Source organism: Anomaloglossus baeobatrachus, chromosome 3 (assembly GCF_048569485.1).
Source record: "Anomaloglossus baeobatrachus isolate aAnoBae1 chromosome 3, aAnoBae1.hap1, whole genome shotgun sequence".
Lineage (NCBI taxonomy): Eukaryota > Metazoa > Chordata > Amphibia > Anura > Aromobatidae > Anomaloglossus > Anomaloglossus baeobatrachus.
The window spans coordinates 651018997-651091085 of record NC_134355.1 but is presented as its reverse complement, the minus strand read 5'-3'; the positions used below and the strand labels follow the sequence as shown (position 1 = coordinate 651091085).

Below are 72089 nucleotides of genomic sequence, written 5' to 3'. Positions count from 1 at the left end.
AAAAAGAAGCCAGAGGTTGCTCCTTCACCTTCCTGGACATGGACAGACAGGCCATATGGCTGATTGACCCGGATGTCCAAAAATGGCACACATGTAAGCTAAGGCCTGAGGAGAGAAATCATCATCCTCTGCTCCTTTCTATGGAAAGCATCCTCATATACAGACTTTGTCATCTTTGCATATTAACAACTTTCATGCACAATAAATATGTACAAAATCTATGGTGCTTTTCGTCATATTCTTCTCATATATAGAATTGCTTTCTTGTATATTTTATGAATATGCAAGGATTGGTCAAGTTATTTTGGTGCCCTTACCATACGAGAACCCTCCCCCCACTAATCCCAAGTAATGGAATGGGTCAGAAACTAAGGTAACAGGACCTGTAACATAGCATCTCCACCCTGGTCAGGTAGGAGGTTCTGATGACCATTTCCACTAAAACTGTTAATTAAAAAAACACCAAAAGTAAAAAATGTGTGTATTTTAGTGGTGAAGCTTAACAGGGAGTGCAATTTTACAGTAAGATATAGAATAATTGATTGAGGACCAGTTACACAATACAAGGGACAAATCGCAATATTCATCCCTGACATCCAATATTTTAATTCAGACCCAAAGATGGTTATGGAAACAAATAAAGCTTAACTATAATGGGGGTGGTTTGGTTTATATTAAAGTCACGCAATAAATGCAGCTTGCAACAAAAAAAGATGCTGGTTTTAGTGCCATATTTCTGCTTGACTCCATCCTCCAACAGGAGGAAGGCCAAAAGTAGCCCGTGTCTTGTGGGAGTTACCGACAGAGCAAGGATCCGATTGCAGATCCTGCTCCTGTCCTGGGCAGCATTCACATCTTAAATACATGTATACACTTCAGTGCAGGGAGAGAGCGATGGCCGAGGTGACAGCATTGAGCAGTGTTACTGAGTCAACTTTCTGCAAACCTTTGTGATTGTGCCCTGCCGTCGGTGTGCTGAATGCTTACAGCTGAAGAGAAGTGTTGGGCATCTGTAGACTTTCAGCAATGTCAGGGGTTTTTGTTATGTTTTTAAAAACTGTACCCCTTTTAGGGAGAAAAGAGTTAGAACCCCAGATAAGTGATTACCCTGCCTACTCCTCATCCCTGTCCTGGGTTCATGACAACCAATATTCCCACCAAGAAACATTTTACTTGGGTTCTCAACCAACCTTTTGCAGACTGTCACATCTTTCTCTTCATGATCAATTTCATCCAAAGCTGTAAATTTAGCAGGTTTTGATCACTAACGTATGTGTGTAGGGAATGCCCAACACTTACTAGACACATAACATTGAGTTAAAGAAGTATTCTGTGATAATTGAGTAGTCGGGAGAAATTGGAGTTGGCCAAATAAACATTTGGCAATATCTCTTGACAGGGGACTCCTGAATCTGTCCAAAAACACGATTTAGCTTGAAGATATTCAAGAAGGTTGGGATGTTGGTCAAACAAGCATTGTGTCAATAGCTTTTGATAGCGTTTGGGGACCTTATTTCTTATCAGCATCCAAATGTCAACAGTTCTCATCAAATTCAGCTGCATCTGTCAATGATCTGAATATAAATATCCATGTGTGTGGTGACTACTCTTACGTCATAAAAATGGCCATCAAAAAATATCTGTAGGCTGTGTTGGAGGAGCTCCCCTCTCCTTTGGCACATCCTGTCAAAATGGTTGCTTCAATTTTATGTGAAAACAGGTTCTTAAATCAAGAGTCTTGTTCCATTACACAGCTTTGGCAGATATAAATTTCTCAACAGCAGAATAGATGCAGGGTCTGTCACTGTATCCACTGATACACTAAGTCCTGAACATGACTAAGTCATCAACCATGCAGGGAGAATTTTTGTTGAGGTTCCCACAGGGACCATGAATGATGCTCTTTGTGATGGTGTCAAACAGCAATGGGTCATTCTCAGGGTCTGGAAATTTGGCACTGATGATATTGTCAACTTGGGTGGGCTGGATTATTTAAGTCAGATCAAAATATGGGCATGAGGAAGGACTCTGGACACTCGAATGAATACATCCAGCACTGTGTCTCACCATAAATGTGGGCTTTTGTGATCAGATGAGTTATTTTTGCAAGTTTCCTTTGAAAACTCAAACAATGAGGTCCTGGCGATTCACTTTACAGACCTGGTAACAGGTTCCCTCTGATTTCCTCCAATCAGGATTGCAAGTGAAGGTAATAGGATCTGGACGGTCATACTTTCTCACGCAAGTCATTGCATCCTGCATGTGTCGTTGGCTTCCAGTGACAGTTGATGGAAGAATGACCATTTTTATCCAACTCCTTTAGATCAGCATATTTTACTCCAGCATTTCTAAGGTGAATGTATTCCTTGGCTCTGAGCTCCTTTTGATTTAGTCGGATATACAGAAGACGTTCACTCTCGATCTTTGCATACATGACAACACTGAATTGTTAACATGTATGTAAAGAACTGTTCCAGGCCTGGCAGTATCTGTTACGACTACCACCGCACTCACCAACATCTTAACAGCCTCTCCCTCCATCTTATTCATAATTTGGGAACATCTAAAGGTTACATGCTTTTTTTTTTCTTAATCTGGTATCTATATTATTTTTAATATACTTTTATATATTTTGTGTTTTTATTTCAATACGAATGTCACCATTATTTTAATATTACTCTTTTGACATATTACTCTTGTGTATATATCTTGGAAGGAGTCAGCGCTTATATTTACACATTTATCTTCTATTGTGGAGATTTTCTGTCCTCTGTGAAATCAATTCTTTTGTCTTTTCGTTTTTCAACTGTTTTTAATTTTCACTTGTGTCTTTGTTCATCTACAGCAATTAATAAAGCTTTATACTTTTCAGTATTCAGTTTGATTTCTTATATGGGCGCTGGTGATCTCTTACACCAAGAATCTTTCTCTCCTTTTGTTCTTCATGTTTTTATCTGGTGTCTAGCACAGCACTATGGCTTGGATGGTTCAGGTCTATACTTTTCTTTCCAATGTTTGGCTTCCAGGGAGATGACACCAGATTATACTAATGAGCCGCACAATCACCAGTGCCCACTTAGGGGCTAATGTGATGTTAATGGCTACAAGTGAAGCCCCTCTGAGAACATCAACCTGTAGTTATACAACTTTAGATCTACGTCGTTCTCCTCAGGTGATCTCTGTTCTGTGTGAAAGTCGTCAGCACCGAGATCATTGATCATACACTGCTCCTAAATGTGGTGTCACACATCGCGACGCAGCAGCGATCTGACCTTATCAGGATCGCTGCTGCGTCGTTACATGGTCGCTGGTGAGCTGTCAAACAGGCAGCGACCAGTGACCAGCCCCAAGCTAGCAGCGACACGTGGAAGCATAACTAAGGTAAATATAGGGTAACCAAGGAAAGCACTTCTCTTGGTTACCCGCTATTTACATTTAGTTACTAGCATCCAACGCTCTCATGCTGCCAGTGCCGGCTCCCTGTTCCCTGCACTCCAAGCCAGAGTACACATCGGGTTAATTACCCGATGTGTAGTCTTGCTATCTGTGCAGGGAGGCGGCACTGGCAGCGTGAGAGCGGCGGATGCTAGTAACTAAGGTAAATATAAATATCGGGTAACTAAGGAAAGGGCTTCTTGGTTACCCGATGTTTACCGTGGTTACAGCTTACCACAGGCTGCCAGATGCCGGCTCCTGCTCCCTGCTCGCTTCAGTTCGTCGCTCTCTTGCTGTCACACACAGCGATGTGTGCTTCACAGCGGAAGAGCAACGTCCAAAAAATGAAGCAGGACATTCAGCAACGACCGGCGACCTCACAGCAGAGGCCAGGTCTCTTGCTGGATGTTACACACAGTGACAGCGACAGGACGTCACTGCTACGTCACAGAAAATGGTGACTTAGCAGCGACGTCGTTGTTGTTGTCGCTATGTGTGACACCACCTTAATTGTGAGCTCATCTGTAATAGAGACAAGGTCGAATACTGTGAGGAACCAAACATACATTAGATAACGGTCAGTCAATAGATCTGATCTGTAGATGAGAAATGAGATAGCACATGATAGATTACATATAGAAGGGGATAAACAGATAAATAAAAGGAGACAAACTGAAATAGTTATGAGATATATTGAATAGATGGATAAAAGTATAGATATATAAAGTAGAGCGATAACAAATACGTAATAGATAGAAAGGAAAGATAGGAAATAGGATATATATGAGACAGATCAGATAAAGCAAAAAATCAGCAGCCTCCGATACAAATCTGAGTGCAGATTATTTTTTTGCTCTATACAGTTGCCTCGGCCCCTTGAATTTTTTTAACCTTTTCCCACATTTCAGGCTTTAAACAGAAAGATAAAAAAAAAAAATTTTTTTTATGAAGAATCAACAAGTGGGACACAATTGTGAAGTTGAATGAAAGTTATAGCTTATTTAAAACTTTTGTGAAAGAATAAACTGAACATTGGGGCGTGCAATATTATTCATCCCCTTTACTTTCAGTGCAGCAAACTCACTCCAGAAGTTCATTGAGGATCTCTGAATGATCCACTGTTGTCCTAAATGACTGATGATAAATATAATCCACCTGTGTGTAATCAAGTCTCCATATAAATGCCCCTGCTCTGTGATAGTCTCAGTGTTCTGTTTAAAGCACAGATAGCATCATGAAGATCAAGGAACACAACAGGCAGGTCCGTGATACTGTTGTGGAGAAGTTTAAAGCCAGATTTTGTTACAAAAAGAGTTGCACAACTTTAAACATCCCAAGAAGCACTGTGCAAGCGACCATTTTGAAATGGAAGTAGTATCATACCACTGCAAATCTACCAAGACCCGGCCGTCCCTCAATACCTTCATCTCAAACAAGGAGAAGACTGATCAGAGATGCAAGAAAGAGACCCATGATCACTCTGGATGAACTGCACAGATCTACAGCTGAGGTGGGAGAGTCTGTCCATAGGACAACAATCAGTCGTGCACTGCACAAATCTGGCCTTTATAGAAGAGGGGCAAGAAGAAAGCCATTTCTCAAAGATATCCATAAAAAGTGTCGTTTAAAGTTTGCCACAAGTCACCTGGGAGACACACCAAACATGTGGAAGAAGGTGCTCTGGTCAGATGAAACCAAAATCGAAGATTTTGGGCACAATGCCAAATGATAGTTTTGGCGTAAAAGCAACACAGCTCATCACCCTGATCACACCATCCCCACTGTCAAACATAATGGTGGCAGCATCATGGTTTGGGTCTGCTTTGCTTCAACAGGGACAGGGAAGATGGTTGAAATTGATGGGAAGATGGATGGAGCCAAATACAGGACCATTCTTGAAGAAAACCTGTTGGAGTCTGCAAAAGACCTGAGACTGGGACGGAGATTTGTCTTCCAACATGACAATGATCCAAAACATAAAGCAAAATCTACAATGGAATGGTTCACAAATAAACGTATCCAGGTGTTAGAACGGCCAAGTCACAGTCCAGACCTGAATCCAATCGAGAATCTGTGGAAAGAGCTGAAAACCGCTGTTCACAAACGCCTCCATCCAACCTCACTCAGCTCCAGCTGTTTGCAAAGGAAGAATGGGCGAGAATTTCAGTCTCTCGATGTGCAAAACTGATAAACACATACCCCAAGAGACTGAAGCTGTAATCGCAGCAAAAGGTGGCGCTACAAAGTATTAACTTAGAGGGGATGAATAATATTGCACGCCCCAATTTTCAGTTATTTATTTCTTATAAAAGTTTAAAATAAGCCATAAATTTCATTCAACTTCACAATTGTGTCCACTTGTTGTTGATTCTTCACCAAAACATTAAAATGTTTATCTTTATGTTTGAAGCCTGAAATGTGAGAAAAGGTTGAAAAATTCAAGTCGAATACTTTTGCAAGGCACTGTATAATATTGGACCAAATGGCAAGTGTTCAAAAAGCTTTCCACATACACCATGATATTTTGCCGCTGCTTCATTGTATTTTTGATTGATGATAGTTGGAGAGAAATGATAAACAGATGATAAACAGATACTGGAAAGAAAGAAAGAAGAAAAGAATGAAAAATTGAGAGAGCAAAAAAGAGCGAGATTAACAAAGATATGGGTTAGTAAAGTCAATTTTCATGTATCCATTTATTAAATATCTTTATCTATTCTACCTAGATAGATAGATAGATAGAGGGATAGATAGATAGAGGGATAGATAGATAGATAGATAGAGGGATAGATAGATAGAGGGATAGATAGATAGAGGGATAGATAGATAGATAGATGGGAAGGAGTAGAAAGGATAAACAGTACTGAAAAACTTATTGTGGGTGCAAAGTCTACACGGTAACAATTCCATTACCTGAAATATAGAGCAAAAATAATGGCGGCAGCGCTCCAAACTAGAGACACTCAGAGCTTTATTGGCCCGTACTGTGAGTCCACAACGTGTCAGTCCCTCAGGATCTTTCTCAATCCTTGAGACATTGCCGACACACAGTATGGGCCAATAAAGGTGTGAGTTTCTCTAGTGTGTAGTGCTGCCGCCATTATTTTTGCTATAGACAGATATTTGGAAAAGTAAAAGAAGGAGCTGAAATATCACAGTCAGTCTCCTTTACCTCCTGTTATAATGCGGTTTTCGCTGCCTCCATAACAATTAATAATTTCCTTCTTTATTTCCTGTGAATACATTTTTTTTTTCATCTCTTCCTGCCATGGTGAATTTCTGCTTTTGCACTTTTTTATTCCTCCCTTTTTCCCTTTTATACCATCTATTTTGTTTATGGAAATAGATGAACGATGTCTTGTTTTTTGAAACAGAAATTGTAGTTTTGAATGACATTAATTTTACCATGAACTGTACTGGGAAATGAGAAAAATGTGATGTGAGATGATTAAAAAGCAATTCTCGCATTGTTTTTTCTTGTTTCATTTTTTTTCTGCTCATTGTGCGGTAAATGATCTGTAGTGCGGATTAAAGAAATATCAAACTTGTTTTTTTCTATTTACAATTCTTTTCTACAGTATATGTAGCAGACACACAATGCTACAACACGGCAGGACGGACATCATGCAGTCTGGTGTCAACATATTGAATAATGACTCCTGGGACGTTTTGGGGAAATGGCCGCACCACTGGGTCCACCACCAAATCCATGTAATATTGTGAGATTACAGGGTCTGGCTGCCATACATTAACCCATCTCATACCATGAAAAAAAAAATAAATCTAAATTTGTAGTCTACAGTCATATGAAAAAGTTTGGGCACAACTATTAATGTTAAACTTTTTTCTTTATAACAATTTTGGTTTTTGCAGCAGCTATTTCAGTTTCATATATCTAATAACTGATGGACTGAGTAATATTTCTGGATTGAAATGAGGTTTATTGTACTAACAGAAAATGTGCAATCCGCATTTAACAAAATTTGACCGGTGCAAAAGTATGGGCACCTCAACATAAAAGTGACATTAATATTTTGTAGATCCTCCTTTTGCAAAAATCACAGCCTCTAGTTGCTTTCTGTAGCTTTTAATGAGTTCCTGGATATTTGTTGTTTACAAAACAATTCCAGTTCAGTTAGGTTTGATGGTCGCAGAGCATGGACAGCACGCTTCAAATCATCCCACAGATGTTCAATGATATTCAGGTCTGGGGACTGGGATGGCCATTCCAGAACATTGTAATTGTTCGTCTGCATGAATGCCTGAGTAGATTTGGAGCGGTGTTTTGGATCATTGTCTTGCTGAAATATCCATCCCCTGCGTAACTTCAACTTCGTCACTGATTCTTGCACATTATTGTCAAGAATCTGCTGATACTGAGTTGAATCCATGCGACCCTCAACTTTAACAAGATTCCCAGTGCCGGCATTGGCCACACAGCCCCAAAGCTTGATGGAACCTCCACCAAATTTTACTGTGGGTAGCAAGTGCTTTTCCTGGAATACCGTGTTTTTTTGCCTCCGTGCATAACACCTTTTTGTATGACCAAACAACTCAATCTTTGTTTCATCAGTCCACAGGACCTTCTTCCAAAATGTAACTGGCTTGTCCAAATGTGCTTTTGCATACCTCAGGCGTCTCTGTTTGTGGCGTGCTTGCAGAAACAGCTTCTTTTGCATCACTCTCCCATACAGCTTCTCCTTGTGCAACATGCGCTGTATTGTTGATCGATGCACATTAACACCATCTGCAGCAAGATGAAGCTGCAGGTCTTTGGAGGTGGTCTGTGGATTGCCCTTGACTGTTCTCACCATTCTTCTTCTCTGCCTTTCTGATATTTTTCTTGGCCTGCCACTTCTGGGCTTAACAAGAACTGTACCTGTGTTCTTCCAGTTCCTTACTATGTTCCTCACAGTGGAAACTGACCGTTTAAATCTCTGTGATAACTTTTTGTATCCTTCCCCTGAACAACTTTGTTGAATAATCTTTGTTTTCAGATCATTTGAGAGTTGTTTTGAGGAGCCCATGATGCCACTCTTCATAGGAGATTCAAATAGGAGAACAACTTGCAAGTGGCCACCTTAAATACCTTTTCTCATGATTGGATACCCCTGCCTATGAAGTTCAAAGCTCAGTGAGGTTACAAAACCAATTTAGTGCTTTAGTAAGTCAGTAAAAAGTGGTTAGGAGTGTTCAAATCAAGAAATTGATAAGGGTGCCCAAAGTTTTGCACCGGTCAAATTTTGTTTAAATGCGGATTGCACATTTTCTGTTAGTACAATAAACCTCATTTCAATCCAGAAATATTACTCAGTCCATCAGTTATTAGATATATCTAATATATGAAACTGAAATAGCTGTTACAAAAACCTAAATTGTTATAAATAAAGAAAAAAGGTTAACATTAAAAGGGGTGCCCAAACTTTTTCATATAACTGTATGTGCTAATTATCGGCAGCTCCTGGAGCGATCGGACGGGAGTCTGATCTCGTCCAATCGCTGCAGGAGCTGCCGGTAATCAGCTGATGAAGTCTCCTGATGGCAGGATCAGCTGACAGGTCAAGCCGGCCGGGCGCTAAAAAGCCGGCGTCACCGCGAGACTTGCGATCAGCTGATGCGTCAGGTGACCACATCAGGTAATCCACAGCCAAGTCCTGCAGCCATCGGACGTGCCCGGAGAATCTGAATACAGCCGGAGCGGGGGGGTAGCGGTACCAGGAGAGGAGCTGGGAGCGGACATGAAACCGGGAGTCTGCAGACAGGTGAGTATGACTTTTTTTTCTACTGTTCACTTTTGATTTTGCAGCGGCTTCCATCTCCCGCCCGGACATGGAGCCGCACGGGAAATGGAAGCAGCGGTGGCGGTACCGGGAGGATTCACGCTTCTGTTTACCAACAGAAGGAATTTGCGTTTATCATTGCGTTTTTGAACATCTCAATGAACTCAATGGGTGGAAAACGCAGTGAAAACCACAAAAATAATTGACATGCTGCATTTTTGTGGGCACCACAAAACCGCAGCTAAAAAAAACGCTGTGTGCGGACAGCAAAAATGAAAACTCAGACTTTGCTGGGGAAGCAAAGTCATGCAGTTTTCTGAGCAAAAACGCACCCGAAAAACGTGCAAAAACGCACTGTGTGAACTTACCCTAAAAAGTCAAAAGACTAAGAATACCTAGCAATCTACTGTTGTTATTACATTTTTATTGTTGTGATTAGTGTCAAAGACTGTACCGTTCCTGAAAAAGGAAAAAAAAAGTTAGGAACACTTGTCTATAAAAAAGTTTAATTGTAAGATGAATAAAATGCAAATAATTGATAAATGTTTATACGGAATGTACATCCCAGCCTTTTGTTTTAATGTTTTGTTTATTAAACCAATATAAACAGAATGTATGCACATAATAAAAATATGGACATCACTAGCATCACTATGAAACTAATTTGCATTAAACTGCATTAAACCGCCTTCCAGGTACAATGTCGTCTGTAGAACAGAGTCTCAAATCATGCAAAAGTCATTATATCAGGCGAATAGTGGAAGGTGAGCCAGATCATGTCCTACTTTCATAACAGTATAAAAAAGAGGAACAGTTTTAACCTTTTTTTCCTATTTAAAGGAGAGAAAATAGAGAAGAAAACATATAGCGGAAGCAAGAAAATAGAAGGAGGGAGAAGGGGGGGGAGGGGGAAGGGGGGGGAATCACTGAGGATTCTGAGCAAAGCCCTCAGCACCTACCCCCCAGCTTTAGGAAGGGAGATAGAGGGTTTAAGAGATTTGAGAAAGGGGGTTAAGGATAGGGGGGATGGAGTAGGGAAAGGGTGTTGGTCTAGGGTCCATTCATCATATGTTCATAGTACTCAGGACTAGGTCGTCAGCTCACTCGGTCCCCTAATGGGGGGGAGAAGACAGCCTAGGTTTCTTTATGTCATCCCCTGCGCAATCGCCGTCAGAAAAGAAGGATTGGATTTGTAGTCCTTCCAGGTCTTCCAAACTTGCCCAAAGAAGAACAATTGTTGTCGTGAGAGGGCAGAGAGCTCCTCCACGTGGTATAGTTGGTCAATTTTCTGTAACAGCTGCGAGATGGTGGGTATATTAGCCGTGCGCCACAATTGAGCAATCAGCAGTTTGCAAGCTGAGCTCACAAAAGACACCAGTTTCGAGTTAGCCTTATCATTAGGCCACAATGGGAAATTTAGTAGCAGATGCATGGGTTCTGGGCCCCCCTGCTTGTTTGTAAGGTCAAAAATCAGCTGGATTGCCATCTTCCAGAATATCTGGAGGCGAGGGCACGTCCACCAAATATGCATATACGTTCCTCTATCCCCCTCACATCTCCAGCAGAGACCTGAAGAGGCAGACTGCCAAGCAGCGGCCGTGTCCGGGACTATGTACCATCTCGCAACTACTTTGAAGGAACTCTCTTGAACCCTCACACAACATGACGGTCCATGCGAGGCCCTATAAATTTGATTCGTTTAAGCGTCAGTAAATGTGGTGTTCAGATCTTTCTCCCACTTCAATTTGTAAGCTCTTTTTACTACCAATTCTTTTGTAAGTAGGGTGTTATATAAGCGAGATAAGATTTTACATCCCAGCCTTTTATCTCACCGATGACCCTTACATTTTTGACATACAATGTCAAGGGATTAAACTCACCAAATCGAAGATTTTGGTTATGGAAATTTTTACAAGATAGCAATGTAGACGTAGTGGGAGTGCAAGAAACTTAATTTCCCAAACAAAAAAACTGCTAGATTTAACTTTAAAAATTACCCATTTATGTTTATGTCTTGCAATGAGAAGAAAAAGGCTGGTGTATTAATCCTAATTAAAAATAGTGTCTCCTTTGAGCTGATAGAGGAAATATCCAATAAAAATGGAAGGTATTTAATTTTAATATGTAAAATTAACGATGTGACTTACACCTTAGTGAATATATACGCACCCAACACCAATCAGATCCCTTTTCTAAACAAATTGCCCACTTTATTGAGAAGAAAACCAAAATGGGAACTATTGTTGTTTGGAGATTTTAACATAATTCCCAATGGAGTCCTAGACCCTACATCAAAGAAACGAATACTTCGACCAACACTCGACAACTGGATAGAAAAAGAAGATTTGATGATCACCTTCAGGTGTTTAAACACCTCGTCTAGAGAATATACCTTTTACTCCGATTCACATAATACCAAATCTATTCTGGAAAATGTTTTAACTACATTATATACCTTATGCCAATTTCTGTTGACTTAAATTTGTTTAAGGACATGGTCAGACCATGCGCCAATTACCTTTGAAATAAACAAATTTCCTTACAACTCCAAAAGGGAGATTCAATTCGCATATACTGAGAAATGGAAAATATAAGAAAAAAAATAGAAACATCGCTAAAAAATTATTTTGTTGACAACGACATCAATGAAACCTCCATAAATACCTAATGGAATGCACATAAAGCATTCGGAAGGGGTATCTTAATTCAGTTAAACAAAAGAGATAGAAGAAAAAAACTTGGAAAAGATAAAAAAATGTAAACAAACACATAAAACAACTAGAACAACGCCAAATAGATCCAACTAAAAACTTTGACTCAGAATTATTAGAACTAAGGATTAAACTAAGATCTTGTCTAAATGAAGATTACAATAGTTATCAATGCTAGCAAAACAAATTTTTATCATTCCAACAACAAACCAACCAAACTTATGATGGCAAGAATAAAACAACAAAGGGTTAAAAATAATAATTCTCTCCATAAACAATAGGCAAGGACAATTATGCAAACATCCAGCGGACATTGCTGATGCCGATGCTGAATACTACTATAACTTGCATAATTTAAAAGACTGCAATGAACAAAATCAACCTACACCCTCTCTAATAGATTCCTTTTTGGATAAAATTAATCTACCGAAAATAGAGAAACTTGACTTAGATACATTCAACAACCCCATTACAAACAAAGAAATAGAAGTGTTATTAAACAATTTAAAAGTGAAAAGTCCCCAGGCCCCAATGGACTAAATGAATACTATATCACCTTTCAAGACACCTTAACACCATACCCAACTAGACTTACCAACAATTTATCAACAAATAATTATATACCAGAAGACATGTTAGAAGCAAACAAAATAATGATGCAAAAAAATAAAACGAGCCCACTAGATATATCAAATTACAGACAGATTTCATTAATAAATACTGATACAAAAATAATCTCAAAAAAACTTCAAACAGAATTCAAATAATAATTCCAAAACTAATAAACAAAGATCAAGTTGGGTTTATAAAGAACAGACAAGCTTCTGACGCTACCAGAAAACATATTAATTTGATTAGTCATATAAATAAAGAAAAAACACCTTCTTTGTTCCTTTCATTGAACGCTGAGAAGGCGCTTGACAGAATCCAATGGGGTTATCTGGAAAGTACCTTACAAAAATTCAGATTTGAAGGAAAAATAAAAAAAAATCTGAACTCCATACTCTATTCTAACCCTTCTGCTCAAATCTATGTTAATAATTACCTTTATAGAAAATTCTCGATCTCTAATGGTACAAGGCAGGGCTATCCACAATCCCCACTTTTATTTGCATTAATGATGGAGCCATTAGCAGAATACATAAGGCTAAACGATAAGGTGAACCCTAGAACGCATACCTGGAGCCTCGCAGGCCTGCTAGGTTACTTCTTTTCTATGGTTGATTTCTATGGTTGCACGTTCTAGGGTTAAAGGTATAAACTCTAGTGATGAGCGAGCATGCTTGTTACTACTCGGTACTCGCACGAGTATCGCTGTACTCGGGCTATTCGGCGGGGACCGAGTAATCTCGCGATACTCGTGCTGTACTCGTGGTCTTCATCCCTGCATGTTGGCGCTCTTTTGAGAGCCAGCCCTCATGCAGGGATTGGCTGGCAGACCACTGCAATGCCACAGCCCTCTTAGTTGTGGAATTGCAGTGATTGGCCGGCCCGCACAGCGTGACCGAGCCTTTATACCGGCCGGCGCGCTGTGCTCTGCTCACAGCTACCCAGACAGTCAGTGCAGGGAGAGTGTCGCTGCTTCAGGGAAAGGTTTGCGGCCCTTTATAGCTATTTCCGTAGCAGGGCTGCAAACAGTGTGACCAAAGGTCCTTCTCAGGACTATTCTAGTTGTATACAGGCAGGCAGGGTATAGCCAGGTCGGAGTACAGTAGCAGAGTCCTTCTCAGGACTATTGTTGCTGTATACAGGCAGGGTATAGCCAGGTCGGAATACAGGCTAGTGACCAGAAGAATCCTTGTCAGGACTATTGTAGCAGTATACAGGCAGGCAGGCAGGCAGGGTATATAGCCATTCCTAGTGGTGACCGTATACCAGCCTTCATCATATCTGGGGCTGGTGTACACAGTCTAAAACAGTCCAGATAGTGTCAGACTTCTCAGTAATTGTCGCTCCTAAAAACCTGTTAGGTTCTTAGTGCGTCCGTGCTTGCATTTAAAAACCGCACGTGTGTGCCTGTCGGTGGCAGCATACAGGTGCACGATTTGCACAAACTTGGATATAACGCACAAGTCTAGTGAATACACGTCAGCACAGCATTGCAAAATGCGCAAGGGCGTTGGCAAGGAACAAGGAAGTGGACGTGATTGTGGTGCAGGCAGAGGCCGAGGTCGTGGGCAAGCTCTAATTTCGCCACAACAAAGGGCCACATCTAGTCGCTCGCACGTCCTGTCCCAAATTCTTGGGGACCGCAGCAGTACACCGCTCTTGAACCAAGACCAGTGTCAACAGGTTGTTAGTTGGATAGCGGATAATGCTTGGCACCACCACAAACACTCTGTCTTCCACACGGTCAAGTGTCAGTAGCCGTGATACTGCACCGCACATTTCAGAACCTGATCCTCCTTCCTACCACAAGGCTGAGTACACGTCCTCGGACATTAATGATCCCACACTTGGACACTCGGAAGAGCTGTTCACGTTTCAATTCGCACATTCTGGCCTCTCGCCAGCTCATGTTGAAGTGGGTCATGAGGAGATCGTATGTACAGATGCCCAAATATTTGAGCAGCCACGTTCTCACGAAGTTGGCAACGTGTCTCAACAAGGGGTGGACGATGATGAGACACAATTGTCAGGAAGTCAGGAGGAGGAGCAGGGTGCGGAAGAGGAAGACGACGTGGTGGATGATCCAGTAACTGACCCAACCTGGCAGGAGGATATGCAGAGCGAGGACAGCAGTGCACAGGGGGAGGGAGGCGTAGCATCCCAACAGGCAGTAAGAAGCAGGGTGGTGGCTCCAGGCAGAAGTCAGGCAACCGTTCCCCGGAACAACAACACGACACAAGGTGCCTGTACAAATGTTAGGTCTTCCCGAGTCTGGCAGTTTTTTAAGTTGGCTCCAGATGATCCTAAAAAGGCCATTTGCAACACCTGCCGTGCCAGCATCAGCACGGGTACCAAAACTAGCAGCCTGACCACCACCAGCATGATCAGGCACATGTCAGCCAAGCACCCGACTTTGTGGGAAGTACAACAGAGTCGAGGATCAGTGCTTGCTGATGTCACTGCTACGTCTTCGCTGGTTGTGCATGCGAGCCAATCCCCTGTCCATGCTGCCTGTGAACAAGCCTCTTCCGGTCCTGCACCTGCCTACGCAGAAATAACACCATCATCAAGCACGTCCTTGTCCCAGCGCAGCGTTCAGTTATCCATTCAGCAAACCTTTGAACGCAGGCGCAAATACACTGCCAACACCCCACATGCCACAGTTCTAAATGCTAACATTTCGCGACTGCTTGCGCTGGAAATGTTGCCTTTTAGGCTGGTGGAGACAGAAGCATTCCGCGACCTGATGGCGGCAGCTGTCCCACGTTACTCGGTCCCCAGCCGCCACTATTTCTCCCGGTGTGCCGTCCCCGCGTTGCATAACCACGTGTCACAAAACATCACACGTGCCCTGAACAACGCTGTTTCACCCAAAGTCCACCTAACCACAGACACGTGGACAAGTGCTTGTGGGCAAGGCCACTACATTTCGTTGACGGCACACTGGGTTAATATTGTGGAAGCTGGGACCCAGTCTGAGCGAGGGACGGAACACGTCCTTCCCACACCAAGGTTTGCTGGCCCTACCTCAGTCAGGGTTTCACCCACACTCTACAGCTCCAGAATGTCATGCTCTTCAGCCTCCTCCTCCTCCTGCGCATCCTCATCCACTTTACCCTCCACACCAGTCCCAAGCTGGAAGCACTGCAGCACTGCCTCGGCGAAGCGGCAACAGGCTGTGCTGAAGCTAATCTGCATAGGTGACAAACCCCACAATGCAGAAGAGGTGTGGACAGCTCTGAAACAGCAGGCAGATCACTAGCTCACACCTCTGAACCTAAAGCCAGGAAAGGTCGTGTGTGACAATGGCCGGAACCTGGTGGCGGCTTTGAGGCGAGGCCAGCTGACACATGTTCCATGCGTGGCCCATGTGCTCAACCTCGTGGATCAGCGGTTTCTAAAGTCATACCCAGAGCTGTCTGATCTGCTGGTAAAAGTTCGCCGCCTGTCTGCACATTTTCGAAAGTCACCTACTGCTTCAGCCGGCCTTGCCGGCTTTCAGCGCCGTTTGCATCTTCCGGCTCACAGACTGGTGTGTGATGTCCCCACGCGTTGGAATTCAACTCTGCACATGTTGGTCAGGATATGTGAGCAGAAGAGGGCAGTTGTTGAGTACCTGCATCACCTAAGCCGTCGGGAAATGGGTCAAACTCCACACAACACCTGAGGAGTGGAGATGGATGTCCGACCTATGTACCATCCTCCAAAACTTTGAGGACTCCACCAAGATGGTGAGTGGTGATGACGCCATTATTAGCGTCACCATACCGCTACTCTGCCTTCTAAAACGGTCTCTGCTCAAAAACAAACATGATGCATTGCAGGCAGAGCGCAATGAGTTGCAGCAAGAAACAGTAGTGGGTGTGGATGATAACACACAGCCCAGCCTCGTCTCATCACAACGTGCAGTGGAGGACTATGACGAGGAGGAGGATGAAGACATGGAGCAACTCTCCGGCCAAATTGAGGATATGACATGCACACCAGTCATATCCTCTGTTCAGCGTGGCTGGCCAGAGGACAGGGTAGATGAGGAGGTGGAGGAGGAGGAGGAGGAGAAGGACAGCATGTTCAGTCATCGTGTTGGTCAGGCTACTGAAGTCCTGGCTGTTAAGAGTCTGGCGCACATGGCTGACTTTATGGTAAGCTGCCTGTCTCGTGACCCTCGTGTTAAGAACATCTTGGCCGACAATCATTACTGGTTGGTAACACTGTTAGACCCACGCTACAAGGAGAACTTTATGTCTCTTATTCCCGAGGCGGAGAGGTCAACCAAAATGCAGCAGTTCCGGAAGACCATAGTCACGGAAGTAGGCAAAGCATTTCCCTCACAAAACGCTAGCGGCATAGGTCAGGAATCAGTGGACAACCAAGGCGTACAGCCGAGAGAGGCACAAGTTCAATCCGCCAGAGGTAGGGGAACAGTCTTTAAGATGTGGGACAGTTTTCTCAGCCCCTCACGTACCACAGCCCCTGAGGTGCGGGGTAGTGCCACAAGAAATCCTAAGTTTGTCAGATGCTCAAGGAGTACCTTGCAGATCGAACAACTGTACTCCGACATTCCTCTGTGCCTTACAATTATTGGGTATCCAAGGTGGACACGGGGCATGAATTGGCTCTCTACGCCTTGGAAGTCCTGGCCTGCCCTGCCGCTAGCGTTTTCTCAGAGCGTGTTTTTAGTGCCGCAGGTGGAATCATTACAGATAAACGCACCCGCCTGTCAACTGAAAATGCTGACAGGCTGACTCTGATCAAGATGAACAAGGGTTGGATTGGGCCAGACTTCACCACACCACCAGCAAATGAGAGCGGAATTTAAAGTTTGTAACGGGAATTTGCCATGTACCTCCAGTCACCCATGGGTACACACTTCTGGACTTTGGATAATCGCTGGACTGCTCCTCCTCCTCATGCGCCACCATAATGACAGTTACAATAGTTAGGCCTTTGTTTCAGGTATACCCCCAGTGGTAAATTTTTTCGCCCATTCTTTGCAGAATGGACATTACAACGACAGGAGACCCACTCCTTTGCAATGGGAACAATGTTTTGAGGCCCTCATGCACGTCTCTATCCAGGGACAACGTGGAGCCTCCCAATTTTTGGCTGCCCTGCCAAAGGGCTATACTATAATACACCCACTTCCTGACAATGGACACTTAATGTTTTGAGGCCCTCATGCACGTCTGTATGCAGGGGCATTGGTGAACCTCACAATTTTGGACTGCCCTGGCAAAGGAAAAAATACTACAAAGACTCACTTCCTCAAAATGGGCACATTAGACTCAGAGGCCTTTATGTACGTCTCTTCTCAGGGACATCGGAGTGCCACACAATGTTTTACGTAAAATCTTTCATGTATTAATCGCAAAAAGTAACATACATTACGCTCTCACTATTGGGTATGTGCCCTTAACATTTCCGCCATGAAAATTCATTTTGGTGTCATTTTGGAAGGTTTTCTGGTGAGTCCGTAAAAATGGCGTAAAACGTGGACAAAATTGTTCACAGCTGTGACTTTTGAGTGATAAATGCTTCAAGGGGTCTTCCCCATGCTGTTGCCATGTCATTTGAGTACTCTTCTGAGACTTTTGTGCCATTTTTAGGGTTTCTACATGCTGCCGGGGGTCATTTCACAAAAATACTCGGGTCTCCCATAGGATAACATTGGGCTCGGTGCTCGGGCCGAGTACACGAGTATCTTGGGATGCTCGGCCCAAGCCTCGAGCACCCGAGCTTTTTAGTACTCGCTCATCACTAATAAACTCCAATTGGAGACTGACAAAATTATATCATCTGCGTATAGGATTATTTTGTACTATTACAGATCCCCTAGAATCCCTTAGACATTATTAATAAAGTTTTAATGGAATTTAATAACATATTTTACTATAAAATTAATAATCTTAAGTCTCAAATTCTTTGCTTCAACATCAACGAAAATTTGAAAAAAGATATAAACAAAGAATTTAATTACTCTTGGGTAGCTTATTTAGGTATAATACTGTCAAACATCTTAAAGGGAACCTGTCAGCAGAAATTTTGCAAAAGATTCCCCTTCTGCAGCTCGTGGGCTGCATTCTGGAAAGGTTCCTGTTCTTATTGTGCTCCCTTTTAGACCAAAATAAATACTTTATAAAGTGGTACCTTTTTCGTATGCAAATATTGTTAATTGTACATGGGGGCGGGCTGTCTGTTGTCCATTATTCTGCCTCCTGCTGCTTTACGCCGTCCTCCATCACTCAACTTCATACCTCAGGACGCCGCCCAGTGCGCCAGAGGTCTCGCGCATGCACAGTGCCACTCTAGCGGGACTGTGCACTGTGCACAGTGTGACCGCTGGTGACGTGTTGCGCAGGCGTGAGATTATGGGCGGCGCTGTGATTTTCATCAGCAAGTACCTGCCCATAATCTTGTGCCCGCGCTTTCCCCTCTGCCTCAACCGTTCTGCGCAAGCGCTGGCCAGATGAATCCACGTCACCTCTTACCTTGGTAATAAGTGACGTGGGTTCTTCTGGCCAGCGCTTGGTAAGAGGTGACGTGAGTTCATTTGGCCAGCGCTTGCGCAGAACGGTGGAGGCAGAGGGGAAAGCGCGGGCACGAGATTATGGGCGGGTACTTGCTGATGAAAATCACAGCGCCGCCCATATTCTCACGCCTGCGCAACACGTCACCAGCGGTCACACTGTGCACAGTCCCGCTAGAGTAGCACGGCGCATGCGCGAGACCTCAGGCGCACTGAGCGGCGTCCTGAGGTATGAAATTGAGCGATGGGGGACGGCGTAAAGGAGCAGGAGGCGGAATAACGGTCAACAGACAGCCCGCCCCGTGTGCATTTAACAAGATTTTAAAACAAAAAGGTACCACTTTATAAAGTGTTTATTTTGATCAAAAAGAGGGCACAATAACAACAGGAATCTTGCTAGAATGTAGCCCAAGAGCTGCAGAAGGGGAATCTTTTAGGTTTAGTGCAAAATTTCTACTGACAGGTTTCCTTTAAACAAAACCATACAGTTAAACATAACCAAACTTCTTCTCGCTATAGATAATGACCTAAAAGCATTAAAAATTGAAGAAATTTCATGGATAGGGAACATTGTATCCTACAAAACAATTATATTGCCGAAAAGATGCCTACCCATAAATATCCCCAAAATTTGGACAGCAAAAAGCCAAACCCAACTGCAAAAATTTATATGGCAAATAGGAAACCTAGAATTTCAAAAACCCTACTATTCAAACAAACAAAATGGAGGCATCGGATTACCCAACACACAGTCATATTACTTAACCAACTTATTGAAACAAACACGAAATACATTACTTGAGGAACTAAACAATAGTTGGATGTTCTTAGATAAATTCTTTTCTTGCAATAAAAATAAGAAAGACATACTTCTAGCATACTTAATTAAAACCAACAAAAAGTTACCAACTAACCCCAGTAATAACGCGGAAATTAAAGCTTGGAGAGAATTGCAAAAATGTCTAATTTTCTTTATTAATTCTCCTTGTTTTATTAAAGACATAACTGTAGACACTTTAGAACTATTAATTCCAAGAATCAAAATATCAGATTGGAAAAAATACGGAATAAAATACCTCAGTGACATAATGGCTAACAATAGCATTATCCCTTTCGATGTCAACAGCTGTGAAGAATAAGTGAAACCGCATGATAGACTTTGTTCAACAAACATCTTATGCCTACAAAAATTCATAATACCATTATAAATTTACTTAACCCAACAAACATGAGCTTATGGAGGACAAGTTACACATACTCATTACTAAATGATGACTACAAATTTAAGAAATTGAAAAATATGGAACAATGGGAAAAAGAAATGGGAACGACATTTCCATCTACTAAATAGAAATCTGCTATAACTAATACTTACTTCAACTCGTCTTGTGCATCTTTACAAGAAACATATTTTCAGATATGTGTTGAGTGATATTATACCCCACAAAAGCTAAATAGATTCTCTACCACAAACTCTGAAATGTGCTGGGAAATTGTCTTGAAAAGGGAATTACTCAAACTCGACAAATATTCTGCAGCTGTCCAAAATTGAACTTATGGAGAGATGTAGAAATACTCATCCATAATGTGACTTCTAATAAAATTAGTCTTACGGTGGAATTGGTTCTATTATCCATTGGCCTAGATGAACCTTATCTGTATTGTAGGCACATCACAGGTCACATTATCCAAGTGACAAACATTTTTCTAGCAGCCAATTGGAAAGATGACAAAGTTTCATCTGTGCATGAAATAGAAACAGTCTCTTCACACAATAAATACGAATATAAATTTGCATTAAAAGGAAAAATCTTACACAAAATATTTAACAAGAAGAAATTTATGGTCGAAAAAAGTCACTTATGAATCTTAAAATCTTTGAGAGTTATTTATCTAGTTTTAAGGGTAATATAGATGAATTCTTCCGTTTATTTATCTTAAGATTATATTTTGCAATTTTAGAGTTAGACAAGTTTATGTACAAAAATACAACTAAAAGTTAAGCAAATTTCAGAACTCCTTTTCCTACCCAATTCTCCACCCTTTATTTCCGTTCTTTCCTTCCCTCACCCTCCCCCCCTTCCTGGATAAAATATTAAACTTACATAGATTTGACTATAATTTGTTACTTTTTTTGCATGTTATCAAGATAAAGTGAAATACAATTTTTTCAAGATATGGTATAAAAATCAATACAGTATACATACCATAAAAAAAAAAATCAAATTTTGAAGTCTAGATGTGTTTGAAGCCATCTACAATCTACTGCTCATCACCCCAGATCCATCTAATGTGTTTGGGGCTTAGCCTTCGTTGTAGGAGCAGATTTACTATAGGACAAACACAATTCTATGATTTCCATGTAATAATGTTAGTCAGGACAAGACTATTGTACAAGATTTGTTTCCATAAACACTGGATACAACATTCTTACATGAGAAATGTAGATTTACATACAAACATGAATGATAAAGAAGATAAAGGAGATAAAGAAAGAGAGATGTGACTTTAGGGGATAAAATAACTTCATAATTACCTACAATAGCAATTAATTAGCAATACAAACAATACAGAGGTGAGCTCCTCCCTGATACCATTGAGGCCCACTGACTTTAGTCAGTCTATTCACAGGTGATTAATGACAATAGGGTCTACATGAATGTCCATGTTCTAGAAGACGCATTCATTAGCAATTCAATAGAGGTTTTTGACATCCAATAAGCAAATGAGGAGCATTGATTTCAATATGAGGTAGCTGCTTCTCTATATAAAGCTAAAAGTTCATGGGTCTTGTGGAATTATTCCTGAGAACTTCTCTGTGACTGATCCCAAGCAAAGAGACATCACTCTACTTATTGGAGAAGAAGCCAACGTATCATCAACTTCACCAAAAACCCAACCCAGGTAAGACTACTTCTCAATAGTATATTCACTGGGGTTATGTACCATGGGTTTGTGGTCTCCTTACCATATGACCATTTACCAATTAATCCTTTTTCTAGTATCATTACACCGGGAACAGATTATAATTTTCTTGTCTTAATCACCAACATTATACAAAATAATCTCTAAATACAAACACTTCATTATTTTTAAAGAATAATTTTAAGTTAATCCTAATTTTGTCACTTTCTTTGATCACAATATCTCCATGTATAATATTTATAACAACCAATATCAGCACAAAGATAAGTTTTCAATAGTTGTCACCCATCCTTTCCTGGACTGACATCTTTCTGTTTCATTGGTTTCTAATTTATGATGGAACTTAATTAGAAAGGAAAATTCCCAGAGAACTCAGGATTGGGATCACCACATGATGTTGTATTAAACATATTTCTTAAATTTTCCTTTACAGTCCTACTGAATTTGTTTAGCTTAAAGAATCCCCTATTTCAAAGCTACGATGGAGACCATCATCCAAACCGTGGAAATGCAGGAGATTTCTGAAAGCTACGATATCATCAAGGAGCTGGGCCAGGGGTCATACGGAAGAGTCCTACTGGCACAGGACAAATTAATAGGTATGTGAACAAGGACAAAAAAAAGCTTGTCATGTGTGTAGGCTGAGATACTATATGGGGTAAAATATGTATAATATATGGGGTATAATTTATAACATTTATACAAAAACCTGATAATGTGCTTTACTGGCCACAGGGATGAGCAATTTATCTGTAGATCACTGGCAGAGCTAGACTATTTTAGTAACATATGTTGTAAAAATGCTCATACACATAGAAGAAAAGTCATAAATACCTATAATATCACCATGGTAAGGTTATAGGGGACTCTTGAATCTGCCCAGACATGATTTTGGCAGAAATATGTTCGGATGTGTACGGGGAGGTTGGGAGGAATAGATGTTGTCCAAACAAGTGTCGGGTAGCTGCTGATAATGTTTGGGAACCTTATTCCTTCTGAGCATCTATATGTCAATAATTCCCATCACATTCAGCTGCATTTGCCAATACATGTAATCTATATGAAGAAATACAACTGAACCCAAAAGATGTCGTGCAAAAGAACAACTTTTATTCAAAAATAAAGTAAAAACAATGAATGTTAAGAGGTCACACCAAACAGATCCAGAAGATTGAGCATAGTGAAAACTATCGAAAAAAAAAAAAATAAAATCACACACATAGAAAAAAATAGCAAAAATTGCAAATGTATCATGTGTATGCGAAAAATCAGATTATATAATTTGTAGATACTACATTTGCAGTTTTTGCTGCTTTGTATAAGTGTGTTTTTTATTTATTTTATTTTTTTAAAAATCGTTCTTTTATATGTGATCTTTTGGATTATGTACTCTTTGTTCATATACTGTAGGTTATATTTCAATTTGAGTAGAGACTTTTTTTATACTGTAAGTAACCATTATTGGTTTTCTACATTTGCCAATAGTTTGTAGATATATTTCCATGTAAGGCCAAGTTTATTCTCTTATGTCATACAAATTGCCATCTAAAAATATCTGAGGTGGGCACCTTCTAATGTGTTACTGACAGAAGATATCGGAGAACACAAAGATCGATAGAGTTCAGTCTCCCAATACTTTTGTTCTCACTCGAGATAAGTGTCTCCCAGATGATGCCGGCAGTGGGTCTCATGGAGAACTCCATGGAGTAAAAAAGTATCATGAGATTAATCTCCAACCGCTCAACCTTTGTCCCCAGCTGAGACAAGTGACTGGGTTTCTATCTTCCCGATCCTTTAGTTCCCAGACCCTTGTCCAAAGATTTTTAATGACACCAAACTCATCAAATAGTCAGCCAGATCTGCCGAATTTGTCTAGTTCGGCCAACTTTATCCCGATGTGCATGGCAGCCTTAGTCTGCGTTTCCCAGAGTCTCCTCTAAGAATACTGTTTGGTTTATTCAAATCTACATTTAATTTTGAAAGAAAAATTAGATCAGTGGCCGCCAAACACATCTGGTGTCAGTTTTATAGTAGTAAACTTGAGAATAAATCTGGTAAATCCAAGCTGTCCCCGACCTACTATAGTGGGCCTGCCTCATAAAAGTGAGATAAACAATCAGTGATTTCACCAACAAATATCTCATGTCTACGGTCAGTGATGATGGAATGTGTTTCTTTGGGAGATCTTGGATGTAATTTTCTTTTTTCTTTTTGTTTTTTTTTAGGACAACCACTGGCTATGAAGCTAGTGAGAAAGGACCAAACTCATCTGGAAACCTTTCTGAGGGAGCTGTCTTTTTCAGTCACTATCTCTAACCACCCTGACATTATTAGGACCTACCCAATCTTTATTGGCACACGGGATCACTATATAATGACGCAGGAGTTGGCACCAGCGGGCACCTTGCATGATATCATCAGAAATCAGGTAAGAAAGGATGACACTATATGTTCTCCTATAATATACCAACACTTTACTACAAAATACAAAAAAGTTGGAGATGGACACCAACAATCAGGCGGAGAATCGAGATACACCGGTAATAGCCAGATAGATGACTAATGTGTATGGGGGGGTCTTTGGAATAGCATAGTCTTTCTATGGGTAGAAGAGGTTTACATTTCAATGCATTGTTTGATGCTACATGATCATTACAGCAACTATTGTATTTACTGCAGCATCCCCTGTCCCAATACCAGACAAATCTTCAAAGTTTAGTATTGTTGCTTTAGATAAGGCACTACACTAGAAAATCTCATGATATTGATCTGTTTTCTGCAGGTTGGAATTCCGGAGGATGCAGTCAAAAGATGCGCAATCCAGATATCCTGTGCTCTGGACTACATGCACAGGAGAGGATTGGTCCACCGGGACTTGAAGACGGACAACGTGCTACTTATGGACAGAGACTGCTATTATATCAAGCTGAGTGACTTTGGTTTGACCAAACATGTGGGAACCTGTGTGTCAGCGATGTCACACATTATCCCTTACATGGCTCCAGAGTTATGTGCCTTGACAGATGAAGAATTTTTAATCTTGAGCCCTAGTATAGACACCTGGGCCTTTGGGGTTCTTCTTTTCGTTATTCTCACTGGATATTTGCCCTGGTTTGAAGCATTGAAAACTGACACCTTGTACCAAGAGTACACGGATTGGAAACAATGTTCAGACTTTACTCCACTACCTGTGAGATGGAAGATCTTGTCAAGGGAAGCCATGAGCATGTTGGGGAATTTTTTCGCTCACTGTCCCTGCTGTCGGCATCCAGTGCATTCGGTCTCCAGCTACGTCGATGTTCCTTGGAAAATATAGATTTCAGCACACGGCAGCCACATAGCAGATGAAGAAGAGGAAATGGAGATAAACGTTGTGGACAGCTAAATGCTTGACTTTGATAATGGACCCAAAAAGAACCCCCATTAAATCATTAGCCTGCAATCCTTTCATTGTGATCCATGCAGAAAGCACCACACTTACTTTTGGATCTGAAATGGAAATTCCAGAAGACTTCATGGAGGGACATGGCGGGGCAATCCTTATTACCAGATCCTATAGTCGGGGCTTTGTGCGCTACAATTTTGGGAAGCAGAAAAAAGCTTCACTAAGTGTGGGTATTGTAAGAAACATGTTCTCTAAAATAATGTTTTTTTTAATTCAATTCACAATATTTAACAGTAATTTAGGAACGTAATAAGGCCATGGATGACAGCATGGTTATTGAGTGTTTTTTGGTAATTTAACAAAACCTGTAAGTAAAGTTTGTGACTAATGACTGATCTACTGCTCTCACCTAACACTGTACTTCTCATACACACTGCAATAAGTCAGCTTACCCTTCCACCTTGTATGAGATTCCCAGGATCAGCTCGGAGCGGCCTGGATCCGGGCAATGCAGCCTTGAGAAAAGAAACCATAGGTATCCAGCGATGCAAAGAAACCAGTGTTGCAGACACAAAAATAGCTTTAATAGATCAAACTAAAATTATCCAGACAGACCGTGGCATTAGTAATGGCAAATGCTCATGGGCTCCCCCCATTTTTTTTCCAGACCCACTTTTTTGTGGTCTGGAAAGAAAAAAAAGAAAAAGGGAGAGGGGGAGCCCATGGGCATTTGCCATTACTAATGCCACGGTCTGTCTGGATATTTTCACATTGATTTACTAAAGCTGTTTTACATCTGCAACACTGGTTTCTCTGCATTGCTGGATTCCTATGGTTTCTTTTCCACATTTTAGGCTGAGTTCACATGTCCAGTTCTTATCCATTTGAAATAATTTCAGTATTTTTTTAGTGTAACCATTTAAAAATGTAAGAAAGTGAATCTTAAAAAGGATAGTAAATTAAATTGTATTGCATCCATTTTTCTATCTGCTTGATATTTCTAAAGGGACATAACCCTTTTGTAATTTATGTATATATGTATGTATGTATGTATGTATGTACGAGTATGTATTATTTTGTGAATTGGATTACTGCGAAAATGCTGTCTGTGCTTATCATTTCCAGCTTCAATTACTCTGAAGGAGAAGTAGAATAAGGAGTGCTATTATTGACAGCAAAGATCAAGGATCCACCCCATCATAGATGCCAAAAGGACCCAAGGAGTGTACAATACCCTGTACCAGGAACTCATCTGCACCCAGAGAAGTATTTTGATTACATGTGAATGTCCTTTGCCAGGTTTGATGACCTAATGCTGCAAATATTACTGTTTTCATGTACTGATGGTGGATCTAGTTCCATAGTCATGTACTGATGGTAATTCTGGTGACATATATGTAGTAATGGTTGTTCAAGTGCTGTATTCATGTACTTCTAATGCCATTGGTGATATATTAATATAGTGATGTTGATTGTGGGGGTGTATTCATCACTAGAACCATAATAAGTACATAAATAAGAAACTAAAATCATAAGCAGTACAAAAATAGAATGAGACGTAATCTGTATCACAGATAAAGAATTAGGTCCAGGTACTTTATAGATGGCATCTTCTGTGATTGGAGCAGTTCTTGTTTTTATTTCAATATCTGTCTTCTCTAGATGCATTGATGACTTTTCTCTTCCACAGCTTGTCTTTATAGACTTCCATCTTCTCCAGTCTTCTGCCGCACATCCTTGACACAGTGCCCTTAAATAAGTGTCCTTAAATAACACTCAGCATAAAATAATTTGCCCATACTATGCCCTAAATAAGTAAGTATCCTATGGTATATGGCTTCCACACTGTATAATGACCCATAACCAACACACTGTCTGCCATTGCCAGCTATGTGCATCACACCTCCGCCCCTATCAATCACAGCCTATACCATGACTAGTTCCCCTACACTCTTGATATCTTGAGCTTCTGGCTCGCCTAGTGGACCCGTGTAGGCCTTTTCAGCTTCTTTTAGTGGCAAACCACATGCCTTTTCTGGGCTCTGATCTGAAAAAGACCTTGAGGAGTGCTAAAACATCTGTCCCACCTAGTGGACCTGAATATGATTCTTCAGCAGAGAGGTTTTTTATTTTTAAGATAGTTAGACCTTTTTTTCATATAGTTAGGGACTCGCAATATAATGAGGACCCTTGACGTGGGTTGCGAGCTTATAGTACTTTATCCAAAATGTTGTTTTGTTTTCTTTAAATTACTATTTTGGGTAATTTACAAACTAATACCTCATTATCCTCAAAGGTCGTCCACAGAATATTTTACATTAAAAAGAAACAGTATATTATATATACACACACACACACACACACACACACACACACACACACACACACACACACACACACAATATAAGTGTCAAACAGCAAAAGGTGAAAATACCTGTATAATTATTTTGCAGCCGGACGAGCCCAATTATTACTGACATTCAGTGTATAATTATATTCAGTGAAATGAACAAGGAGTCCTGGAAGTGATCCCATTTCCACAGTGCACTGATCTAATCATCCGGACTGTCTGGGATTACATGAAGAGACAAAGATTTGCACAAGTGACATCCGCTGTAAATCTGTGGTTAGTTCTCCCAGATGTTTCGAACAACCTCTGTGGAGTTCCTTCAAAAACTGTGCAAGTAACCGAGAAAAACTGATAGAAGTAAAGGATGGTCAAAGCAAATACTAAATTGATTTAAATTTCTTCATTCACTTTGCATTTATTTTGTTAACCCCTTCACCATTCAGGAATTTTCCATTTTTCCCCCCCCTGCTTTCCAAGAGCTATAACTTTTTTTTACTTTTCCATCAGTGTAGTCATAGGATTGCTTATTTTTTGTGGGACGAGTTGTAATTTTGAATTACGCTGATTTTGCCACATATTATATTTGAAAACAAACAAAATTACATAGTGCAATTACATTTTTTTTTTTTAAATTTATTTACCATTCATTATATGGTAAAACTGACCATGCAATGATTCTCCAGGTTAGTACAAGTTCAGAGATACCAAACATGTATAGTTTTATTTTTACATAATGTACATCTGTGCTTTTTTTCTCCTGATGAAGGAACTGAGCCTCTGAAACGCGTAGAAATAAAGATCACATCCTGCAGATATTTCACTTTCTTCACAGCAGCTTAGATTTTAACCCTTTCCCTTGCAGCATCAAATTGATATCCCTCTATGGGCTCTGCTGCAGCTGTGCCTATCGGTTACGCTTCTATAGTGGTTGTGACTTTTCACCACTGCTCCAGGTGAGCAACCGCCTTGTGTTTTATTATCCAATCCTACTCCGATAAAACCGTATCTGTGCCAGTTTTTCTTTCCAGCTTCTTCAATAGGATTCTAAACTGATAATATTCTTACTTCTGGTGACTAGAGTTGAGCGAGTATCTAACTATTCATACTGGCTATACTCATAACGAGCACTGTCTAATACTCGCGTATTTGTTCAGAAAAGCATGTGCAATGCAAGTCAATGGGGAATATTCACGATGTAATGAGTAACCCGAATTTCGCACCTTTCGCTACTTGCACGAACAGAACGGCATTCGGTTATTTGTTACTTTGCGAGTATTCTCCATTGACTTGCATTACATACACTATTCGGAACAAATACGGGAGTATTAGACAGTACTGAGTACAGCGAGTACAAATAGTTAAATACTCGCTCAACTCTTGACTGCATATCTAATGCCAAATCAGGATATAGGCTGGGTATCTCATTGCAACCCGGTGTAGAGGGGAAAAACTCCAGGCTGACGGGTCTCCGCTCTACTTCACTAGACTGAATTGTTTCAGTTCCACCCATAGCCGGCCTTAGGCATGTGCGACTTGTGCGGCCGCACAGGGCGCCGGGAGGCAGACAGCAAAGGAGGCGCCTAGGGAGCAGCTGTTTACTTTCACTTTGCTGCTCGCGCCCCTCCCCCCTCCTCTGTGCCCTGCGTCTGGTCTCCTCCCGCTCTGCACAGCCTCAGGCAGGGGGCGCCTTCACCTGCTCTCCGCTCTGTATCCTCCTGTCTTTACCATAGAGAGGGGGAGGAGCAGCATTGCCGGAGATGCAGTTACAAAAGCCGCACTGAACTCCTGGAGCCCAGGAAGTGACTGTGAGTATAACATGCTGTGCGTCATCTGTAATGTATTATGTATTATGTGCTGTATGTGTGTGTATATGTGTATGTGTGTGTGTGTGTGTGTGTGTGTGTGTGTGTGTGTCCTGTATACTGTGCAATGTCTGTCCGTCTATTATCCGTCCGTCTGCCTATCTTGCTATTATATATCTGTCTATATATCTCAATTATTCTATCCTATATCTATCTATTTATTATCTATCTATCTATCTATCTCTATTATATATCTGTCTATATTTATGTATCTCTATTATCTGTCTATCCCTGTATCTTTCTATTATCTATCTGTCTGATATCTATTTGTCTATCATTTATCCAGTGTCTGTCTGGTACACAGACACCAGTCAATGCCCCAGGAAGCTCTCTTAGGCTATGTGCGCACGTGTGCGCTCTGCACCGCACCTAAAAGGTGCACTTCAGAGCGCAGCTGAAAAGCTCCGTTCTGAAGCGCATGGTGCCGGCAGAGACCGTGCGCTCTGCATGCTGCCTCTCCCTATAGACAGCATGTAAAGCGCACGGAAGAAGTGACATGTCACTTTTTAGAATGCAGCGATTCGGGCAGCAGCCGAAGCGCTGCGTTCTAATATGCCACGTGCGCACGGCTCCTGCACAATCTCCATAGACTGTGCAGGTGACGCAGGACGCATGCAGTTACGCTGTGCTGCAGATCGCAGCGTAACTGCATGTAATACGCACACGTGCGCACATAGCCTAAGGCTGCTTTCACACATCCGTTTTTTGCAGTGCGGCTCAATCCGGCTCCAAAACCTATGCAACGGATGCGGGGAAAAAACCGGATCCGTTGCATAAGTTTTTCCATGCGGCTCATCCAGCGTTTTTTGCCACAGGATGCCGCATCCGGCGTCCATAGGCTTGCATTGTAAATCGCGCCAGATCTGGCGCAATGCGGTTTTTGCGCCGCACAAAAAAAGTGCCAGGCAACGTTCCATCCGGCCATCGCATGGGCTAAATATGCCGCATCCGGCAAAAAACGGACACAACGCAAGGCCATGTGGCACAATACGGCGCTAATGCAAGTCTATGCGTAATAAACGCAATCGGCGGAAAAAAAAATGGTTGCGTTTTTTTCTGCAAAGCGCCGTATTGTGCCGCTCAATAAAAACCGGATGTGTGAAAGCAGCCTAACTGAACATAAAAGGGACCCGCTGGCAGGGGCACCACTGGCATCAAAGATCCAGAGCTCTGACCCAGAACTTCTTGGCCGGAGCCCCGAATCTTCTGCAATCACCGCACTAAACTATGTCGGCGTCACCCCGATACAGTTCAATCCTGTGACAGAGCAGAGGGCTCCCTGCTCTATCACTGCCCGTCTCCTAAGCCACAGACCGCTGCAGGCCTGTGTCTTAGGAGACCGTATATCCACAAGGGCACTGCAGTGACATCATTGCATCGCGCTGCCTCCGCAGGCCACCATAGAAGAGAAGATGGAGGCTACGGTGCTGGGAATCAGGATTAGGTGAGTATAATTTTTTTTATGTCTATATGGGATCTGTGAGGGCTCCTGTTGTATATAAGAGGCTGTGTGGGGGCTCCTGCTGTGTATATGAGGCTGTGTGGGGGCTCCTGCTGTGTATAGGAGGCTGTGTGGGGGCTCCTGTTGTATATAAGAGGCTGTGTGGGGGCTCCTGCTGTGTATATGAGGCTGTGTGGGGGCTCCTGTTGTGTATAGGAGGCTGTGTGTGGGCTCCTGCTGTGTATAGGAGGCTGTGTGTGGGCTCCTGCTGTGTATAGGAGGCTGTGTGGGGGGCTCCTGCTGTGTATAGGAGGCTGTGTGGGGGGCTCCTGCTGTGTATAGGAGGCTGTGTGGGGGGCTCCTGCTGTGTATAGGAGGCTGTGTGGGGGCTCCTGTTGTGTATAGGAGGCTGTATGGGGGCTCCTGCTGTGTATAGGAGGCTGTGTGGGGGCTCCTGTTGTGTATAGGAGGCTGTGTGTGGGCTCCTGCTGTGTATAGGAGGCTGTGTGGGGGCTCCTGCTGTGTATAGGAGGCTGTGTGGGGGGCTCCTGCTGTGTATAGGAGGCTGTGTGGGGGGCTCCTGCTGTGTATAGGAGGCTGTGTGGGGGGCTCCTGCTGTGTATAGGAGGCTGTGTGGGGGCTCCTGAAGTGTACAGGAGGCTATGTGGGGGCACCTGCTGTGTACAGGAGGCTGCGTGGGGGCACCTGCTGTGTGCAGAAGGCTGCGTGGGGGCACCTGCTTTGTGCAGGAGGCTGAGTGGGGGCTCCTGCTGTGTGCAGGAGGCTGCGTGGGGGCACCTGCTGTGTGCAGGAGGCTGCGTGGGGGCTCCTGCTGTGTGCAGGAGGCTACGTGGGGGCACCTGCTGTGTGCAGGAGGCTGCGTGGGGGCTTCTGCAGCGATTTTCATATAGTTGTGTGGCCTCTAGAGCGAACTCCTCCTGTGGACCCCAGACACCCCAGTCCGACCCTGCATCCATCTATCTTTTCTATAGTATCTATGTGGGTGTTATGTATATGGTGTAATTTATGCAGTGGCAGTGACTGGGCCTGTCGGTGATGGGGGCCATTGCTATATCCTCGGATGCAGGTTGAATACCATTGAGGACGGATGGCCACTGGCTCTCTGTTTCGCCCTTGCTCTGCAGCTGTGGGCCCAGGATAGGTGTAATGACATCAGGGGGAGCCTGGGACGTGATGCCAGTGGGCCCTGCAGCTGCGGCCAGAGTGGGTGCAGAGCATGTGTAGGGGGTAATAGATACATATATATATTTACTAGCTGTAGTACCTGGCGGTGCCCGGGATAGTAACTGTCTCTCTCCCTCTCTCCACTCTCTGTCTCCCTCTCTCTCTCTGTGTTTCTGTCTCTGCATGTCTGTGCTTGTGTTTGTATGTATCTCTGTGTATCTCTGTCTCTGTGACTATATCTGTGTCTGTCTGTGTGTCTCTGTGTGTTTCTGTCTTTGTGGGTCTCTGTGTGTGTCTGTCTGTGTATCTGTCTGTGTCTGTCTCTGTGTGTCTCTGCCTCTGTGTCTCTATCTGTGTGTCTGTGTGTGAATGTGTCTCTGTATGTGTCTGTGTCTGTGTCCGTGTCTTTGTCTCTGTATGTGTCCGTGTCTTTGTCTCTGTATGTGTCCGTGTCTTTGTCTCTGTATGTGTACCTCTGTGTGTCCCTGTGTGTGTGTGTCGCCCTGGGCAAGCCAGGGGACACAGGTCACAACACCACCACACCCCACACTCCAGGTAGGCACATCTATGCTAACCAGAAATCCTTGTTGCCTTCCTTCAGAGTCTGTTGATGCACACCAGGGGGTGGGCCAGGCGGTTGGCTCCGCCCACCAAGTTGGTCACAACTCTGGAGGCGGGAGAAACCAGGCAGATAGAGTTTGGAGGAGGAAGTAGAAGGAGTAGAGGAGAAGCCCAGACAGGGCAAGAGTAAACAACTAAGTGAAAGGAGTGAAAGTAAGAAAGTGACAGAAGGAAAGAAAGCCTGAAGGGTCCAGCTCTGTGTAGGGCCAGAACAGCAAGGTCAGCGACGGCGGTGACTGTCTGGAGGGGGACCGTTTGGAAGTTTCTGGAAGGACCCCGTTGGCTGTGTGCCCGGTGGTCTGGAGCAGTGTTCCGAAGGACAGTCAGCACCAGGGCAGGGGCCTCTCGGACCCCGGCAAGGCTAGGAGTCGCCAAATTTGCCGAATCCGTCAGTGAAGGGGACGTAGATCCCCCAACAACCAAGTCCCGATTGACGGCAACAGCCCAACCATTACAGGGGAGACACCGCCACCGCCAGGGCACCAGTTTCCCCAGGGCCAGCGCCTGCGGGCAAAGTGTAGAGCTCCTCCGGCCCAGATTGCAGTCAGGGAGCGGGTAACCGGAGGGAATCCACCGCTACCATCAGTCAACATAGGTGCAAGGAAGAGAGACATTACCGTCACCTACCGGGAGTGCAGGTGCAGCCGTCTGTGGGACCGTCCTACCAGCCGTTGGTTTACCGTACAAACTGTGTCCACGTCTCAGGCTGAGTGAGTACCACAGTGCCGCAAGGCACAGCGCTGCCCCCGCGTCCCTGCGCCCACCAGGCCCCGCACCTCCTTCTCCATCACCGGGCCCCGGGATCACCAACCCCTACCCACGGAGGGGCAACATAACAACTGGCTGCTCCGCATCACCATCCCCGGGATCCCCATATTGAGCAGCGGTGGTGAAATCACCACAACCGTGGGTGGCGTCACGAACTATAGCAATTCCCCCACACCCAACCACAAAAACCCCCCTTTTCACTCACGGGCGAGGAGTGTCGCTCGAGAAACCCCGGGATCCGGCCCACAGCTCGAGCCACCACTGAGCAGCTGCCGGACCCGAGCAGAAGGGGTGAGCGTAGTGTGCCGACACCCTCCTCCCCGCCCGCGACAACTTGGCGTCACGAACAGGATCTTACCGCTCTGCCGTCTGGTAGAGGTGCGCCTTGTTACCGCCGGAGGTATCCGGCAGAAAAATTTCAGAAGCCGCCATCTTTGGCGCGAAAAGTTCCCGCTCGAGCGTCTTCTCGAGCAGTAGAGGCGCGAAGGCCAAAACCCCGCCCCGAGAGAGGAGGGGCCGGAAAGAGCTAAGGGGGACGGAAACAAGATGTCTGCGCCCGACGGAGCCGCTGGAGGAGCGGTGGTCGCAGCCGCAGCGGCACCCGCGGATGGGAATGGGCCTGCCCAGGTCCTGGCCGCACCGGCGGGAGGTGCCGCGGCCCCCGCGCTTGCTCAGGTCATGCCGTTTTCCTTGCCCTATGCACCCGGAGCTGCCTGGCTACCGCAGTATGACGGGAAACCGGATGCCCTACAGGCCTTCCGGAAAAAGCTTAACCCGTTGCTAGAGCTGTACCCCCTGACTGATAAGCAACGTGCAGCGATAGTGCTAGGCCAGTTAACCGGTGCGGCGGAGCAGGAAGTGGAGACCTGGGCCGAGGGGGACCGGCTCTCTGTAGCCACCATTTTCGAGAAGTTACAGACTGCCTTCGAGACCCGGACTGAAGCTGAGCTGAGGATGCAGTTTTACCAGTGCCGGCAACGAGCTGGGGATAGCATTCGGGACTATGCTCTACGTCTGCAGACCGCCCTCCGCACGCTGAAGCGGGTGAACTCTATTAATGAGGCGGATAGCAACAAGATGTTGGTGGAGCAATTTGCGCAGGGGATGAGGTCCCCTGAGGATCGTAAACAACTCCGGCTGTGGGCCCTGGAACACCCTGATGTGGACTTTGCTGTGTTAAAGGAGCGGGCTATCAAAGCACTACAGCCCCCAGCTGCTGAAGTTCTGGAACCCGTCCCGTGGCCCGTCGAGACAGCTCCTGTTGTGGCGGCCTCAGCCAAACCAACCTCTTTAATACCTGCAGCCCCGAGCAGCACAGTAGAAGAGCTGGCAGCCCAGGTCCGTCGCCTGGACGGAGACCTTGCCAAAATCCTTGCTGCACTGCAACCTCTGACCAGATCCCAGCCTCCAGCGCAGATACAGCTTGCTGATAGTCCCGAAGATGTTCCCTGGATGCAGCGGAGAAGCGCTAACAACCCGCGGAGCAGACCTCCAATCTGCTACAAGTGCCGTAAGCCGGGCCATTATTACCGACAGTGCCCGTTAAACGAGCAACCCCTGGGGCCCCGGGCCAATCCTCAGGAGTAGAACACCGTGGCCCCCCGGACTGGCGAGACCGATATGTCGGGGCCCGCCCTATCATCCCCGTGACTGTGGACGGCATACCAGTGATGGCTCTCTTGGACACTGGATCACAGGTAACTACCATACCGTACACGTTGTATCAGCGGTATTGGGCCACAGACGAGCTGGCGCCCCCAGACAATAGTATAAATTTGATTGCCGCTAATGGACTTCCATTGACCCAGGTGGGGTATAAACAGGTAGCTATGACAGTGGGGCAAGCTGAACTGCAACACCAGGGTATGATTGTGATCATGAATGAACCCAGTGATCATAACCCGAAAATAGTGCTGGGAACCAATGTGATGGAACACTGCATGGCTGATGTGTTGAACCTATTGCAACAGCTAGCCACCACAGCGGCGGGGAGCCGGCAGAGGGCTGTGCAGCTTGAGATCCGCGCCCTGATGTACCGCCAGCATGTAAGCTCAACCGGAGGGGAGATTGGTGGAGTGAGAGTGATGGATGTTGCTCCATTGACTGTGCCCCCTAGGAGTGAGATGATGATTTGGTGTAGAGCAGCAGTAGGGCCTCAGGGGCGTGATTACCCTGCGATGATGGAGCCCATGCCTTCCGAGCACTGGCCCACTGTAGTAGCCGCCCGAGGGGTGGTAGATGTGAAGAAAGGGAAAGTGCCCGTGAGAGTGTTGAACTGTGGGGAGGAAGAAGTCAGGCTCCCCCGGTATGCCACCATTGCTAAGCTGCTCACCCTGGACCCTCACACTATCCATGAAGCCAGTCCATCCACACTCCCACCTACTACCAGCACTTCCCCACCCCAGGGGGACACAAAGGAGTGGCACCAACAGCTACATGTAGGCACTGATGACACCCCTACACATCACAGGGCAGGGGTACACAGGGTGGTGCAGGAGTACGAACAGGTTTTCAGTAAGCACCCCCTAGACTTTGGGCAGATCAAGGGGGTCCAACACCACATTCCCACGGGTGAACATCCCCCTATCAAAGAGAGGTATAGACCTATTCCCCCTGCACATTACCAGTGTGCCAAAGATATGTTGAGGAATATGAAGGAGGCAGGGGTTATTCAGGACAGCTGTAGTCCCTGGGCCACTCCGTTGGTACTGGTCAAGAAGAAGGATGGTACCATGCGGATGTGTGTGGACTACCGGAAGATCAACCAGATAACCCATAAAGATGCCTATCCATTGCCTCGTATTGAAGAGTCTTTGGCTGCACTAAGAACTGCAAACTATTTCTCGACCCTTGACCTCACCAGCGGATACTGGCAAGTGGCCGTGGCCCCAGAGGACCGGGAGAAGACCGCCTTCATCACCCCGATGGGGCTCTGCGAATTCAATAGCATGCCGTTTGGGCTGTGCAATGCCCCTGGGACCTTCCAACGGTTGATGGAGTGCTGTCTGGGACACTTAAACTTCGAGACCGTCCTGCTGTATTTGGATGATGTGATTGTTTATTCCCAGACGTATGAAGCCCATCTGGAGCACCTGGCCGAGGTGTTCGCGTCCCTTGCCAAGTACGGGATGAAGTTGAAGCCCTCAAAATGCCACCTGCTGAAACCCAGGGTGCAGTATCTAGGGCATGTGGTGAGTGCGGATGGTGTCGCCCCCGACCCTGAGAAGATCACTGCCATCCAGAGCTGGCCGAGACCAACCACAGTGAGGGAGGTAAGGCAGTTTCTGGGTCTGGTGGGATACTATCGGCGCTTTATAAAGGGGTACACGAAGATGGCTGCCCCCATGCAAGATCTCCTCGTGGGACAGACCAAAGGTGGAAGACCCATTGGAGCCCCACTGTCGTGGGAAGACAAGCATGAGGAGTCCTTTTGCCAGTTGAAGGCGGCCCTAACCGGAGAAGAGGTCCTGGTGTACCCTGATTATGGGCGCCCATTCATCCTCCACACGGACGCCAGTAACATGGGGCTAGGAGCGGTCCTATCCCAGGTCCAGGATGGAAAGGAGAAGGTGATTGCCTACGCCAGCCGAAAACTCCGGCCGACCGAACGGAACCCTGAGAACTATAGCTCTTTCAAGCTCGAGCTACTGGCGTTGGTGTGGGCTATCACGGAGCGGTTTCGGCACTATTTGGCGGCAGCAAAATTCACCGCATTCACGGACAACAATCCACTGACTCACCTGAACACAGCCAAGTTGGGCGCGCTGGAGCAGCGGTGGGTAGCCCGGTTAGCCAACTATGATTTCACCATAAAGTATCGAGCTGGTCGTGTCAACATCAATGCAGATGCACTCTCCCGGATGCCCCATTTGTCAGAAGAGGGGTGCGAGGATGACGACCTCGAGGAGATTGAGTTGCCTGCGTTCCACCAGCCGCCTACTGAGAGGGTACAAGTATGTCAGCAACGGGTGGATCTGGACCCGCGGCCCAGTCAAGAGTGGCAGGACGCCCAGGACCAAGCGCCGGCTGTCCGCCTTGTCAAGACTCTGGTGGAACAAGGCGCTATGGGAATAGACCCTGGCGCTCCAGCCGAAGCCCAACGCTTGTGGAAAGAACGAAAACGGCTCTACCTACACCAAGGGAGGCTGTACCGTGAGCTGATCAACCCAAAGACCCATGAGAAAATATGCCAGTTGATCGTTCCTCAAGCTGAGGTTGCTACTGTCCTGCGGGCATACCATGATGGTGCTGGCCACTTCGGGTGGAAGAAGCTGGAGATGCTGTTGAGGGAGCGGTTCTATTGGAGTGGGATGCGTGAATCGGTGGAAGCCTGGTGCCGAGAGTGCGGTCCTTGTACACTGAGGAGAAAGGACGAGACTAGCCAGAGGGCACCGTTACATCCCATCGTCACCCATCAGCCGCTGGAGCTGGTCGCCCTGGACCATGTCAAACTCACCCCTAGCCGAAGTGGGTACACCTACGCATTGACCATGGTAGACCACTACTCAAGATTTATGGTGGTAGTCCCCGTTAAGGACCTGACTGGTCGAACCGCTGCTCGAGCGTTCCAGGCCTATTTTTGCCGACCCCATGGGTACCCCGAGAAGGTGCTGACTGACCAAGGCCCGGCTTTTGAAGCAGAAGTGTTTCACGAATTCTGCCAGTTGTACGGCTGCAAGAAGATCCGGACCACTCCGTACCACGCCCAAACCAACGGCATGTGCGAGAAAATGAACCACTTGGTCCTGGGGCTCCTCAAGACGCTACCGCTGGAAGAACGGAACATGTGGCCGGAAAAGTTACCCGACTTGGTCGACATGTACAATAATATCCCGTCCAGCTCGACGAAGTGCACCCCAGCGTATCTGATGAGGGCTCGGCCTGGCCGCCTGCCGGTGGATCTGGAGATGGGGTTGGAGGCTCCGGAAGCACTCCCTTCAACGGCAGAGTGGGAAAGTCGGAGGAGGGCCCAGTACCGGCAAATCCAGGAGTATGTGGAGAAAAACCTCAGTCGAAGTCGAGAACAGCAAGAGCACCGGTTCAATCAGAAGGCGCCTGCAGGTCCTTTCCAGCCAGGAGATGTGGTGCTGAAACGGAAAAGAAAAGCCCACAAACTGGATGACCAGTGGGAGCAAGTCCCTTACGTCGTACAACCCACCGAGTGGGACAATGGGAAAACCTACCAGATCAGTCGTGACCAAGGGGGCACCCTGGCTACAGTTTCTCGGGACCATCTAAAAAAATGCCCCCCAGCGTTGAAGGCAGAGGCTGAAGTACCGGTTCCTCCACCAGTGGAAAAGGCAGCAGAGGTAATCCACACTGTAATGGGTGACTTCCCAGCAAACTGGCCTACACAGAACGGCGCGGTGATACTTCCAGTGATACTGTTCCCACAACCCGTGGATGAAGAAGTAGTGGAAGCGGTTAACCGTGAGCCAGAACCAGTGCCAGTGCCCAGGGATGAACCTGTACCCAGCCCGCCTGCACCTCCGCCTGCTCCACACTATAGCAGGGAGGAGGAACCGATTGTTCCCTCTACCCCACCGTCTAGCACCACTGACACCGGGCCCCGAAGGTCCACCCGTTCCAACCTAGGTAGACCCCCACTTAGGTACAGGGAGACCGTTCTATGAGTAAGCGGGGTCCGCACATGTAAAAGAGTGTTGTTTGTTTGTTTAAAAGTTTGAAATGATAAGTGAAATTACCGAAGAAGTCACCTGATTTGTTTGTTGATTTGCAACCGGCAGGAGCTGGCACCGTTGTCCCCGTGGGGACCGTTTAAAATGCATGGGAACTATCCATGGACAAGCCCGTGAACTTGCAGGGCACCACAAACGTTAGTGGCTTGTAAATATGTTGGTTACCGTTACCGTTTCCGCAATGCCGTCTCCGGAGAGGCAGGTTGGAGGGAGGGCCCTGAGCAGAGCAGGCTGGGGCCCAGCCACCAAAGGAACCGGTGGCTACCCTCTGGAGGGGAAGGACAGATCCCGCTCGGGTAACTTGTGCTGGACTGTGGGTCAAGGGGTGCTGCCTGGGCTTTTAGGGGCAGCATCAGGGCCAGGTTGCTTGGGTGGGAGAGAGCGGAAACCGTAACCGTAAACCGTTGCAACGTTTAAGTAAATGTGCCTCCCGTTTTGGGAAGAGTTTTGATTAAAAATGTATTTATGTTTTGCTTAACCCTGTTATCCCCTTTTTACAGAAAAATAAAACCGGTGTAGGACGGCAGCCCGCGGACGGTCTGCATTTTGCTAAGGGGGAATGTGTCGCCCTGGGCAAGCCAGGGGACACAGGTCACAACACCACCACACCCCACACTCCAGGTAGGCACATCTATGCTAACCAGAAATCCTTGTTGCCTTCCTCCAGAGTCTGTTGATGCACACCAGGGGGTGGGCCAGGCGGTTGGCTCCGCCCACCAAGGAGCTCACAGCTCTGGAGGCAGGAAGAACCAGGCAGATAGAGTTTGGAGGAGGAAGTAGAAGGAGTAGAGGAGAAGCCCAGACAGGGCAAGAGTAAACAACTAAGTGAAAGGAGTGAAAGTAAGAAAGTGACAGAAGGAAAGAAAGCCTGAAGGGTCCAGCTCTGTGTAGGGCCAGAACAGCAAGGTCAGCGACGGCGGTGACTGTCTGGAGGGGGACCGTTTGGAAGTTCCTGGAAGGACCTCGTTGGCTGTGTGCCCGGTGGTCTGGAGCAGTGTTCCGAAGGACAGTCAGCACCAGGGCAGGGGCCTCTCGGACCCCGGCAAGGCTAGGAGTCGCCAAATTTGCCGAATCCGTCAGTGAAGGGGACGTAGATCCCCCAACAACCAAGTCCCGATTGACGGCAACAGCCCAACCATTACAGGGGAGACACCGCCACCGCCAGGGCACCAGTTTCCCCAGGGCCAGCGCCTGCGGGCAAAGTGTAGAGCTCCTCCGGCCCAGATTGCAGTCGGGGAGCGGGTAACCGGAGGGAATCCACCGCTACCATCAGTCAACATAGGTGCAAGGAAGAGAGACATTACCGTCACCTACCGGGAGTGCAGGTGCAGCCGTCTGTGGGACCGTCCTACCAGCCGTTGGTTTACCGTACAAACTGTGTCCACGTCTCAGGCTGAGTGAGTACCACAGTGCCGCAAGGCACAGCGCTGCCCCCGCGTCCCTGCGCCCACCAGGCCCCGCACCTCCTTCTCCATCACTGGGCCCCGGGATCACCAACCCCTACCCACGGAGGGGCAACATAACAACTGGCTGCTCCGCATCACCATCCCCGGGATCCCCATATTGAGCAGCGGTGGTGAAATCACCACAACCGTGGGTGGCGTCACGAACTATAACAATTCCCCCACACCCAACCACAAAAAACCCCCTTTTCACTCACGGGCGAGGAGTGTCGCTCGAGAAACCCCGGGATCCGGCCCACAGCTCGAGCCACCACTGAGCAGCTGCCGGACCCGAGCAGAAGGGGTGAGCGTAGTGTGCCGACACCCTCCTCCCCGCCCGCGACATGTGCGTGTCCCTGTGTGTGTGTCTCTGTCTGTCTGTCCGTGTCCATCTCTTTCTCTGTGCCTCTGTGTCTCTGAATCTGTCTTTGTGTGTATATGTATCTGTGTGTCTCTTTATCAGTCTCTGTATCAGTCTGTTTCTGTGTGTGTCTTTGTGTGTCTCTGTATCAGTCTCTGTCTCTGTGTGAGCTCTAAGCAGGTCGAATAACTGTAAAGTGTGGGGTTAAAATTTCTCATCAAAACATAGTCTGTGACGTTCCCTGAGTCACATGAGGCGTCTGTGCAAAATTTCGTGATTGTAAATGTGACGGTGCGAATTCCTTTATTGGACGGACACACACACACACACACACACACACACACACATAGACACACACACACACACTGAGCTTTATATATATATATATATATATATATATATATATATATACATATACACCCTACATATGCCCTGTACATGTCACGTATAGTGTGTAATGTAATGTAATTCTGAATATTGACCTGCCATATCCTATAGGTGTGTAATATGCGCTCTGTTAGGATTTCACTTGCTGATTCGAGTAGTTGTCACCTGATCACTCACATGTGATTTGCAATGTGTGGTCATCTGCAGAATGACGTTTCCTCCTGTTCCTCTCAAATTGAAAATGATAACAATGAGAGAAGCAGGAGACATCATCTGCAGATGTCTGCAAATCACTTGTGAGTGATTTCATTGGCAAATGAAATCCTAACAGTGTATATTACACATTTTGGGGGTTCGACCAGTCAATGTGCAGCAGAGCACGGAGAAGCCACTGGGCACCGGCCTCCCGGGCTCCTCATCCTGACTGCATCATCCTCGGCAGAGATAAAATGTGTTTTATCTGAAATGTGGAAGCATCGGAGTAAAATATACAGGCCTGCAATAATGGAGCCGGTGTCTGATTCCTTCCACGCGGGGGTCGCACTGGAGGAATCCGCTGTCAGGTTCCTTACCTGGTAGAAAATAACAGTGGAGTCTCATATGTTACATGGTGTCACTGCCGTCTGCACATCACATGGAATGGTTTAGGGGATGTTCACACGGGGCATCTTTTTTTTTTACCACAAATGTACAGCGTTTTTGTCCCAAGAGTGCACCAAAAATGCACTACGGCAAAAACGCAATGTGTTTTTGACGCGTTTTTACCGCGTTTTGCCTAATGCAGTTTTTAAGTCTAATCTATTGACTGGAAGGGTACAAAAACGCAAAAAGAACTGACAGCTGCATCTTCAAAAACGCAGCTAACAATAGATGCCCAGTGTGGACAGCTACAGAGAAATCCCATAGACTTTGCTGGGAGGAGGAAATGCATGTGAGGGGATCTGTGTGACCTCAAAAATGCTACAAAAGATGTCCTGTGTGAACTTAGCCTTAATGTTGTTATGAACGCCATTCTATCAATGTAATGCATCGTCAGCAGCTGAGGTGTATTATGGGGTTCTGCAGCCGCTGAAGTGTGTATTATGGGGTTCTGCAGCCGCTGAGGTGTGTATTATGGGGTTCTGCAGCCGCTGAGGTGTGTATTATGGGGTTCTGCAGCCGCTGAGGTGTGTATTATGGGGTTCTGCAGCCGCTGAGGTGTGTATTATGGGGTTCTACAGCAGGTGAGGTGTGTATCATGGGGTTCTGCAGCAGCTGAGATGTGTATCATGGGGTTCTGCAGCAGCTGAGATGTGTATCATGGGGTTCTGCAGCAGCTGAGGTGTGTATTATGGGGTTCTGCAGCAGCTGAGGTGTGTATTATGGGGTTCTGCAGCAGCTGAGGTGTGTATTATGGGGTTCTGCAGCAGCTGAGGTGTGTATTATGGGGTTCTGCAGCAGCTGAGGTGTGAATTATGGGGTTCTGCAGCCGCTGAGGTGTGTATTATGGGGTTCTGCAGCCGCTGAGGTGTGTATTATGGGGTTCTACAGCAGGCGAGGTGTGTATCATGGGGTTCTGCAGCAGCTGAGATGTGTATCATGGGGTTCTGCAGCAGCTGAGGTGTGTATTATGGGGTTCTGCAGCAGCTGAGATGTATATTATGGGGTTCTGCAGCAGCTGAGGTGTGTATTATGGGGTTCTGCAGTAGCTGAGGTGTGTCTCATGGGGTTCTGAAGCAACTGAGGTGAATTATGAGATTTTGCAGCAGCTGAGATGTGTATTTTGAGGTGTGCATTATGAAGTTCTAGAGAATATTACATTATTCGGTGTGGATTTATCTTACAGATTTTCCAACAAAAGTATTTGCAGCATTGCCAAATGGGTCCAGTCTGGTTAATAAAGGGATTACAATATATATGCCATAGTTCTTCCATAAACCGTGCCCCTCCCTCATGGTGTGTATGTGGTGCTGCACCTCAGTTTGTTCAGGTCATTTTAACTGAGAGGCAGCAACACATACACAGCGCCCCCCTCCCTCATGGTGTGTATGTGGTACTGCAGCTCAGTTTGTTCAGGTAATTTTAGCTGAGAGGCAGCGACCCATACACAGCGCCCCCCGTCCTCATGGCCTTGTGTGTATGTGGTACTGCACCTCAGTCTGTTCAGGTCATTTTAGCTGAGAGGCAGCGACACATATAACCTGAGGACTCTATTATGTAGAAAGCAGAGATTTTTTTCTAATTTCGTACATTCCCCTTTAACATCTGTATTTTGGACTTTTTGGTCCGGCGTACACACAGCATCACCCGCCGGCTCCATGGTGCCTTGTCTGGTATCATCTGGTACATTTATCCTCAGGATTTGTATAGTAGATGTTGATCCCACCAATGGGACTACGACCTGTGCCGCTCTAAGTGTATAGGAATTTATACCATCTCTCCACAGAGAGCAGCAGCACCTCATTCTACAGATACATGTGAGCCCCATTGGGGGGGATCCATATGTACCATCCATAATGTAATATCCACGCATACAGCATGTACGAGATGAGAAGACCCCAATAAGAATAATTTCAAATGTGGTGGAATTAATGTGGATTGAGAATCAGATTCTCCAGCACAAATCTGGAGGACTTTATTGTACATTTGAAGAAATCAATTTTCTTAGGATCTAAAAAAAATTGCCTCTGGTCCTCGTTTGTTTCCTGGGAAACTGGGTACAAAATCAGTGGGGTGGGGGCACCAAAGGGCAGTTTTGCACAGGGCGCCATTCAGGCTAAGGCCGGCCCTGGTTCCACCCCAGATGGTGGGTGAGACACTGACTTCAGTCTTAAAAGGTAGAGTCCACCTCTCCGCGGCCGGTCACCATCGTAGAAATCACACACAGTCTCTTTACAAAACAACCTTCTTCATTCATTCTTCAACCTTGACAGACATGTCCATTACTATCCTGTTCTGTTGCCGCTGTTCTGTTGGGTATTTCTTCTGTATAGCCTTCATCCTGGGTATTAGTCTTCCAGCAGCCAAGTCTAAACTTCTACTTACCCCATTTCTTGTCTCCATGGCTTCCTATGTCCAATCGCTGCCTTGGATGGCTACACTATGCGACGCACCCCAGGGATTTGGGGTACTCAGTTTCGGGCTGTATATTACTGGGATATTTCACTGGGTGGCCATTGCCCAGTTCCGTGACCCTGGGGGGTCGCTTAAAAAGGGATATTGTACAAGGAACAAATTAAAATAAAGTGTTTTTCATGACGCCGCTTGTGGTATGCAGCTATATGGGGAAAGCCGCCTCTGCAAAGTCTTCCACTGATGGGGCTGGTGGTATTAAGCAGCTTAGATGTGATGGCTGTCCTCAAGTAGTTAGGCCCCAGGGGAGGACGATGGTCATATAGATGCAGAGGTGTAGGAAGAATTCAGACAACACAGGGGCTGTGGTTTAACTTGTGCTTTACTCACTGGTTTGGAGTTGCTGCAACCCGGCTGCTGCTGGTCTCTACCAATCTGGTATTCCCTTTGTTCCAGTGCCAGTGTAGTGTACTGGTGAGCTTTACTTACATGCACTCATTTGTAGTTGGTGGGTCCCCTCCTGTTGTCTCCGTCCTGGCCCGTACAGCAGGCAGCTTGAACCTCTCTTGGATCGGACCTCTATCCCAGTTGCCAGGTTCCCTCTCTGCTGCTATGCCCCGGACACTAACGGCAGTAAGGTCCTTGATGGTCCCCTCACCGGGCAGATTGTTATCAGGTGAGCCTAAAGCGCCTTCCTGAACTAGGGCTCTACCCAGTCGGTGCTCGGTCCTGTGAGTACTCTCGCTGTACTCTCCCTGGCAACCATACTTCCTTTTACTTAGTAGTCACTTTACATTTTCTGTCAGCACATTAACTTCTGACTGACTGACTGACTTATCACTATCTTTGAGAAGATGACAGTTGTCAGTCCACTCCACTGACTAGCCCCTCCTTCTCCCAGGTTTCTGACTAGTGGATAGGACGAGTCCCAACCAATAGGTGGCCATCCATCAGGTCCATCTCTTGGCTGTTATCCAGTCTGGGGAAAAGGGCGTGGATGTGTGTGTGTGGTGGTGATCAGCACTGGTCTTCTATGAATCCGGGGTTAGATGTAGTACCCTGTGGCACCTGACACTCTGGGGCGCCACACTATGCCCATCACGAGGTGAGCAATCGGCTTGGGAAACAGAGGATACCTCTCGATTCTCTGATGGGCACAAGTTACCAAGCACCGTCCACACAACTGTAACCTCTCTGCAAAACTCACTCTCTTCCTGGCCTGTCTCATCAGCCAACCCTCTGCTCTCTGACACTCCTCCCATCCTGGCTCTGTTACTCAGCAATCAGGAATTATCTATGACTCTGCACCTACTAACACCATCTCTTAAGGGTGCTTTACGCGCTGCGACATCGCTAGTGATTTCTAGCGATGTCTTGAGCGTTAGCACCCGCCCCAGTTGTTTGTGCGACATTTAGTGATCGCTGCCGTAGCGAACATTATCGCTACAGCAGCGTCACACGCACATACCTTTTCAGCGACGTCGCTGTGACCGCCGAACAATCCCTCCTTCAAGGAGGAGGTGCGTTCGGCGTCAAAGCAGCGTCACTAGGCGGTCACCCAATAGCAGAGGAGGGGCAGAGATGAGCGGCCGGAACATGCCGCCCACCTCCTTCCTTCCTCATTGCCGGTGGACGCAGGTAAGGAGATGTTCGTCGCTCCTGCGGCATCACACATAGCGATGTGTGACGCCGCAGGAACGCCGAACAATTAGCGGCATGCACCACCATCGATATTATGAAAAGGAGCGACGTGTCAATGATTTTTGACGTTTTTGCGATCGTTGATAGTCGCTCCTTGGTGTCACACGCAGCGATGTCGCTAATGGCGCCGAATGTGCGTCACTAATGGCGTGACCCTGACAATATATCGTTAGCGATGTCGCAGCGTGTAAAAGCACCCTTTACTTTATTACCCATCTAGCTAACATTGCTGCGCTTTTCACTACACACTTAACACATTACAGTTTATACTTTACTATGAAACGCAAAAGGTATAATAAAATGCAATAAAACACCAGATTTCATTAATTGCTGCACTGCCCCCTGACCTCAATGCCGGCGCATGTGCATGACGTAGGATGCATCATGCATACAGGCTTCAGAAAAAGGACAAAGTTGTCCGAAAGAGGAGGCGCCGCACCCGAAGAATGGAGACACCCATCCGACCAGTCTGCACCGTACCGACCATTTAGGTGAGTATTGTAAAGTCATTTTTACATTCTACACAGCGGCCTGGGCTCTTATATACAGCATATTAGAATGCTGTATATAAGAGCCCACTGGTGGTGGCCGCAGCTTATTGTCACCAAATCTGATGACAGGTTCCCTTTAAACAATTTTTTGACCTGTGGTTCCAAATCTTATTTGCTTACATGTCCATGCAACTTTTGGTATATCGGGTCAATCATCACTGATCTATCATAAGGAAATGCCAGAATGTGGCATTTAAAAAATGGTGGTAGAATAAATGGGGGGATTGGAAGCGTGTTTTATTTACAGGGTCTCTGGCGCTGCTGTAACTGCTTCCAGGGCTGCTTATTCTACTTCCGGTGCCACTAATTATGACTCACCCATATGCACTGCTACCCCCCACCCCCCCCACACCAGCAGTCCTGGTGTTTATAATTGGTTGCAGTGAGACATGGCCGCAGCCTGTGTGAATGCGTATCTGACTGCAACCGATCAGACTGTCTGCAAGTCTATCATGGTAGTTATTGAGTCCTTCCCGGGATCTATAATCTCAGTCTCACTCAGATAAGAATTAATTCTCTAGCGTCCAGGCAAAACCGCAGGTATATATAAAAACTTAAATTTTACTTCACAAATAGTTAATAAAATTGGTTTGGTGCTGCATGTTAGTATAGCGTTATACTATAATACTAGCGGTTTTGGCTGGTCTAAAGGGTGCTTTACACGCTGCAACGTCGCTAACGACATATCGTCGAGGTCACGTGGTTAGTGACGCACATCCGGCGCCGTTAGCGACATCGCAGCGTGTGACACCAAGGAGCGACTATCAACAATTGCAAAAACTTAAAAAATCGTTGACACATTGCTCCTTTTCATAATATCGATGGTGGTGCATGCCGCTGGTTGTTCGTCATTTCTGTGGCATCACAGGATGCAGGAACGACGAACATCTAATTACCTGCGTCCACCGGCAATGAGGAAGAAAGGAGGTGGGTGGCATGTTCCGGCCGCTCATCTACGCCCCTCCTCTGCTATTGGGCGGCCACTTAGTGACGCCGCTGTGACGTCGCTATGACGCAGAATGCACCTCCCCCTTGAAGAAGGGATTGTTCGGCGGTCACAGCGACGTTGCTGAAAAGGTATGTGCATGTGACTGTGTAAGAGAGTGAATTATGACAATACAGGGCGAGCATTAGGACCCTGCAGAGTCTGCCTGTCTGTCTGAGCGATAAACAGGAAGTAGTTGTGGAGATCCAGGAAGTGCGAGGAGGGAGTTGGGGGTCCATGGCAACGGGTTTTTGAAAATGTAGTAGGTGAAGCAATATGGGCCTTAAAAAGTTGGTTGTAAGCCCCGGTTGGTGACCAAGAGACTTGTTGGTGAACAGAGCCAGTGACAGCATCTGAGGAGAGTGAAAGGAAACAGAAATTGCGAAGACAATACCACATCACTGTGTGATAAGCGATCCAGTTGTGCGGACCTGGGTCCAACTGAAAGAGCATCTGAGGAGAATCTGAGGAGATGTTTCCCCCCCTGACAGAGCAAGTGATTGATGTCCAGTAAGGCCGTGAGTGACTGCGATAAGAGAGACGGCGTCCGGTGTCATCCCCATTGGAAGGATTCTGACAAGCCCTGGAAAGGAGTGATCCCCAGACTGCACCCTGAGGCTACAGAATTAAAGTGCTGCACAGGTGACTCTGGCATTGGCTGATAGCTGCCAAACTTTGTTTTTTTTTTTGCAATAAGTACTTATTTTTGGCGCCAAAGTTTTATTTTTATTTTTCTGGACTTGCTGCAGCCCACGCGTAAACATACCGGTGTAAAGTTACATTGGAGTTTAATAGTACCATAGTTTGTGAGATACCCGGGTATCCCTGTGATAAGTGTATAGTCATCATTAATTTAGTGTATTGTATTATTATCTGTGATAAGTTATACTCAGTGCGCCATCTCAGAGGTTCCATCAGACCACTCTCACCTAATTTACATCGTCTTTCCAGTTTGATAAGTTTAACGTGTAGGTAAATTTGTTCCGGGTCCCAAATGTGATTTACATATACTGGGATCTCTGAGATCGGTGCATTGATTTTCGGCTAGCGCTTAGTGTGTGAAAATTATTAATGGTAATGTTTTTTAAGGGGATTTTGAGCTTATTATATTCTACATTTCATCGTAATTTGATCCCCATTTCAGTAAAATACTGTTGTTCATTTCTGCCTCAGTCTCGGTCTGTGACTCACTGGATCTTAATAGGACCTCTGGTCATTACATTTTTGGCGTAGTCGGCAGGATTCAGTGTTTGTCATGGACTGAGGCGGCGAGGGAAGAAATGATTCCACCGCATCAGCAGCCCCGCTGCTGGGTGCGGGTCTTTTGGCAGCCACGGCGAATGTGGGAGGGCATGTACCGGTAGGAGCTTTACTCCAGCACATGCCGAAATACGACGGGCGTAATATGGCGTTGCAGGATTGGGCAGAGAGGGTCCAGAGTATTCTGCGGATGTGTAATCTGACTCCCGCATTACGAGCAGAACTGGCATTGAACGCACTAGAAGGCGACGCTAGGCGGACGGTGATGTTATGACCTGAGGCTGAGAGAAGTACGTTAGAGAAAATTTTGGTACTGTTAGAGGGGAGTTCTGGAGGCCGGGCCCGTGTGACCCAACTGCGATCATTTTTCTTTAACCGCCCTCAAAAGGAAAGTGAGTCTCTGATGCAGTACTCTAATACGCTACAGGAAACATTGAATGAAGTGCAGCGACTAGACCCAGGAGCCATGGGAGCGTTCCGGGAGGTAGACCACTTGCTCCGGGACCAATTCATCACAGGGTTAGCTAACAGGCTCCTTCGGGATAAACTGTATGAGGTGGCCCGGGCTACCCCAGAAATATCTTTCTGGCAGATTTACCAGGCCGCGGTGGAAAGGGAGGCAGAGTCCATTCTGGTAGTTCAAGGGGCTGTGGACAGTACACGGCTGGAGGGAGGCGGAATGCAATTGTCAGGAGCGGAAGGACTGGTAGATGTTGTACAAGCTCTGCGTGCTGAGTTGAAGGAGCTAAAGCTGGAAGTGTCTAAAATCAGAGCTGGGTCATCCCCTACTCCCCTGGAGAGGCCACCAGCTACACCCTCTGGGATGGTGATTCCACTGACAGCCGGACCGCCCTCTTTGAATGACTCAAGCCCCCGTCCCCGGGGAGCAGTCACCTGCTGGAGGTGCGGGCGCCGGGGACACATCTCACGATACTGCCGGATGTCCACAGTCCCCGAGACTCCTCCGCCGACGTTAAACTCCCAGCCGCTGCCTTGAGGGGGCAATTCGCAGCGGCCCCCCCCTCACAAAGCCCCCAACGGAATGAGCAAGATTTGTTTGCATGGAGTCCAGTCTTAGAAGCAGAATTTGAAGGACGGAAGATGAATTGCTTGGTTGATACGGGATCTGAATGTACCATTATGCCTCTAGAAGTTTTCGAGAAATACTTCAGTCAACTAGTGGTTCCCGAAGAAGGTCGAATGATAAGACTTACTGCCGCTAACAATGGCCAGCTGACGGTGAAAGGGATCGTGTGGATGAGACTGAAAATGTTTGGTCAAGAGCTGGGTCAGAAAGGGGTAGTGCTGGTGGACCACCCCCCTAGAAGAGGGATGGAAGTGACACTGGGAATGAACATTCTGCGAGATCTAAATCATCAGATGTATGCCCGTGAGGGACCCCGTTACTGGACTCGTGCTACAGGTCACCGACCGACACAGAGAATGTTACACCGCCTAGTGCTGAACTGTGATCTGCTGAAAAGTGCAGTCCCTGGGGGCCGGGTGGGCCTTGTCCGAGTGCCATCACGGACCACGATTTCACTGGCGCCCCAACAGGAGGAACTCTTGATGTTGCCAGTGGGGGCGGCGCAGAGGCTGAATGGACTTGAGGTATTACTTGAGCCAGCCCCAGAGAAGTCCTCTTGTGCCAAGGTGCATGTGGCCCGGTCTCTGACGATTGTGAAGAATGGACGGGTGCCAGTCAGATGCATTAACGTGTTGGAGGAGGCTATTACCATTCCTGCTGGGACCATCCTAGCTGAACTGTTCGTGCCAGAGGGGAAGATGCCTGACAAAGCGGTGTTTGAATTACGGCCAGACCCACAGTCATCCTGGACATATGCAGTCGAAGTAGCAGGGCCTGAATCTCCTACCAAAAAATGGAATGGTCGTGTGATCATGGATCAGATGGGAGTAGATCGGGAGGAACTGACTTCCGTGCAACTAGAACAGTTGGAGAGGGTCGTGTGGGAACATGAAGAGGCCTTCTCGCGACATGCAGAAGACTTCGGGTGCTCACCGACGATTGAGCATGAGATTCCCACGGGGGACACCCCTCCCATTAGAGAACATTATCGTCAGATTCCCCCGACACTTTATCAAGAGGTGAAGGGCATGGTCGCCAGTATGCTCGACAATCAAGTAATACGAGAGAGCCAAAGTCCTTGGGCTGCTCCCGTTGTCCTTGTCCGAAAGAAGGATGGGACCCTCCGATTTTGTGTGGATTATCGGAAATTAAACGCGCACACTGTGCGAGACGCATACCCGTTGCCTCGGATAGAGGAGTCCCTGTCTGCATTAGGACGGGCCAAATACTTTTCAACGTTGGACTTGGCGAGTGGATATTGGCAGGTACCAATGGCTGAGAAAGATCGGGCAAAGACAGCATTTGTTATGCCAATGGGGCTCTATGAATTCAACCGGATGCCGTTCGGACTCAGTAATGCCCCGGGGACCTTTCAACGCCTTATGGAACACTGTTTAGGCGACCTGAATTTTGATTCGGTATTGATATATCTAGATGACATCGTGGTGTTCGGAACGTCATTTGAAGACCATCTTGAGAAGTTGCGCCAAGTGCTCCAACGTCTCAGTCGCCATGGCTTAAAGATAAAACCAAAGAAATGTCAACTGTTCAAGAGTCGCATAGAGTATCTAGGCCATGTGGTGACTCCCGACGGGGTGTTACCCTCAGTCAGTAAGATCTTAGCGGTACAGGGATGGGCACCTCCTCAGACTCTACGGGAGGTGCGGGCTTTCTTGGGATTGGCAGGGTACTATCGACGATTTGTGCCCAGGTTTTCACAAGTAGTGGGTCCCCTGAATGAACTTTTAAGAGGGACGGCGCTGGGTCCTCGCAACCGCCCTATCCAATGGGGGCCTCAGCAGCAAAAGGCATTTGACGAGGTGAAAGCCGCCCTAACGAGTGCCCCTTTGTTGGCATATGCCAGGTTTGATACCCCTTTCCTGTTGTACACTGACGGTAGTCTTCACGGGTTGGGGGCGGTACTGGCCCAAATTCAGGATGGCCGGGAGCGGGTCATTGCCTATGGCAGCAGGTCTTTAAGGGACACTGAGCGCAATCCGGCTAATTATAGTTCGTTTCGCCTAGAGCTGTTAGCCCTGGTGTGGGCAATGACGGAGCGCTTTGCTGAGTATCTAACGGGAGCTGAGGTGTTGGTCATGACCGATAATAACCCTCTTGCTCACTTAGAGAATGCGAAACTGGGAGCGTTGGAGCAGCGATGGGTTGCTCGCCTTGCTAAGTTTAATTATCAGATTAAGTTTCGCTCGGGGCGAGAAAACGGTAATGCGGACGCATTGTCGAGGGTACCCCTTGGATTTAGGGGAGAAAGCATTGATGACCAGCTCGAGGACACAGAGACCCCTGACTTGGGGCAGGTACCTATCTTCCGCAGTGTGGTACATTCAAGTGGGGTGGCATCAGGGATGCCGTGTGTCCTGGGAAAAATGCCATCAGATTGGGCAAAAGATCAGAACGAGTGTCCAGACATCTCGCAAGTGCGCACCTGGGTACAAAATGGGATTTGGCCGAGTGCAGAGGACAAGGCCCAACTATCCGCAGAAGGAATTAAACTATTGCGACAGTGGGATAAGTTGTGTGTGGAACAGGATCTTTTGTATCGTAAGGTGTATCTGCCATCTGAGCTGCAACACCGGTACCAACTGGTAATCCCTGTAGGGATGGGTCCGATGGTTGCCCGCGAGGCACAGGAGAAAGGAGCCCACTTTGGTAGTGAAAAGACACTCCAGTGGTTACAGCGAATCCTCTATTGCCCTGACTTGGGAGGGATGGTAGCGGAGGCATGTCGGCAATGTCGGGTCTGTGGGCTCAGTAAGAGTCCTGAGCCGCGGGCCCCTACTCAAACCATTAAAACGTCTGCCCCCTTGGAATTGCTCATGATTGATTATGTCCTGATAGGATACTCGACGTCTGGGTGCTCCTATTGCTTGGTAATGACAGACCACTTCACTAAATATGCTGTGGCAGTGCCGACAAGAGATCAGACAGCGGAGTCGGCGGCTAAGGCTGTGTGTCGTCATTTTCTCCAAGTGTTTGGGTGTCCGCAAAGGATACACTCAGACCAGGGGGCATGTTTCCAGGGGACACTAATGGAAGAGCTGCGCCGGCTGTATGGCATAGCACATTCAAGAACGACACCTTACCATCCCCAAAGAAATGGGGCCTGTGAGCGTTTCAATCGTACCTTGATACAGATGATGAGAATATTAGAGGAAGGGCAGCAGGGCCACTGGCCTGAGTACCTCCCTGAACTAATGTGGGCCTACAACAATCGATTGCACAGCACTACGGGCTATTCGCCACACATGTTGATGTTTGGGAGACCCGGGAGGGATATTGAAGATTTGAACATGCCAGATCCCTCCTCTGATTCCCCTCGGACTGCATCTGAATGGGTTCGGGAACACCAGCGGCGACTGAGAGTGGTGCATCAGGTGGTGGGTAATAGACTCAATCAGGTGTCTCATAGGGACACGAGGCCTGTGCAGACGGAACCTTTCTCCCCAGGGGATAGAGTGTTGGTGAGGGTCAAACGACCGACAGGGAAACTGGCCGATCGATGGGAGGCGACCCCATACCTGATAAAGAGACGAGTGAACCCTGAGATTCCAGTTTATGAGGTCGAGCCCGTGGGGGCAGGGGGGCTCACTCGTAATCTTCACCGTAACATGCTACAACGGTGCTGGTTTGAGGACGTGACTCCCGTTTATACGGAACCAGAGGCTGTGTCCCAAGGGTCAGGTACTCCTGATGTTTTTGAATTTGATGATGAGCCCTCCTCTGCGCCTGTTTATCTGCCCCCTGTGAATGATCTGCACCTGTGTGGAAAGAGTGTTGAGCCGGTGGAATGTCCTTCCGAGGGTGAGGGCTTGAGTCAGCCACCTGACATGAATAATGGGTCACGGGGTGTCGCACTTCAAGAGGGGGCAGCGTCACGCCTTTCCTCTGATGACACTTCTGAAGGGACTCCTGCCCCTTCGAGGACAGAATCCGTTGGGAAGGACCTTCGGAGAACCACTCGACCTACGGCAGGAATACCCCCTCAGCGCTACGCACAGGATGATTTTGAGTGGGGAGGTATGTCGAGGACGCCAACCTCTAGTGGGGTGGCATGTAAGAGAGTGAACTATGACAATACAGGGCGTGCATTAGGACCCTGCAGAGTCTGCCTGTCTGTCTGAGCGATAAACAGGAAGTAGTTGTGGAGATCCAGGAAGTGCGAGGAGGGAGTTGGGGGTCCATGGCAACGGGTTTTTGAAAACGTAGTAGGTGAAGCAATATGGGCCTTAAAAAGTTGGTTGTAAGCCCCGGTTGGTGACCAAGAGACTTGTTGGTGAACAGAGCCAGTGACAGCATCTGAGGAGAGTGAAGGGAAACAGAAATTGCGAAGACAATACCACATCACTGTGTGATAAGCGATCCAGTTGTGCGGACCTGGGTCCAACTGAAAGAGCATCTGAGGAGAAGCTGAGGAGATGTTTCCCTCCCTGACAGAGCAAATGATTGATGTCCAGTAAGGCCGTGAGTGACTGCGATAAGAGAGACGGCGTCCGGTGTCATCCCCATTGGAAGGATTCTGACAAGCCCTGGAAAGGAGTGATCCCCAGACTGCACCCTGAGGCTACAGAATTAAAGTGCTTGACAGGTGACTCTGGCATTGGCTGATAGCTGCCAAACTTTGTTTTTTTTTTTGCAATAAGTACTTATTTTTGGCGCCAAAGTTTTATTTTTATTTTTCTGGACTTGCTGCAGCCCACGCGTAAACATACCGGTATAAAGTTACATTGGAGTTTAATGGTACCATAGTTTGTGAGATACCCGGGTATCCCTGTGATAAGTGTATAGTCATCATTAATTTAGTGTATTGTATTATTATCTGTGATAAGTTATACTCAGTGCGCCATCTCAGAGGTTCCATCAGACCACTCTCACCTAATTTACATCGTCTTTCCAGTTTGATAAGTTTAACGTGTAGGTAAATTTGTTCCGGGTCCCAAATGTGATTTACATATACTGGGATCTCTGAGATCGGTGCATTGATTTTCGGCTAGCGCTTAGTGTGTGAAATTATTAATGGTAATGTTTTTAAGGGGATTTTGAGCTTATTATATTCTACATTTCACCGTAATTTGATCCCCATTTCAGTAAAATACTGTTGTTCATTTCTGCCTCAGTCTCGGTCTGTGACTCACTGGATCTTAATAGGACCTCTGGTCATTACAACTGTGCCGTAGCAATAATGTTCGCTACGGCAGCGATCACCAAATGTCGCACGAACAACTGGGGCGGGTGCTATCGCACACGACATCGCTATCGTTAGCGATGTTGCATTGTGTAAAGCACCCTTAACATGCTAAACCAACCGAATTTCATGAACCATTTGTGAAATAAAATTCAAGTTTTTATATTAGGCATTTGACGCATTACTGGCAGTTCCTCGATCCTGATTACTGAGCCACACTATTTATAATACACCTGTGTTCATTTTTTACTACAATGAATGTTTTTGTAGACCATGACAAGGAATAGCATAACAATGTATTGAACGTTTGACTTTGAGGCTCCATTTCTCACTATCCACTGCATCTTCGAACGTGAGACTCACTTCATTTTATAGATCTTCTTGGCTATCTCCTACATAAATTTGACTTGCAACTATTTACCATATGATTAGTTTTGCAGAATCTTGTCATGTCAGTGCATGGTTACTGTTTTGTTCCTTAAAATCTAAATTTTAATTTTTATTATTTTACTGGTATTCTGTAAATTCACCTTTTGGATTTTGACACTGCCTATATTCTTCTGGGCATGCTCTCATTGATGGGGAGCTATGGAGCCTGAAAGTCAAAAGTAGTTAGCCTTTTGCTCATCAGTGTATATGAAAAAAACAGCATCCGACCTTCTTGATTCGAGTACTGAGCATAATGGAACTGAATGGGATAACCTCGAGCATTTTTCCGTACAGGAGGAGAGAAGAGAGACAGACATGCAGTGTGGAGACACAAGCATTTCGCTCAAGCACCCACAATACTCAATTGAGTACCGATCACCTTGATCACCCTAATTCCTGAAAGAGTATGGCGCGGTGCTCATCACTAGTAGAGAATCCTTAAACTCATCGACATCAGGTGAGCATCTGCGCAACATCAACCAGTGTAATATATTAATTTTAGAATTCTCAGTTTGTTTTTCACAATAGCAAGAAATCAGATTCTTTTAATTGGTTCTTTTTTTGGTTTAATATTAAAAAGGGTAGAACAGTAAATGCTGAAGAATGACATAATTACTCTTTTCTTGTCAAAACGCATTGGATCGTTTGTATTGTATTTTTTGTGGATGCCAATGACTCTTACGTGATTTTTAAAGGCTGAAATAAACAGATGTTTTTTTATTTATCCCTGCCTGCGGTCTACTGGATTTACTTCTTTTTATTGTGGAATCTATCTGGCCCAGACCAGAGTTTCTCCGAGCAGACATCGTGACACACTGTAGACAGTGGAAGGGGTGAGATGGCTATTTGTCTGATTTCTGTATAGGTCAATGCTCATGGGTTTTTACTCACACTTGATAATGTTCCAGGATAACCTCTATCTTTAAATTTGTCACTCATTCCTTCCCAAGGTTGAAATCTTTATTCTCACTCACTATCTCGTTAAACCTCATATGTTGTCCGTATGGTAAGGATTGGTCCATTTTCCTTTGATAAGGTCTCTTAAATCTAAAATAAACCATCATCAGTTAGTTTTATATGCGGTGGTGGATTGTTTCTTTTGTTTTGTGAGATGAAAACCTAAATATGACATCCATTTTTTTGTATAATAGAGCAGTGTATGTTTCATATCTGTATCCGATTAAAACAAAAAAAAACACACCTAAATTCATGAAGTTTAGGTAAGGTACTAGTCTGAAGGATAAAGCTGTTGTCTGTTGGAAAATGAAGGGATACAAAGACAAGATCCTCCTTCATGGACATCATAACTGTATTTGCAAGCAACATGTTGGCACCCATGGCGGTCCCGCAGTGCTGGACATAGTAGTCCCCAAATAAAAAAAATCAATTGTTTCTCAACCCAATTTCAAGTAGAAGCAATGATTTTTATTGTATATGATGTATTGCAAAATGTACTTGTGATATAATAGAATATAAAAATACAAAGGCAAACAAAACCATTGCTTTAAATGGTGTTTCCAAGGTGTGATTTAAATTATTTTTTTTTCTTTTCACTTACAGATCACCTCTGAATTACATGATATTTACGATGGATGATGACTCATCACAGCCTTCATCTATCCTCAATTGTCTTCCACTGATTTTTTTTTTCCATATATTTTTTTTAATAAAATTAACATTTTATTATTTTTTATTGTGGGGGCTTAGATTGTTTTTGTCTCTATTACAGATGTGCTAAAAATTAGGAGCAGTGTTGGATAAATGATCTTGTGCCAGATGACTTTCACACAGAACAGATCTCCTGTGGAGAACACCATAGATCTACAATTGTAATCACTTGTTGATGTTGTCAGAGGGGCTTCACTTGTAGCCATTACCATCACAATAGCTCCTAAGTGCTGCTCTTATGTGGACACAGATTATGCTTGTACCACTCATTAATACAATGAGGTGTCTTCCATAGCCTCCAGGAGTCTCCTTCTCCCTGGAAGCCAAACATTTACATCTGCAGTGTTCTTCACCCATATTTTGAGCACAACCAGAGGTTCATCACCAATGTCTATACCAATGACCATTCAATACAAATTTTAGTAATTGTTTTTTTTTGTTTGTTTTTTTTTAAATTGTAAAATATAACATCAGTAAACTATATAAGACTTAATCACTACAGTTGTGATCAGATCAGGGAAATTAAAATTTATGGAGCTATCTATAGTATAAAAAATAGCATCTCTTTTAGATCAATCTATGATTTTATTGTAGGAAAGTCATTGATTTAAAATTATATTCATGCCTAATAGTCAAAATTGAGACTTCAGGCAAAAACAATTTGTGACATAACATTTCAACCCAATTTGTGCCGTCTCCAAATAGCTGCTCAGCAATCAGAAAATCAGCCAACTTGTGGTATCGGGGTAAAGCTTCATCCTAAGAACATCCGGACATTAGAGCGGTGCTGGACTTTCCTACTGTATTTCATATTGAAATCTTTTTAAATTGTTGCAGATTTACAAAAACCTCATCCCCATATAGCTAAAAAAAAATCAGATCTGGCAGCAGAGTTAGGAGAGGCGTCTCCCTATATGTTTATTGGCCAACCCCGAAGTGACTGCTTTATTCATAACTACCATATTAATATTGGCCGGACTCTTCACTGTCCCCCAACAGCAGATTCATGGGTAATGACGATGAGGCCTGTGGTCGGGAGAGACGGCGGCTGCTCAGCTCACACTTAGGCCCATTTCACACGTCAGTGAAAAACACAGACGTTCTTCACTGACGTGTAAAACACGCCCATGTCCCTCTGTGTGCTGTGATTCACGGCACACGTGGGTTGTCTAAGTGCAATCCGGGCTCCGTTCTCCGTGGTTCGTGATTGCACATAGAGATTAACTCACCTGTGCATGCTCCCGCTTTCCATGGTGCTGAACGCTCCTGCGGTGCAACATCCAGCCGGCGCTGACCCCCGCAGCAGCTGCTTCCGGGTCGGCTGTGTCGTGCATTCATGAATATGCACGACAGTAATGAGTCGGCTCAGAAGCAGCAGGCAGCACAGGCTGCACAGAGCGCCGCTGAAGCCGGGTGAGTAAAAATGATTCTTATTTTATATGCACTTTTTTTTCTGGCACGTATTTCACGAATCACACCACTGCGTGGTCCGTGGGACATCAGTGATGCCAGAAAAAAAACTGACATGTCTCCGTGTGGCAATCACGGACACGCAGGTACGCCGCAGGGAGACACGTTCAGTGAAAAATCACTGATGTGTGAGCAGACCCATTGATTACACAGCACAACAAATAAACACTTTTTGTCTGCTACTTGGCAAAAACCATGTGCGCCATACTAAATCGAATGCGCTGAATCCAACTCTGAAGTTAGTTTTTTTGTAGCACGTCAGGATATTAAGTTATTCCAATTTTTGTGAAAATTAAAATAAGCAATTAATAAAGATACAGAATCGTTATGTCCCACAGTTTCACAACATGTATATAAACCAAAAAACCTAAAAATCACTTATAGTAGCTTAAGAAATCGCCTTGAACTCAGCAGAGTACTTTTAAAAGTGCTTCAGGCACTTGCTTTTGCGCTTGTGAGTGGTCCTAGTGGCCCGTTGCAAAAACCAGCAGTAATCGCCCATCATGTTGGGGTTAAAGCGACCTGGGTATCTTTTTTCCATAGTAGAAATGTCCTGGTGGAATCTCTCACCATGTTCGTCACTGACATTACCCATATTTGGAGGAAAGAAGTCAAGATGTGAATGTAGGAAATGCATTTTCAATGACATTCGGCACACCATGCATTTCCTATGCTTGAAGCATATTGTCTATTAGTTCAGCATAGTTTACTGCTCTTTCGTTTCCAAGGAAGTTTTGAACTACTACTATAAATGCATCCCATGCAGTTAGTTCAAGTGGGGTGAGTTCTTTCTTGAAGATTTCATCATGGATTAGTTGGTGGATTTCAGGACCAATAAAGATTCCTGCTTTGAGTTTGGCCTCAGTTTTCAATGCACTAAACTTTTCCTTCAGATACTTAAATCCATTCCCTTGACGATCCATTGCTACTACAAAATTTTTCATTAGTCCTAGTTTAATGTGAAGAGGTGGAAGATAAACTTTAAGTGGATCGACAAGTGATTCGTGTTGAACATTGTGCTTACCAATCTTATGTTCATCTCTATTGGGCCACCGTTTAATTTTATAATGGTTGTTGTCATCTCGACTGTTCCATAGGCACAGAAAGCACATATGCTTAGTGTAACCTAACTGCAAACCAAGGACTAGTGCAACAACTTTGAGGTCAGCACAAATGTTCCATTGATGTTCTGAATATTTAATCAATTTCAGAATGATCTGCATAGAAGCATAGGTCTCTTTCATTCCAACCGCATGTGCAATGGGGACAGATGGCTTTTCATTGCCATTGTGCAACAGAACAGCTTTCAAGCTTGCTTTACTAGAGTCTATGAACAGTCTCCATTGATCTGGAAAATGTCTACAACCCAACTCTAGCATAAGCCCATTCACATCAGTACAGAAGCAGACACCATTTTGCCTGAATAGGCGTATGGCCTTTTCTAAGTATAACTCAAAATCTGGACGTGCTGTGCAAATTCTGAGTTCATATTTGGAATCAGCATGTTCAAATTAGTAAAGAACACATGTTTTACCCTCAGTAGCAAAAACATTGTTGTGCTGTGTTATAATATGTCTGCGTATGTCAGTGATTGTGGTACGTAGAAAAAAAGCACAAACGTACCAGAATCACTGACGTGTGAAACAGGCCTTAAGCATCAATCACAAGTGTGTGTTTTCCACAGATAGAACCCGCACCCATTACAGGCTATGGGGCTGTTCACATGGACATGTTTTTGTGAAACGACAGCACAAAAAAAATTTAGTAATGTCTCTATTGTGACCCATTTGGCAGATCAAACTTTGCTCATTCAAGAGAAATGGTCCATAAAAAATTACAGATGTCACTCGGATGTCATCCATGTGTCATCTAAGTGCTGTCAATTACAATTTAATGGGTTGGAGAAACTTGGGCTTTTTTTTGCATAATAGAAAAACTGATTTCCCATCAGTTCAGAATCTAACACCGGGACCAAAAATGATGAAAATCAGGTCAATTGCTCCGATGAAAAGCAGACAATTATTCTAAAAGAAAATGGAAAACTGAGGCTTTTATGGAAATATTTAGATTTTGCAGGTAATGTCCACAGTGTATTACTGCAGCAGATAAGGGGGGGATGCTGCATAAATCTGACATTAAGTCTGGGTTGTTAAATCAGTTCTGATAGAGATTAAATTAGTTTGATTGCAGAAGAAATTACAGTATACTGAATCAAAATCTAAAAAAATAAAATATATATATAAACTGCTAAACTTTTGTGTGGATTTTGAGTGAAATATTTTTGCCTCCTTTATTATCCACAGAATTTCTTGCAGATTTAATTTCAACATTTTCTAGGACATTTTTTTTTCAAATTTGCTGCAAAAAGCAAAAAAAAACAAAAAACTTAAACCCAAACTTAAAACTCTGCCATCTCTGCGGCAATGTGGATTTTGGGAGCCTCTACTCATTAGATTTATCTAGAAGGAAATGTCTGATTTCCCCCATAATGAATGGCCGATATTTGTGAGGTTAGAAGGAGCCATTCTACATTTCCACCAATGAACATTAATATAATGGATCAATCTCTGGTCCAGAGTGGTGGATTTTTTGGGCAGATGATCACTTCTCTCTGCCCCAAACACATCACTGAAGTTAGACAAGATTTTTTGGTTTTTTTGGGCAATTAGTGAATGATCTCTTCTTTCCCCATTTTCATCTAATGTGTTTGGGGCTTTACCCTTCATTGTATGAGCAGATTTACTATAGGACACATATATACAATTCTGTGATTTCCATGTAATAATAATATTAGCTGGGCAATACTATTCTACAAGATTTGCTGTCTCACTTTGTTGCCATAAACACCAACAACATTCTTCCATAGAACTTGCAGATTTATGTAATACATGGCTGACTTCTCTCTTTTGGTGAAAGCAGTAGGAGGTCAGGGAGGTGAGATGTGAATATAGGGAATAAAAGAAACTTCAGAACTAATTACAATGCCAATTAATTAGCAATACAAACAATACTCAGGTGGCGCCTCCCTGATACCATTAGGGCAAAACCAACTCCTGTATTTACATCTAACTAAATGACAATTGGATCTCCATGAATGTCCAAGTTCTAGAAGACACATTCATTAGCAATTCAATGGAGGTTTTTGACATCCAATAAGCAAATGAGGGGCATTGATTTCAATATGAGGTAGCTGCTTCTCTATATAAAGCTAAAAGTTCATGGGTCTTGTGGAATTATTCCTGATAACTTTTCTGTGGAGATAGGACCTCTCAGACTGATCCTGAGCAAAGAGACATCACTCTTTTTGGAGAAGAACCCAACGTATCATCAACTTCACCAAAACCCAACCCAGGTAAGACCACTCCTCAATAGTATACACACTAGGGATCTGTATCATGGGTTTGGGGTCTTCTTGCCATATGACCATATACCAATTAATCCTCTTGCTAGTAACATTACACCAGGCACAGATTATAATTTTCTTGTCTTAATCACCAAAATTATACAAAATAATCTCTAAATACAAACACTTCATTATTTTTATAGAATAATTTTAAAATTAATCCTAATTTTGACACTTTCTTTGAGTTACAATATCTCCATGTGAAATATTTATAATAAGAAACATAAGTTTTCAAGAGTTGTCACCCAACCTTTAACGGACTGACATCTTTCTGTTTCATTGGTTTCTAATTTATGATGGAGCTTAATTATAAAGAAAAATTCCCAGTGAACTCAGGATTGGGATCACCACATGATTTTGCATTAAAAATATTTCTTATATTTTCCTTTACAGTCCTACTGAATTTGTTGCTTGGCTTAAAGAATCCCCTATTTCAAAGCTACGATGGAGACGATCATCCAAACCGTGGAGATGCAGGAGATTTCTGAAAGCTACGATATCATCAAGGAGCTGGGCCAGGGGTCGTACGGAAGAGTCCTACTGGCACAGGACAAATTAATAAGTATGTGAACAAGGACAAAAAAAGCTTGTAATGTGTGTAGGCTGAGATACTATATGGGGTAAAATATGTATAATATATGGGGTACAATTTATAAAATTTATACAAAAACCTGATAATGAGCTTTACTGGCCACAGGGATGAGATATTTATCTGTAGATCACTGGCAGAGCTAGGTTATTTTAGTAACATCTGTTGTAAAAATGCTCATACACATAGGAGAAAAGTCATAAATACCTATAATATCACCATGGTAAGGTTATAGGGGACTCTTGAATCTGCCCAGACTTTATTTTGGCAGAAATATGTTCGGATGTGTACGGGGAGGTTGGGAGGAATAGATGTTGTCCAAACAAGTGTCGGGTCATTAGCTGCTGATAATGTTTGGGAACCTTATTCCTTCTGAGCATCTATATGTCAATAGTTCCCATCATATTCAGCTGCATAGAAAAAAATAGCAAAAATTGCAAATGTATCGTGTGTATGCGAAAAATCAGATTATATAATTTGTAGATACTACATTTGCAGTTTTTGCTGCTTTGTATAAGTGTGTGTTTTTTTTCGATAGTTTCCAATATGTTCAACCTTCTCTGTTTGCAGTGACCTCTTCTTTTAATATTCATTGTTTTATTTTATTTTTTAAAAAATCGTTCTTTTATATGTGATCTTTTGGATTACGTACTCTTTGTTCATTTACTGTAGGTTATATTTCAATTTAAGTAGAGACTTTTTTTACACCGTAAGTAACCATTATTGGTTTTCTACATTTGCCAATAGTTTATAGATACATTTCTATGTAAGGCCAAATTTATTCTCTTATGTCATACAAATTGCCATCTAAAAATATCTGAGGTGGGCACCTTCTAATGTGTTGCTGACAGAAGATATCGGAGAACACAAAGATCGATAGAGTTCAGTCTCTCAATACTTTTGTTCTCACTCGAGATAAGTGTCTCCCAGATGATGCCGGCAGTGGGTCTCATGGAGAACTCCATGGAGTAAAAAAGTATCATGAGATTAATCTCCAACCGCTCAACCTTTGTCCCCAGCTGAGACAAGTGTTCCTATGTACATGTCAGTCTGGAGAGATAGTTGTCACTGAAATTATAAATGGTGTGTATTCCTCAGGATTGTGATTTTTATGTTCCTAAAAACAAAAACAATTGTGCACTGGGTTTCTATCTTCCCGATCCTTTAATTCCCAGACCCTTGTCCAAAGATTTTTAATGACACCAAACTCCTCAAATAGTCAGCCAGATCTGCCGAATTTGTCTAGTTTGGCCAACTTTATCCCGATGTGCATGGCAGCCTTAGTCTGCGTTTCCCAGAGTCTCCTCTAAGAATACTGTTTGGTTTATTCAAATCTACATTTAATTTTGAAAGAAAAATTAGATAAGTGGCCGCCAAACACATCTGGTGTCAGTTTTATAGTAGTAAACTTGAGCTTAAATCTGGTAAATCCAAGCTGTCCCCGACCTACTATAGTGGGTCTGCCTCATAAAAGTGAGATCAACAATCAGTGGTTTCACCAACAAATATCTCATGTCTACGGTCAGTGATGATGGAATGTGTTTCTTTGGGAGATCTTGGACGTAATTTTCTTTTTTCTTTTTGTTTTTTTTTTTAGGACAACCACTGGCTATGAAGCTAGTGAGAAAGGACCAAACTCATCTGGAAACCTTTCTGAGGGAGCTGTCTTTTTCAGTCACTCTCTCTAACCACCCTGACATTATTAGGACCTACCCAATCTTTATTGGCACACGGGATCACTATATAATGACGCAGGAGTTGGCACCAGCGGGCACCTTGCATGATATCATCAGAAATCAGGTAAGAAAGGATGACACTAGATGTTCTCCTATAATATACCAACACTTTATTACAAAATACAAAAAAGTTGGAGATGGACACCAACAATCAGGCGGGGAATCGAGATACACCGGTAATAGCCAGTTAGATGACTAATGTGTATGGGGGTCTTTGGAAAAGCATAGTCTTTCTATGGGTAGAAGAGGTTTACATTTCAATGCACTGTTTGATGCTACATGATCATTACAGCAACTGTTGTATCTACAGCAACATCCCCTGTTCCAACACCAGACAAATCTTCAAAGTTTAGTATTGTTGGATTAGATAAGGCACTACACTAGAAAATCTCATGATATTGGTCTGTTTTCTGCAGGTTGTAATTCCAGAGGATGCAGTCAAAAGATGCGCAATCCAGATATCCTGTGCTCTCGACTACATGCACAGGAGAGGATTGGTCCACCGGGACTTGAAGACAGACAACGTGCTACTTATGGACAAAGACTGCTATTACATCAAACTGAGCGACTTTGGTCTGACCCAACATGTGGGAACCTGTGTGTCAGCGATGTCACACATTATCCCGTACATGGCTTCAGAGTTATGTGACTTGACAGATGAAGAATTTTTAATCTTGAGCCCCAGTATAGACACCTGGGCCTTTGGTGTTCTTCTTTTCGTTATTCTCACTGGATATTTGCCCTGGTTTGAAGCACTGAAAACGGACGCCTTGTACCAAGAGTACACGGATTGGAAACCATGTTCAGACTTTACTTCACCACCTGTGAGATGGAAGATCTTGTCAAGAGAAGCCATGAGCATGTTGGGGAATTTTTTCGCTCACTGTCCCTGTTGTCGGCATCCAGTGCATTCTGTCTCCAGCTACCTCGATGTTCCTTGGAAAATAAAGATTTCAGCACACGGCAGCCACATGGCAGATGAAGAAGAGGAATTGGAGATAAACGTTGTGGACAGCTAAACGCGTGACTTTGATAACGGACCTTGAAAGCAACACGTTACATCTTTAGACCGAAGCCTGCAATCCTGTCACAGTGATCCATGCAGAAAGCACCACACTGACTCATGGAAAGAAGCGGAAATTCCAGAAGATTTCATGGAGGGACATGGCGGGATGATCATTGTTACCAGATCCTATAGGCTAATCTTTGTGAGCCACAACTTGGGGAAGCAGAAAAAGCTTCAGCGAGTGTGAGTATTGTAAGAAACACATGTACTTTAATATAACAATTTTTTTTATGCAATTCCCAATTTTACAGAAAACTAGGAAGAGCATGCACAAATTTAGACTATTTTTGTAGAACGTAATAAGGCCATGGATGACAACATGGTTATTAAGTTTCTGTTGTAATTTTAACAAAACCTGTAAGAAAAGTTTCTGTCTAATGATGGATATTCTGCTATTTCACTCAACACTGTACTTCTCATACACACTGCAATAAGTCAGCTCACCCTTCCACCTTGTATGAGGTTCCCAGGATCAGCTCGGAGTGGCCTGGATCCGGGCAATGCAGCATTGAGAAAAAAAAAACATAGGTATCCAGCGATGCAAAGAAGCCAAAGTTGCAGACATAAAAACAACTTTAATAGATCAATGTAAAAATCTCCAGACAGACCGCACCCTCTTTTTTTTTTTTTCTTAGACCCACTTTTTTGTGGTCTGGAAACAAAAAATAAAAGGGGGGGGAGCCCATGGGCATTCGCCATTTTTTTTTTTATGCCACGGTCTGTCTAGATATTTTTACATTGATCTACTAAAGCTGTTTTTACATATACAACACTGGTCTCTTTGCCTCCCCAGATACCTCTGGTTTCTTTTCTACATTTTAGGCTGAGTTCACATGTCCAGTTCTCATCCATTTGAAATCATTTCAGTATTTTTTTAGTGTAGCCATAAAAAATTGAAAAAAAGTGAATCTTAAAAGGATAATAGAAAATTGAACGTAATACAATTTAATTTATGTGCTTGATATTTCTAAAGGGACAAACTTTTTTTAATCTGTTCTTGTTTTTTTTGTAATGGATACATTGTGTTTGTGTGCGCATGCGTGTGTGTATTAGAGAGAGTTATTTTGTGAATTGGATTACTACGAAAATGCTGTCTGTGCTTATCATTTCCAGCTTCAATTACTCTGAAGGAGAAGTAGACTAAGGAGTGATATTATTGACAGCAAAGATCAAGGATCCACCCCATCATAGATGCCAAAAAGACCCAAGGAGTGGACAATATCTTCTACAGGAACTCATCTCCACCCAGAGAAGTATTTTGATTAAATGTGAATGTCCTTTGCCAGGTTTGATGATCTAATGCTGCAAATATTAATGTATTCATGTACTGATGGTGGATCTAGTTCCATAGTCATGTACTGGTGGTAATTCTGGTGACATATGTAGTAATGGTTGTTCAAATGCAGTATTCATGTACTTCTAATGCCTCTGGTGATATATTAATATAGTGATGTTGATTGTGGGGGTGTATTCATCACTAGAACCATCATTAGTACATAAATATGAAACTAAAATCATCAGTACAAAAATAGAATGAGACGTAATCCGTATCACAGATAAAGAATTAGGTCCAGGTACTTTATAGACGGCATCTTCTGTGATTGGAGTAGTTCTTGTTTTTATTTCAATTTCTGTCTTCTCTAGATGCATTGATGACTGTTCTCTTCCATGGCTTGTCCTTACAGACTTCCATCTTCTCCAGTCTCCTGCCGCACATCCTGACACAGTGCCCTTAAATAAAAAAGTATCCATAAAATACACTCAGCATAAAATAATTTGCCCATACTATGCCCTAAATAAGTAAGTATCCTATGGTATATCCACACTGTATAATGACCCATAACCAACACACTGTCTGCCATTGCCAGCTATATGCATCACACCTCCGCCCCTATCAATCACAGCCTATACCATGGCTAGTTCCCCTACACTCTCGATATCTTGAGCTTCTTGCTCACCAATGGACCCGTGTAGGCCTTTTCAGCTCCTTTTAGTGGCAAACCACATTCCTGGACTCTGATCTGAAAAAGGCCGTGAGGAGTGCTAAAACATCTGTCCCACGTAGTGGACCTGAATAGGATTCTTCAGCTCAGAGATTTTTTATTTTTTATTTTTAAGATAGTCAGAGCTTTTTTTTCAGATAGTTAGGGACTCGCAATATAATGAGGACCCTTGACGTGGGTTGCGAGCTTATAGTAATTTATCCAAAATGTTTTTTTGTTTTTTTTTTTATTTACTATTTTGGGTACTTTACAAACTAATACCTCATTATGCATGTGTGCGCATATATATTATATATATCTATCAATATAGCTATATATTATATATATATATATATAATTATATATATTAATACACACATGCACACGTTAAATAGGAAAAGGTGAAAATACCTGTATAATTATTCTGCAGCCGAACGACGAGCCCAAATGTTACTGATATTCAGTGTATAATTTATATATATTTAGTGAACTGAACAAGGAGTCCTGGAAGTGATGCCATTTCCCCCCACAGTGCACTGATCTAATCATCATCCGGACTGTCTGGGATTACATGAAGAGACAAAGATTTGCACAAGTGACATCCGCTGTAGATCTGTGGTTAGTTCTCCCAGATGTTTGGAACAACCTCTCTGTGGAGTTCCTTCAAAACCTGTGCAAGTAACCGAGAAAAACTGATAGAAGTAAAGGATGGTCAAAGCAAATACTAATTTGATTTAAATTTTTTCATTCACTTTGCATTTATTTTGTTAACCCCTTCACCACGCAGCAATTATCCATTTTTTCCACCCTGCTTTTCCAAGAGCCATAACTTTTTTACTTTTCCATCAGTGTAGCCATAGGATTGCTTATTTTTTGTGGGATGAGTTGTAATTTTGAATTACTCACTTGATTTTGCCACATATTATATTGGAAAACAAACAAAATTACATAGTGCAATTCCATATTTTTTTGTTTTAAATTTATCTAACATTCATTATATGGTAAAACTGACCATGCAATGATTCTCCAGGTTAGTACAAGTTCAGAGATACCAAACATGCATAGTTTTATTTTTACATAGATGTACATCTGTGCTTTTTTGTCCTGATGAAGGAGCTGAGCCTCTGAAACACGTAGAAATAAATATCACATACTGCAGATATTTCACTTTCTTCACAGCAGCTTAGGTTTTAACCCTTTCCCTTCCAGCATCAAATTGATATCCCTCTAAGGCACAGCTGCAGCAGAGCCCAATCGGTTACACTTTTATAGTGGTTGTGACTTTTCACCACTGCTCCAGGTGAGCAACCGCCTTGTGTTTATTATCCAATCCTACTCAGATAAAACCGTATCTGTGCCAGTTTTTCTTTCCAGCTTCTTCAATAGCATTATAAACTGATAATATTCTTACTTCTGGTGACTAGAGTTGAGCGAGTATCTAACTATTCGTACTGGCTATACTCATAACGAGTACTGTCTAATACTCGCGTATTTGTTCAGAAAAGCGTGTGCAATGCAAGTCAATGGGGAATACTCGCAATGTAACGAGTAACCCGAATTCCCCACTTTTCGCTACTTGCACGAATAGAATAGCATTCGGTTACTTGTTACTTTGCGAGCATTCTCCATTGACTTGTATTACATATACTATTCTGAACAAATACGCGAGTATTAGACAGTACTGAGTATAGCGAGTACAAATCAACTCTATCAAATCACCTCAAATCAAATCATCTCTATCATATCAAATCAACTCGCTCAACTCTAGTCTCCATATCTAATGCCAAATCAGGATACAGACAGGATATCTCATTGCAACCCGGTGTAGAGGGGAAAAAACTCCAGGCTGACGGGTCTCCGCTCTACTTCACTAGACTGAATTGTTTCAGTTCCACCCCAGATGGTGGGTAAGACACTGACTTCAGTCTTAAAGGAAGAGTCCACCTCCCCGCAGCCGGTCACCATCATAGAAATCAGTCTCTTTACAAAACCTTCTTCATTCATTCTTCAACCTTCTTGACAGACATGTCCATTACTATCCTGTTCTGTTGCCGCTGTTCTGTTGGGTATTTCTTCTGTATAGCCTTCATCCTGGGTATTAGTCTTTCAGTAGCCAAGTCTAAACTTCTACTCTTACCCAATTTCTTGTCTCCATGGCTTCCTATGTCCAATCGCTGCCTTGGATGGTTATACTATGTGACGCACCCCAGGGATTTGGGGTACTCTGTTTTGGGCTGTATATTACTGGGATATTTCATTGGGTGGCCATTGCCCAGTTCAGTGACCCTGGGGGAAGGTCGCTTAAAAGGGGATATTGTACAAGGGACAAACTAAAATAGTGTTTTTCATGACGCCGCTTGTGGTATGCAGCTATATGGGGAAAGCCGCCGCTGCAAAGTCTTTCACTGATGGGGCTGGTGGTATTAAGCAGCTTAGATGTGATGGCTCTCCTCAAGTAGTTAGACCCCAGGGGAGGAGGATAGTGGTTGTAGTATATAGATGCAGAGGTGTAGGAAGAATTCAGACAACACAGGGGCTGTGGTTTAACTTGTGCTTTACTCACTGGTTTGGAGTTGCTGCAACCCAGCTGGTGCTGGTCTCTACCAATCTGGTATTCCCTTTGTTCCAGTGCCAGTGTAGTGAACTGGTGAGCTTTACTTCCATGCACCCATTTGTAGTTGGTGGGTCCCCCTCCTGTTGTCTCCGTCCTGGCCCGTACAGCAGGCAGCTTGAACCTCTCTTGGGTCGGACCTCTGTCCCCGTTCCCAGGTTCACTCTGTTGCTGTGCCCCGGTCACTAACGTCGGAAAGGTCCTTGATGGTCCCCTCACCGGGCAGATTGTTATCAGGTGAGCCTGAAGCGCCTTTCTGAACTAGGGCTCTACCCAGTCAGTGCTCGGTCCTGTGAGTACTCTTGCCGTACTCTCCCTGGCAACCATACTTCCTTTTACTTAGTAGTCACTTTACACTTTGTCAGCACGTTAACGTCTGACTGACTGTCTGACTTTTTACTATCTCTGACAAGATGTCAGTTGTCAGTCCACTCCACTGACTAGCCCCTCCTTCTCCCAGGTTTCTGACTAGTGGATAGGATGAGTCCCAACCAATAGGGGGCCATCCATCAGGTCCATCTCTTGGCTGTTACCCAGTCTGGGGAAAAGTGTGTGTGCGTGTGTGTGTGTTATCAGCACTGGTCTTCCATGAATCCAGGGTTAGATGTAGTACCCTGTGGCACCTGATACTCAGGGTCACCACACTATGCCCATCATGAGGTGAGCCGTAGGTTCGGCAAACAGAGGATACCTACCGATTCCCTGATGGGCATAAGTTACCAAGCACAGTCTACACAACTGTAACCCCTCTGCAAAACTCACTCTTCCTGGCCTGTCTCACCAGCCAACCCTCTGTTCTGACACTCCTCCCATCCTGGCTCTGTTACTCGGCAATCAGGAATTATCTGACACTGCACCTAACACCTTCTCTTAAGGGTACTTTACACGTTGCGACATCGCTAGTGATTGCTAGCGATGTCGCGAGCGATAGCACCCGCCCCAGTCGTTCGTGCGACATTTGGTGATCGCTGCCGTAGCGAATATTATCACTATGGCAGTGTCCCACGCACATACCTTTTCAGCGACGTCGCTGTGACCGCCGAACAATCCCTCCTTCAAGGGGGAGGTGCGTTCGGCGTCATAGCGGCCGCCCAATAGCAGAGGAGGGGCGGAGATGAGCGGCCGGAACATGCCGCCCACCTCCTTCCTTCCTCATTGCCGGTGGACGCAGGTATGGAGATGTTCATCGTTCCTGCGGCGTCACACATAGATGTGTGATGCCGCAGGAACGACGAACAATCAGCGGCATGCACCACCATCGATATTATGAAAAGGAGTGATGTGTCAATGATTTTTGACGTTTTTGCGATCGTTGATCGTCGCTCCTTGGTGTCACATGCTGCGAAGTGGCAAATGGCGCCGGATGTGCTTCACTAACGGCGTGACCCCAATGATATAATCGTTAGCGATGACTCCGCGTGTAAAGCACCCTTTACTCTATTACCCATCTGGCTAACATTGCTGCGCTTTTCACTACACACTTAATACATTTCAAAAAATACCTTTAGAACTATTGAAGGTTCGACAAAGGAATATGTGTCTTTATTCTTTACAATAATTAATTTTTATTCACAATTCTTAGTTAAAAAATACAACTGGTACATTTTATAAATATTTATATAATAGGACAGGATCAAATACCCATGTAAAAACAATAGCGGTAAATCCGTAGTGTTCCGTAGTTTTCAGGACCAATTTATGTGAAGCACAATAATTTAAATAGCTTTATGGAATGTGAAATAAAAAAGTGCAAAGTGCTCTATCTTCCTAAATGTTGCGGACGAAGTGTGGGGAACAAGGTATGGAATAAAAA

General features: G+C 44.7%; 2 protein-coding genes across 2 annotated transcripts; both read left to right on the top strand.

Moving 5' to 3' along the window:
* The first annotated feature begins 22467 nt into the window (after nt 1–22467).
* LOC142297363 (serine/threonine-protein kinase SBK1-like) lies at nt 22468–61073 on the top strand. Its single transcript, XM_075341593.1, has 6 exons — nt 22468–22585; nt 24212–24414; nt 24769–25176; nt 56702–56757; nt 60841–60965; nt 61048–61073. Exons 1-6 carry the CDS (start codon nt 22468–22470, stop codon nt 61071–61073), a joined length of 936 nt encoding a protein of 311 aa, XP_075197708.1.
* A 371-nt stretch (nt 61074–61444) lies between these two features.
* LOC142297362 (serine/threonine-protein kinase SBK1-like) lies at nt 61445–65636 on the top strand. Its single transcript, XM_075341592.1, has 4 exons — nt 61445–61459; nt 62770–62854; nt 64479–64681; nt 65034–65636. The coding sequence occupies exons 1-4, from the start codon at nt 61445–61447 to the stop codon at nt 65634–65636; spliced, it is 906 nt and encodes a 301-aa protein (XP_075197707.1).
* Nucleotides 65637–72089: the final 6453 nt, after the last annotated feature.

Excerpts from the sequence above, each read along its gene's own strand:
- LOC142297363 (XM_075341593.1), top strand. The coding sequence starts at position 22,468 with ATGGAGACCATCATCCAAACCGTGGAAATGCAGGAGATTTCTGAAAGC. Across the intron at positions 56,758-60,840 it reads CCTCATATGTTGTCCGTATG|TTCAGAATCTAACACCGGGA; the intron begins GTAAGGATTGGT and ends ATTTCCCATCAG. Across the intron at positions 60,966-61,047 it reads GAAATATTTAGATTTTGCAG|TTCTGATAGAGATTAAATTA; the intron begins GTAATGTCCACA and ends TTGTTAAATCAG.
- LOC142297362 (XM_075341592.1), top strand. Across the intron at positions 62,855-64,478 it reads GGCACAGGACAAATTAATAA|GACAACCACTGGCTATGAAG; the intron begins GTATGTGAACAA and ends TTTTTTTTTTAG. Across the intron at positions 64,682-65,033 it reads ATGATATCATCAGAAATCAG|GTTGTAATTCCAGAGGATGC; the intron begins GTAAGAAAGGAT and ends TGTTTTCTGCAG.